The sequence below is a fragment of the Nicotiana sylvestris genome, chromosome 9, assembly GCF_000393655.2.
Source record: "Nicotiana sylvestris chromosome 9, ASM39365v2, whole genome shotgun sequence".
Taxonomy (NCBI): domain Eukaryota; kingdom Viridiplantae; phylum Streptophyta; class Magnoliopsida; order Solanales; family Solanaceae; genus Nicotiana; species Nicotiana sylvestris.
This window is the reverse complement of record NC_091065.1, coordinates 3,847,909-3,914,531: the sequence shown is the minus strand read 5'-3', so window position 1 is coordinate 3,914,531 and position 66,623 is coordinate 3,847,909. Positions and strand designations below refer to the sequence as shown.

Here is a 66,623-nt window from a genome sequence, read left to right as displayed (position 1 = left end):
TGAGTTCAAGATTTTGGTTGTTTTAATACAGGGATCCTGATCTTGTGAAGCGAATCGGGGCTGCAACTGCACTTGAAGTCAGAGCCACAGGAATACAATATGCTTTTTCTCCCTGCCTTGCAGTAAGTTGATGTTATTAACACTTCTAGCATATTAGGTGTCTTTATTTATTTGATATCTTAATAATTCTGTTCTTTGGTAGGTATGTAGAAACCCGAGATGGGGCCGCTGTTATGAAAGCTACAGTGAAGACGTTAATATCGTGCGAAGCATGACAGAGATCATTCCTGGTTTACAAGGAGATGTGCCGGCTAACATGAGCAAGGGTGTTCCCTTTGTTGATGGAAAGTATGAATCTTTATTACTGTATTTCCTTTTCGTTCAATGATCTATACAACGTCCGAATCTCTTGAAAAAAATCTGAATAATTTCTTTCACTAGCATAAAAGGGATAAATGGATATCAAGATGGAACGTTAGAGTTAATGATCTAAGAATTAGTGCAATTGATTCACCACATACGGTTGCCATCACATGAAATCTTCTCTCATTTAATAACATTCACGTTGCACTGAACTTATAATCTGGTTCAACAGAATGTCTTTTTGGTATTAGAATTTCCAATCCTTTATTATGGTGAATTGAATTATTTATTGGTTGTACAGGAAAAAGGTTGTGGCCTGTGCTAAGCACTTTGTGGCAGATGGTGGCACGGTCAATGGAATCGATGAAAATAATACAGTAATCGACCCGCAAGGATTATTTAGCATTCACATGCCAGCATATTATGATTCTGTCATAAAGGGTGTCGCGACAGTAATGGCATCTTACTCGAGCTTGAACGGCGAAAGGATGCATGCCAACACACATCTACTCACTGGCTTCCTAAAAGAGAGGCTGAACTTCAGGGTAAGAATGATTAGCTTACGGATTTAACTTATATATGCTGACACCAGTGGTGAAGCCACATGTATTCAAGGGTATCAATTGATACCCTTTCGACGGATTATTATGTATATATACTATATATTGACTCTCTTGGCTTCTTTATTACGGATTATTACGGATTAAGAATGATTAGCTCACGGATTTAACTTATATACACTGACAACAGTGGCAGAGCCACATTCGTCGGATAATTACTATATGTTGCTAGGTAAAAAATTCTATATATTGACTTCTCTTGGCTTCTTCTTGGATTTACTTTTTTAAGGTTTTCTGTGTTTAGTCAATCTACGCAGAGCGAATCGATCCCTAAGGAACCCCCCGAAAGCCCCTGACTATAGATAGGAAAAGATATAGAGGTGCGTGCCACACTCACAAGGGACTGAGAAATTGACGATCAATGAGGTTGCTCGAAGAGGTTTGTCTTATCGAGTTCCTATACTCGATGACCACAAGATGGTTCTACATGGCATCTTGTGTAGAGGGATATATCTTTGGCACAACCCCCTTCCCCCCTCGTGAAAATTTTGGCTCCAGTACTGGCTGATACTATTAAGAACTTTTACACGGCCAATGTACTTTTACCCCTTGTAGTAGCTTAGCAAATAACCTACCTTATTTTTCAAATTACTACATCTCAATTTTATGGACGGTTAACTGTAGCTATCCTTTTGGTGACTTGATAGTGTAAAATTTTCTTAAACTATCAGTGAACGTTTGGTTTTACATTCAGTTGGTTAAGGTCGATGACGGATGAATCCAAAGTAGTAAATAACTACCAATTTTTGCCTGTATATTTCAGGGCTTTGTCATTTCAGATTGGGAAGGTATTAACCGGATTACTAACCCAGCTAACTCTAACTACACGTATTCCGTTCAAGCAAGTGTTATGGCAGGAGTTGACATGGTTAGTACACTAAATTTCTTCGTCGACAATATGAAAATGGTGATGGTTTATATGTTGCTTATTTTGAATGATTTGTGTATGCACAGGTTATGGTACCAGAGAACTATACAGATTTTATCGGCAACTTGACTTTCCTAGTGAAAAACAATTTCGTTCCCATGAGCAGAATCGATGATGCAGTGAAGAGGATATTAAGGGTTAAGTTTGTCATGGGACTGTTTGAGGATCCAATGGCTGATCTTAGCATGGCAAAATATTTGGGTTGCAAGGTGCAAATTGCTGATGTGCTATAACCAAAAATGTTTCAATTCGTTGGATTTTTCGCGTTATATTTATGTTCTTTTAATATCTTTCTGTAGGAGCATAGAGAATTGGCAAGGGAAGCAGTGAGGAAATCACTTGTGCTTTTGAAGAACGGAAAAAAACCTGATCAACCATTACTTCCCCTTCCGAAGAAAGCGCGAAGGATACTTGTTGCCGGAACTCATGCAGATAATTTAGGATATCAGTGTGGAGGCTGGACAATTCAATGGCAGGGTGTTCCCGGCAATAATCTTACAATCGGTATGTTTTGTCCTATTCTGTCGTTTCGACTAGAGTTTCTGCAGCAAAAACTTGATGTACCGATACTTGACACATTTCTTCTGATCCTTCGAGAGAAAAAGATTCATTCTCTTCATAAAAATTAGAGCCAATAGAGATCTCTTTATCGGTTAATCCCTGGCCTCATTAAAGAATCGTTTTCGATCCATTCAGTAGGATATCAACAGAAAAGGCAAATATTTTATGATACACTAGATCCGGCTTGGTTACTGAACGAATGAATAGTTCTAACCATCTTTTGAAATCCCTCTTATAATTCAAAATCATATTATAACATGTATCGTACTAGATACGTAAGTAGAGGCGGACCCAGGATTTGAAGGTCGGGAGTGCACTTTTGCTTTCAACCAAAATCTGCTCTGTATACAGGGTGCTACTAATATATATATATATAGTATTTTCTAAAAACATATACATGTATTCATGGAAATTTTTCCGAACTTTCCGGATGCCGACGACCCCTCACTTGATAACATAGGTCCGCCTCTGTACGTAAGCAAATCCATGTTACCTGGATTAGCTGCACCATCTCTACTGTGCTTGCCACTTCTTTTTTTGAATCCTCTCGTATAAATTTCTGCTTCCGCTACTGATTAGAGCCGAAAGTTCTCTTTGCAGCATGAGTAAAATCAAGCTAATACATGTTTAAATGTTACAGGAACTACCATCTCAAAGGCTATTATGAATACTGTTGATCCTTCAACAGAAGTAGTATACCAGCAGAATCCTGTCTTAGTCGAGTCCAGCCAATTCGACTATGCTATCGTAGTTGTTGGCGAACCTCCATATGCTGAAATGTATGGTGATAGCTCAAATCTCACTATACTTGATCCTGGTCCTAGCATTATCAAAAACATCTGTGGCACTGTCAAGTGTGTTGTAGTCGTTATCTCTGGCCGTCCTGTTGTGATCGAACCATACGTTGAAAAAATGGACGCGCTCGTGGCTGCATGGCTTCCAGGGACAGAAGGACAAGGTGTTGCTGATGTTTTGTTTGGTGACTATGGATTCACCGGAAAACTCGCGCGTACTTGGTTCAAGAGAGTCGATCAGCTTCCGATGAACGTTGGCGATCCACACTATGATCCTCTGTTCCCCTTTGGATTTGGCCTCACAACTCAGCCAGTGAAGGGAAATTAACTGGAAATATGATTAATTGAAGTCATTTTTTAAGAAAAGTTTCATATGATTAAGAGCTCTTGGTAGACTAGCAAGCAAAAGAAGAAAAAGAGGAACTTATCAATTTATTCTGACATGTTGTAAAAGCAGTCTGTATCTTGTTATTTTTCTTATACATTGTTGTAAATAGCAATATAGGCACATAATTATTGTATTGAGCTTGCTGAGGTTCATCACATAAATAATATGGATATCTAATATATTTTGTTCATATACATGGTGGTTTGTAGTTATTCGTAATGGATAGGGCAGCCCGATAAACTAAGAATCATACATTCACGAGGGGATGGATATCTAATATATTTTGTTCATATACATGGTGGTTTGTAGTTATTCGTAATGGATAGGGCAGCCCGATAAACTAAGAATCATACATTCACGAGGGGGTGGATATCTAATATATTTATTTATGTACATGGTGGTTTTGTAGTTATTCGTAATGGGTAGGGCAGTCTGGTAAACTAAGTATCATGCATTCACGGAGGGATGATATCTAATATATTTATTTATGTACATAATGGTTTTGTAGTTATTTGTAATGAGCAGGACAGCTCGGTAAACTAAGCCTCCCCTATTTGCACAGGGAAGGATATCTAATATATTGATTTATGTATATAGTGGTTGGTAGTTATTCGTAATGGGTAGGACAACTCAGTGCACGAGATATCCTACATTCACGCAATGTCCGGAAAAGGGCAGCACCCCAACGGGTATAATGTTGCTTTTCAAGTTGAAAGAATTGGCAAGGTCATGACTGTCTGAAATCAAGAAAAATTATAATAGATGGAAGACATGGAACCAAACAATCAAAACAAAAATAATATGGAATCAAATATTTAAAATTTCCACAAAGTAGATCCCTACATCGAATAGGAGAAATAATACTCACTTTATTTCAATTTATATGATTTTTTTTTTTTACTTTGGGACGTTTCAGAATATTTGACATCATTCTATCTCTGTACAACTTTAAAAAATTTTAATTCGTTAAGCTGATAATACTTTAACTTAAATGCCATGTTTTCTTTCTTTTCAACCACTACTTTAGATCTAGCTTTCTAGAAAATTCGTCAATTATATTACAAGAGGAGTTTATGAATGGTTGTATGAGAACCTCTTATCGTAGAGAAGTCGAGTTATGTAAACCTCATTAATTATTAATATGAGTATCCTTTTTACCATTAAAAAGAGAGAATAAAAAGTCTTTATATGTAAGCACTCAAGGGAACAAGGTATACAACAACAACAACAACAACAACAACGATCCAGTATAATCTCACAAGTGGGGTCTGAGGAGGGTAATATGTACGCAGACCTTATCCCTACTCCGAAGGGTAGAGAGGTTGTTTCCAGGAGACCCTCGGCTCAAAAGAAGCAATAGGAAATGATACATTAGTACCATAAAAATGCGTAATAAAACAGCAACAATATATAATAGATATGAAATATCTATTATTTATTTGTTTTCTTTTTAAACAACAATGATATCAACTTAAACTTACAAATTACTTAGTTCACCCTTTTGTGATTTCCCAATATTTGGTATCCGTATTGAATCCGACAAATTTGAATTCGTCTTGCTTAAGGTCCATCAAAAGGAAAAACACTCTATATCAAGATTTTTCTATTTTCAGGACTCTGAATTCGACCTCTGGTTAAGAATAATTCACTATTTTTTTCATTACTGGAAGTTTGGAGGTAGGCCTGAAGTTTAAATGTTTCAAGTTGAGCGACACTGAAATTGAATACTTGGAGTACAAGTTCAATGACGTGACTTAGGAGGCCGACGTGGAAGTGAGGCCGGAAATACAAGTCATTTCTAAGAGAGAAAGTTTCAAGTATCTGAGGTCTATAATCCACGATAATGAAGAGATTGACGATGATGTCACATATTGTATTGGAGTAGGGTGGATGAAATGGAGACTCACATTCAGCGTTTTGTGTGACAAATGTGCAACAAAGGCTTAAAGATAAATTCAATATAGTGGTTATTGGGCCGGCTATATTATATGGGATGGAATATTGGACACTGAAAACCTCTTATGTTTAAAAGATGAAAGTAGCAAAAATAAAGATATTGAGATGGATGTGTGGACATACTAGGGGGGATATGATTAGGAATGAAGATATTCGGGACAAGGTGAGAATGACCTGTGTGGTAGATAAAGATGCAGGAAGCGAGGTTGAGTTTGTTCGAACATGTGAAAAGAAGAGGCACTGATGCCCCAGAGAGGAGGCGAGAGAGGTTGGCGATGATAGGTTCGAGGAGAGGTAGAGGTAGGTCGAAGAAGTATTAGAAAGAGGTAATAAGGTAGGACATGACACACCTTAAGCTTACTGAGAACATGACCCTTGATAGAAGGGTGTAGAGGTCGAGGATTAGTTTAGTAAGTTAAGTAGGTAGTCCAGCGTATATGTTTTTCATACTTGTAGTGCTAGTGTTATTCTCGTATTTTATATTCTTAGATTTCTATTATTACCTATTACTTTACTTGCTTCGGTTATTTTAGATGTTATTTCTCTTCTTATAGCTTCCTGCTTCTCCATTACCATATTTCCTTTTCATAACTGATGATTACGCTTTCCTTGAGCCAATGGTCTATCCGAAACAATCTCTCTACCTTCACAAGGTATGTGTAAGATCTGCTTACACATTATCCTCTCCGAGCTCCACTTATGGGACTACAATGGATATGTTTTGGGGTTAATGTCCTTCATAAGAATTAATCATGATATTTGTGAAAGAACATAAACAAACCAGCCGTCTTAGCTCAGTGGTAGAGCGCGTGGCTTTTAACCACGTGGTCGTGGGTTCGATCCCCACAGACGGCGATCATTCGTGGGTTTCTCAGAAAGATAAAATCTGCAGTTTATATATTTTGGGAAAATGGTTTTTTCCTGAAGCTTTTTTTTTCTTTTGAGCAAACTGAATTTGAGTTTTTCTTTAAAACTAATTTTTAATTTTTATCTCAAACAAACAGAATTACAAAAGTCAAAAATTGTACTTGCAATTTACGCTAGTGTTTGGACATAGATTTGATTAAAATTTGAAAAAAAAGTTTTTAAAATTGTGTTAAAAAAATAAATTTTGAAAGTTGAAGTTGTGGTTGGACATACATTTTATTTGCAGAAAAGTTGAAGTTTTGGGAGTGGAAGCAAAAATTTCGGCCAAAAATGTCTTAAACTAGTTTTTGAGAACTTGAAATTTTTTGATTTTTTCGCCAATCATTTTTCATAATCAGACAATATTTTATTTTTTTTGAAAAACTAAAGCCAAAATCTATGGCCAAATAGGAGCTACGTCTAAGGCGGGCAACTATTGTATTATATTAAAAAAAAATACTTTTTCATCTTTCCTTTAAGTTTTCCAGTGTCAATGTACAATAATTAAATTATACAGAAATTCTCCAAAAAGAAAAGGTTAATAAAGGGAAACTACCACTTACTGCAATATATATATGAGATTTCATAAGAATATTTTTAAAAAAAATTAAGAGCATACATTCCTATAAATCTTCATAAAAATAAGATGGATGGATCAGTTCTCAAGCTCCAAGGGTTTAAAGTATTTCCCATCAATAAGATAAGTGCCAATGCTGAGACGAACTGCCCACACATCCATAGGCTTCCTTGACACTATCCTGCATTTCAATTCAATTTTACTTAATTTACTTCAAATTCTATAATAATAATAATAATAATAATAATAATAATAATAATAATAATAATAATAATAATAATAATAAAGTTTGTCCAATAGGCTATTAGTTCTTCGACTTGGAAAAACATAATATAATTTTAGGATAAAATAAATAAAATTTCTGAGAACAAAAAGTCAAAAAAAAAAAAACATTCTTTTAACCACAATTCCATGTTAACTCTGTGAAAAGAAAAGGTTATATTACAATTTTTGTTTCAAGCAAGTGCGGAGCTAGAGTATTCCGAGCGGGTTCGGTCGAACCCTGTAACTTTGGTTCGAATTCTGTCTTTGTTTAAAAAAAATTATGAATATATATAAATTATTAATTTAGAACCCAGTAGCTTAAAACGACTAGAATTCTAAACCTATAAACTTGAAATCCTGGCTTCGCCTGTGATTTTCAAGGGCTACCATTTAGTAGTTTCTGCATTAAAACTAATCTTTACTACTATACAAATTTCTTGATTCTTTCTTTTCCGAAAATTTCAGTTCCTGCTGCGTAAGTTTTCCTTGATAATTCAACGACAACAATATACCTAGTAATTCCATTAGCAAGGTCTGGTGAGCAGTGTCGGACCCAGAATTTTGTGCAAGCGGGTTCAATCTTAGAAGTATATAACTTTAGTCGTAAAATAGTAGTTGTCAAGTGGGTTCAAATAAATATTTATACAAAATTTACACAACTTTAATCCTAATTTATACATATACATAATTTTTTTTTTTGTGAAGCGGATTCAGTTACCACTTGGGTCCGCCACTGCTGGTGAGAATAATGTGTGTGAAAACCTTAATTACTCTTACCTTATAAAGGTAGAAACGATGTTTCCGGTAGAGCCTCGGCTCAAGAAAAATATAATTCACGTAAAAGAAATCAAATGCATGGAAATACAAACATAACAATATAAATTAGCTATAAAGTTTCTACAATATAAAAGTTTTTACACTATGAGGTCATCTTACAAGCAATTATAGTTGATTATCCATATATAATAGATTTAGTAAACTACTCACTTTGTCTCAATTTTTGTGACGGAGCTAGAATTTCGAGAATCAGACTTCTTAATTTTGATTTTTAATTTGCACATAGAATCATTAAAAAATTTAAACAAAATTTATACATTGGATGCCAAGTAAAAAATACTATAAGTCACAATAATTAACAATTCAAAATATCAAAAAAGCATATAAAAAAATTAGGGTAAAAAAAAAACTCATTTGACTCTTGAAATTCGAACTCCGACACATAAATTAGGACGGAGTGATAAGAAATAAGACAAATATCTTTCTATAACAAGTTGAATTACATTAATTGTGTGAAATTTTATTTATACTGTCAGAGTATATATATATATATATAATAAAAATTAAGTACCTGCCAACATCACCAGGTTTGACCAAGCCATCATTGGGTCTAAGACAAGGCACAGAGGCTGCAGTTTTAAGCAATTTGGGTGCCTCTATTACTATAATAGGAGACCCAATTCCAAGTTTTTTTGAGTCTAATTTTGAGTCTGCTGATGGTTCTTTTTGGTCACATTTGGTGACTAAATTGTAAAATTTGAGATGGGGTTGGGATATTGAACCATGGCTGAATAATCTTGAGCTTTGGCATTTGGAAATGGAGGTGAAAGAGAGTGCCATTTGGAAGAACAAAAAAAAAAAGGGTATGGTTTTAAATTATTTAAGATGATGTTTTTGTGGTTCTTGGTACAGACTACAGAGTACTACTAGATTTTTTTTTTTCCACATAATATAGTGGGGACCACCTTGTTTAAAGAGAAATTGTCGAGATTATTTTTTTAAAAACTTCCGCTAGATTTGAACTTGAGATCTCATGTTTTTCGACCTATTTATTTATAATTAGGTCATATCCTTGGACCTTGGGTGAGACATATGGGAATCAGTGGTGGAACCACATTCAACCAAGGGATGTTAATCGAGAGTGAAATTCAAAAATAACAAGATTTATAAGTGGTAATTGAAAAATTGCCACAATTCAAAAATAAAACTCATGTTTGACCATAAATTTTGCCCACATTTTGGCAAAATCCCAAATCACAAACCCAAAATCCCAAAATCACCCCAATTGCTGATTTTGGGTCAAAATCTCAAAACTTGGGAATTATATACATATTTTTCCAAAATAAAGTTGGAAAATATGTTTTGAAAATGTATGTCCAAACACATTTTCATCTTCAAACCAAACTTCACCCAAATCAAATTTTTCAAAACAAATTTGGAATCTATGGTCAAACGCTAGCTTATATTGAATCAAAAAAAAATGTAACATATTCAGATATTTACCAATAAATTATGATTAAATAATGTATATGCTCATATCAAATTATCATTTAGTTATGGTAAAACTAATATGGGTTCTCAAGAAAATCTATTTGCATCATAATAAAGACAAAAATATAAATATATGACATGATATTTTATATTAGTAAATTCAGGGGCGTATTCACATGGTGGTAAGCGGTGTCACGGGACACCGCTTCGTCGAATTTTTTTTACTATTTATATATATAAAAATAATAAGTAAAACAGAAATACAAGATAAAACTATTAAAAATGACACCACTTGCAACAAAACATCTCAGTAGTTTAGTGGTTGTTAGCTTCAAGTATTATGTGAGAGCTCTTGGGTTTGACTTCCCTTGGCTCCGCAAAATATTTTTTGACTAGAAATAGTGACACCACTTATGAAAAATCCTGCTTTGACGAATTAAGCTAAAACAACATTACCAGTAAAAGAAGAAAATTAAACATTGTAAAACTTCCAATTCACAGTTCTGAATCCTTCATTATTACATAAAATTACAACAATAGCAAAAAAAAAAATACAAAAGAAAAAATATATAAATTTTTTTGCTACATCACCATTTCTTTTGTATCTATATGTACAAACAATGTCATTAAAATCCCCTTTTCTCCTATTTCTCTTACCAAAAAAGAAAAGGAAAAAAAAAGATCAAATACCCTCTTTTTTATTTATTTATATATTTCCCCAAAAGTTCTTATAATTAATTTGTAATGCCACTGACTTAATTTTCCCATTATTTAATATTTTTAAATATTTTTACACTTTTAATCTTCTTTCTTCTTTGATGCACTCCTAAAAAATCCACCTTCATAAAACCGGCCCCACATCTCCGTTTCAGATTCCGCCACCACTGGCTTTCCTCCTCCGCCGCCGCCTCCAACACCGCCGCCGCCATTTTTCTCATTTGCAACGATATCATAGGCACCTTTGGGCTCATTCTTCTTCTTATTATTATTCAAAAGCTTTTTCTGATTCTTCTTTCTCCACATTTTCCGGCACAATCCCGTCGGAACTTTGTACACTGCCAATACGAGAAAGTGCGCCACCGCGCACGGAAAACAGCAACATACCGTGGCGCACTCCGCCGCCGTACGTCCGGCAACCTCCCCTGCCCGCCGCCGGTGCGGACTTTCGATGCTCTTCGTCGTCATCGGTGTCGCAGTGGTTGTTGTTCGTAGGAGCGGTTGCCGGCGGTTTACCGTCGATGAGTCTTCTCCCCCTGTTATTGTCGGTGAATTCATTGTTGAAAAAAGTCGAAATTAATCGGAAAAAAGGAGCACCAAAATAACTATTAAAAATGGCTAAATAAGGATTCAAAGGAGAAGAATTTTTAATATTTAAAAAAAAAAAAATATTGAGGAAAAAAACAAATATGTAAAAGGGGCTAATGAAGGATTCAAAGGAGAAGAATTGATGGAAAATTCATATTGATAAACATTCAATTGATTTGTAAAATTTGGCAAATTAAGGATTCAGAGTAGAAGATTTTAAGGAAAATTAATATTGAATCACCAAAATAGATAGTAAATGGTCAAATTAATTGTACAATAGACTAATTAGGATTTAAAGAAGAAGAATTCATGGAAAAATCAAATTTGAGAAACAACCAAAGGGGTAACTAAGGATTCAAAGAAGAAATATTATTAATATTTGAATAAATAAATAAATTGTAAAAAGGCTAATTAGGGATCCAAAGAAGAAGAATTCCTGGAATATTCATATTGAAAAAATAAATAAATTGTAAAAAGGAATAATGAATGATTCAAGGAAGAAGAACTCATGGAAATTTTATAATGAAAAACATGCAAAATGATTTGGCAAAATAGAGTTTGTTAGAATTGGAGAAATGAAGTCAAAATAATTTTGGAAAGGGAAATTAATTTTGAGATTCAGAAATATTGGTTTCTTTTTGGTGAATAGGGGCCATAGAAAGTTTTAATTTCTAATCTAATATACTTCATGTGAATATATTATCATTATTTTTATTAGCAAAAAAAACCATTATTTTTGAAATACGTGTCTTAATTAGCCTTCCCTCAACATCTTACTGTGGTTATTAGGTCATATAAATTTTTTGCATATATTTATATCTATACATAAAAACATTCATTAAAAAATATTCAGCTCCTTCTCGTTTTGTTATGTATAATTTAATAAGATATTTCTTTTACATCTTATTCAACAATGGAAAAACTCAATCATGATTTTGTTTTTGTAGAAAATTGTATGATTATTGTCCAAAATAAGGTAGTGCCTAATTGACTCATTTATAGAATTCGCATTTAAAATAGGCTCAGGAACAAATATAATCTCAGAAATGAGCTCGAGTTATTATTTTGGTTAAAGTTGGACGTAATGCAAAAAGATAAATAAAAAATTAACGATATACATTGAAATTGGGCGTGCGAATAAAGTCTCATATTGGTATTCGAAAATATTGGGAGCCTATATATAAAGTGTAAAAATCTCTTAACAGTGTGAGACTTTTTGAAAAAAAATCGTACGGACTTGACTCAAAACGGATAATATCACACCAAATTAAAAGTATATTAAACTCATATTGAATTATTAACCAAATATTTCTCGTTACGACTAACGTTTAAAGACATATTATATTTATGAAAACAATTCATTTGCTTTTAATTGTGTTTTTATTGGTGCATTGATCACAAACAATAACTATGTCATTGCCATTTTTCTCTAAACTTTTTTTTTTCTCATGCTCAAATTAGACAATTACATATGATAATATGAAAATAGTTATATTAGGGGAAAACTTAGAAATGGTAAATCAACTTGGTACATATGATAATATTATTTAGTTTAATAATATCTAAATATAATTATTAAACTAAAGGGAAAAAGGGAGGAAAAAAAATGATAAAAATGACAGCTGTGGGATTTGAACCCACGCCCTTTCGGACCAGAGCCTAAATCTGGCGCCTTAGACCACTCGGCCAAACTGTCAAGTCGGAGGATTTTCAGCATTAATTTTATATATCACAAATTAGGAGACACTATAACCTTCCTTCTTCTAAGAATTGAAATAGTTAGGGGTTGTTTGGTCAAAAATAAGGTTAGCCCAAAATTATAATTCTGGTATTAAAACCAGGATAGATCTCACGTTTTATACGGGACGGACAATCCCATAATTTCGATATAAATTATTTCCGTTTTTAATTAATATCCACAATCAAATACTGGATAGATCTAATCCTAAATTTATATTGGGATAACCACTGAATCTCTGTAGCCAAACGACCCTTAACGTTTTTCTTCTATGCACATCTCCCCTCATTAACCTTATGATTAGGGGCGTCAATGGTTCGGTTCGGCCGGTTATTTTATAAAATTTGTACCATATCAATTTTTAAGTTATTCTATTATGTATAACCAAAATTAGACTGTTAAAAACCGTACTGATCATGTCGGTTTCTCTTCGGTATCGGTACGATTCGGTTAATTTTTGGTATTTTTTTAAATGTCATTTAAACGTCACTAGTAAAAGTATAATGCAATAACATACCTACTTTTATAGGATTTATCAAAACTCTTCAGACATTTTACTATTTAAGGGTGATGAACTAAGAAAACATGAAAGATGACCAAAGTATAAATCCATCAACTATTCTATAGCAGCATAAAAGAAACTAAACAAAGACAAAGAAAATATAAATCACACCAGTGGAAAGATATTAAGCAATCTCAAACTCAAGAATAAAGTCTATAGAAGATTAAATATTTAAAAATATAAATTTAAATTGTACGAAAGAAAACATATTCAATATATTATAGTTTGTCACTCATAATTGCTAGATTACCTTATGTCTTGCTAGTGAATATGCTGAAAATAATTTAGTTTCAATAGAAGTAATATAATAGGTTTGGGAATTAGGATTTTGAGTTTAATTAATTGTTGGCTTGTCCCGTTTTATAATTTCAAGAGCCCAAGGAAAAATTTAATATTTTATATTTTTAATCTTAATATATAAATATTTTTTTTCCATATAAATTTAATCGGTACAGTTCGGTATTTTTTTTGTTTATCTTCATAAAATAAAAAACTTACCCTAATTATCGGTATGATTATAAATTTATATAAAAACCTATGGTTTTACTAAAAGAAACCTAAAAATCGGTTCAGTTCGGTACGATTCGGCCGGTTTAATCCATTTTTAAATATCCATTGACATCTCTACTAATGATTTGGGAATTTTCAATTAACTTTTTATTAACTTCAATTTTAGTACATTTTTTTAAAAATTCAACTGTAATTATTTGTTTGGTCTCTGTTGGTGGTACTGATATTGTCTATTTTCGTCTTCTTGAGTCGTGAATCTTTCAGAAATAGCCTCGCTATACTATTTAGAGTAGGGATAAAGTTTGCGTACACACTACCTTTCCCAAATCCCACTAGTAAGATTTTACTAGATCGTTATTGTTTTGTTAACTTCAACTCAATGTTGTCGAAATGCATACTCAATAACTAAACCACCAACTTTAGTCGCATACATATGGTTGTTATTGCAAATGAAAGGTAGATCAGACAGAAGAAATAACTAAGCTAGCGTTTGGTCATAGATTTTTAAATTTGTTTTAAAAAATTTGATTTGGATGAAATTTGATTTGAAGATGAAAATGTGATTGGATATCAGGTTTCAAAACATATTTCCCAAATTTATTTTGGAAAAACATGAAACATGACTTATACCCACAAGTTCTAAAAACTATCACAAATACCCAACAATACCATTATCAATAACTTTCATTATATTATCGCAAACCATAGTCCTGGATATAAATAAATTTGGTACAAAATTATCATTTTTATAATGAACTACATGATATACTATCAGATGACTGACAAAACGAAACAACATTATTATAAAATAATAAATAGTGAGCTCTTTTATAAAATACAAAAGTTTAAGGCAATTTTTTAAAAAATGTAATAGTGATATATTGGCCCAAAGGGATTCGGGATTATAAATTTTGCCAAAAATATAGGAAAAATATATGGCCAAACATGTGTTTACCAAATAAAACCTAAAATTATTTTGGCAAAATCTATGGCCAAACGGGTAAGTTATCAGAAAATAATTCATTGTATTCAGCTTTTGATAAGTATTCTTGGACAAAAAACACTATGCACCTTCCCCCTTTTATTTGAACTCACACAAGGAGCATTTATAATCTTAGCCCAATACCTGTCCTCATAGCCACTATATTCTTTTATTAATTGAAGAATTAACCTAAATATTCAATTGCCTAGACTAAAAATAGTCATGTATAATATACGTTTAGTCCATATATTATATGTATATAATCGTCTATAATGATATTATAATTTTTGCATACCGATTAATTAATAATAATAAACAATGAATGCGACCGGCTAATTGTGTAAAGGTCTCTTCATATTTTTTGCACTCTAAGATATTCTTCATAGAAATATCATTGATGTCACAAAAACATTCAAAAGAAAATATGGTTAGCCAGATAAGCCAATACTTCAAATAAAAAAAGGAAATAAAATGAATTCCAAAATTTTAGAGTAAAGAATTGGCAATTAATTTCACTTTTTTTTTCCTTCTCAAAGAGAACAGCAAGAAGTTATATTTCCATAATAAATATTCTGTAGGGAAAGATATTATGACAAACAATCGCATATGCAGAATGTCATGTAGTAATTTTCTTTTTAGTCTATTTCAAAAAAATATATCATCTTTACATATTTAACAAATAAATTTATATTTAATGACACTTCCTTAAAGGAGCGATGTCATGACATATTTAAAATCACATGATAAAGATATTTTATTATATGTTATACATGTATTCTTAGTTTAAGACCACAAGATTTAACAATTATCTTTGCATTATATATTCTTAAATTTCGTACTCAGTCAAATTAAGACATTCAAAATGAAATGAAAGGAATATGTTATTGTATGCAATTTGAATGCTGCCACTTCATATTGCTTAGGATAATTTCTTATTGACATTTATAACGTAAATTAAAAAACCCTAATATCCTTCAATATCGTTATAGAAGTCAATGCTAATATCTTCAGTAAATCGATCATAACTTTGCGTAAAATCATTCAAAAATGACAAACCATTTTAATTATTGGAACCTAGACTTCAACTGTTACAATTTCTTTCAAGAGTCATGATTAAAAAAATTCTACATATATTAACAGTTGTTGCATCTTAATGTTTAATTGGATAATGTTTCACTTGTTAGCACAAATTAAACACATAAACTCAACTTTAATTTTCATGGTCCAAAGTCACTCCGATTCAATTCATTCCCTTTCCAACCTAATATACTTTCCATTTCATTATTCAACCATAGTCAAAAAAATTTGTCTCCGTTAAAATTTTGAAATCTTAGTCCCGCTATTAGGAAAAGTCTCATTTTTACCCTTGATCACTAACCGGGCTCCAACTAGCCTAAGGTAATTTTAAAATTATAGTCAAAAGTTGAAGGGTAAATATGATCATTTTAAAGAAGAATTTTGAACGTAGGTCAATTCATTTCACGTTGGAGCTCCATTCATGAGATGATTTGCTAAAGGCAAGGGTACAAATGGACCAAAAAATCATGGAAGCAAAATTGAGCAATTAATTTTGAATAATTCAAGGATAAATTTAGACCTCTACCCCCTGTATTGGGAAAAAACTGAGTTTATATTAAAAGATGATGTGGCATGACACGTGGATTAGTTAAATGGTCAAAGCGCAACAATTGACTAAGAGGCACGGATGGAAACAGCCACGGGAAGAAGAATTTAAATAGGCACGAGACGACGTATAGATACGAGTCTCGTACCAATTTAAATTATTTACAGCCAACGGATAGAAGACATTGAAAGCAAAGATCTGATGACAGAAAGGAGTCCAAATTCATTATTAAATACTTGATACGTTACGAAATTGGTATTTAATAGGAATGATTGTATAACGGCTTATTTAATATCATTTATTACTCATGATTATATCATTAAAGCTGAGGCTTCATTCCTTTACCTAGAATTATCTATAAAAGGAAGAAGTATCATCATTTGTAAGGACACGGAATACTATTGAGAATTTATTGAAATACACATCTATTTGCTTCTTTACCATCGTTCTCAAAAGTATTTTATTTTTGTCTCCTGATTATCAGTAACCCGAATTTCTTTTTAGCTTTGACCTAAAGACTCAGATTTTTGGTTAAACACCCCCCTCCCACCCAAAAAAAGAAAAGACAGCTGAAAAAGGCCATAAAAAGTTGGATAAAGTTAATGTTACTAGGAATATACTAAGGTTCTACAATAAGGCTGGGATCAATATAAAGTGATAGAGGTTTTGGAATGGAAGGAGCCTTCTAATGATTAATAAGGCAAAAAGGTAGCAACTGCATAACCAAGATTGAAATTTGATGAGGTATGACTTTTAAGGTTCTTAGCCTTGAACTCATTATATATTTAACAGTATAATTCAGACCTAATTTTTGTTAAAACTAAAATAAATTATCTATGCTCCAGTAGAAAATATTAGGCATGGATCCCAGGTGGGAGATCTTTGGCGGGGATAATTTGGAAGATTCACGTAAACCCATACTTCCCTCCTTAGACTATACATATCACTTGTATTTTGTTGATTTAATTATTAAATAAGGATATGTGTGAACTCATGCTCAAGTGGGCATTTTGGATCAGTTGTTAATGATTACACCTTCGGTCCAAAGGTCAAGGGTTCAATTCCTACTTGCTTCCCTAGAGTTTTAAATTAAACATGTTTCTTTTTCTTTATTGTTTCCTTTGTTTTTTCTTGGTTACTCGGATGCGAGGAAATTTTTAATGATTTTTAGCATGCTGTATATAACGTAACATATTTAAAACGGTAAGTAATGATTCTACTATTGATAATTTTCAAAGTATGAAAATACATCGAGGAAATGTAGTGCTAATAATATTAATTAGAGTTTGCTCGTCAATTTGGCTCATCATAAAAAAATTTATGTTGTCAAATCATATATTTATCTAAAGATATTAGTGCATCAATGCTCTTAAAATTCTGGATACGCCTTTGCATGCAGATCTAGAGCGAGTTTGACAAGTTCAATCGAACTCACTCTTTTAGATTAGAATCGCTTATACAAGTATAAAAAGTTTTGAAAATATTAATATTTGGATCACGTCTATTTTAAATTCAGATAAATTTTAAATTTTGAATCTGCTTCTATTGAGGACCAGGACGAAAAAAGAAAGCCCCTAGTTCAAGTAATAACGTGTCCTATTACTAGTTCGGAAACGTAGCCTTTGGAATCTAATTAGCTATCTGCATGGCTCTCATGCATTCTCGTAATAACTATACTTTTGTAGTCACAAATCACAGGAAAAGGAGGAAAAGCAAAGACAAAAAGAGGAATGTTTTCTTCAAATATTCTTTTGCATAGTTTCTCTTCAACTTGGTTCTTCCTATGCCACCAAATCATATTATCCAATCACTAAATAATTGCCAAAACAAGTCGTTCTTCTTATATATGAGGGTAATAAAGGTGTGGAATTTTCACAAAAGCAGATTCAGTATTAATTTATGTTTTAATTTATTTGAACCTATTTTCTTTTTGGTCCGTTCCTGACTTGTTTAGGACCACAAACTCAAAAAGTCTTCATTTTTTAAACTCTGTACCCAGTCAAGTAAATTCACATAAATTAAAATAAATGGAGTATATAGTTCGAATTAAGAACAGTAAAACCGGCAATATAAAAATTTACTACTATTTAGAAGTGGGAGTTAAGGGCATGTTCGTCGTCCTGCTTGCTGTCCAAAAGGGTAATTTCGGGATTTTATCCAGCAGAAGAATCGTCTTCAACTTCAGGTTGGACTCTTCGTCGTCCTGCTTCCGATTTACAGTTAAGTCCCTTTTTTGGATCAAAAGTCGGGGTATTTTTGTCACTCTACTCAGTTTGTATTTTCTGTAGCAGTCTTTTCAGTTTGCGCGCTCTCCGATACGCGCCTTTTCCATCGACGTGAAAGACAAACCAGTTCTTGTTTCTGCTGCTGTCAGCTGTTTCTCTAGATGTGTAACACCAGTTTTTGGATGGATATCCGATTACGAGTGACGCTAATAATATCTGCAACAGCTTCTGTTCTGCTTTGGGTTTTCTGGCTTACTGCTCTGTTCCTTTTAGTGTCTCTGCTTGCTGGCTGGAACAAGTGAGTACTTCTTGCTTCGTTTGCTACCCCCTCCTTCAGATTTTATATGTTTACTCTCGAACTTTCCTACTATATGCGACTTCGTCGAAAAATTTAGTGTTATCCAAATTACAAAGAAAGAGATCTTCTTCATTCTATTCTATATTACCCAACCTCATGTTCTATTTGCACAATTGTTTAACTCCATAGCAGTGAAAGTTACGATTACTATGTCTATGATAAGTTGGATGTTGATGAATGGGTTTTTGTAACTTATTATTTTAGGCCATAGGAAGAAGATGTGATGGTAGCATGTCGCAGGTTTCTAATGCTCTTTTTAGGTTAGTAATCAGTGAGTTAATTTTATTTCATAACCCTGTAACAATAAGACAAGTGATTTTGGATTGAAAAATTTAGAGTTTCTGCAGATCTTACCTTTTTAGTTACTGAAAAAACATTCTCTTTGTTTCAAGTGTTAATATAACCTTGTTTGTCATTATATGTTATGAACCTGTAGTGCTCTAGGTATTTCTAATGTAATTATGTGCAAATGTTTACTTTTTATTGTGTTTTAACTTTTATAGTTGTGTAGTATATATGAAATTACAGAGACTTTATTACCTTTCCATAGTTATCTTATTAGCTACTCTAATCACATATATTGCTAGGTTGAAGCTGATAAAAATATTCTTTTTTGCTAATTGTCATATGAAAATTTATAAATTTTGAAGTGCTATTCGGATATTCTTTCCGTCATAACCAATAAACAAAAGCTGACTTTAAGTAGATAATAAGTTCTGCAGAAAAAAAGTTGCTCATCTGCTGAAACTCTCAGTTATTATGTTTATAAGCACACTTAAATGAATAATTTAAACAAGATTCTACTAGGTTCTTTATTATAACTTGCGTGTATTCATGGCGTTATCAAACCTATTTGTTTTCTTGAAAAGAGCTTATGCCGGGGGTTAGGTGAAAGAGTTTATATTAAAGTAAAAGGTCTGAAAGCTCTCAATCTTACGGAATTAGGTGAAGATTACATACCATATTTGAAAAGTTTGTACATGGCACATTCTGCCATAAAGAGCAAGTTTCCACAAATTTGGTCTTTCAAGCACATTTTATAGAAGAATTATGGACCTGCAGTTGCTTCCCACGCCCCGGACAAAGTTAACATGGAGTAAGCTCGACCAAATAGAGTTATATATTATAATCCCTATTTTTGAAGGCAGTTGATAAGAGTTATCATGCAGTGACATTTTAGGTTACTACAAAGCTGTGACTATTCACTCAATTTCATTCATGACTAAAAGATAAAAAAGCATAACAGTTAATTTATTATGTGAGTTTATCCCGACTCATATATATGCACGTTTGATATGTCGTGAGCTGATGCTTCATTGTGTCAAATGCTTTTGTATTTTCTTTGCAGTTTTTGTGTGCACCACTTGCAGTAGTGTTGCCGTATCTGCTCTTACATATCTTACTTTGGACATTTTTTGCATCTGGTTGACACTGGTATTACTTCCATATTCTTTAGTAGAAAAGAGATTGGATAATGGGATCGCTTTTTTATGTTGATAGGATGATGGATAAATTACAGCCCAAAAAAAGTAAACAACTAATGAACTTGGTGATATGCAAATAGATATATGGATTTTAGGGGGTACTCTTCCCAACGATTCTTATGACAATAGTAGACATCTCAGAAATTTATTTGTACTTGTGGTTGTTTTGAAGCATCAATACAAACAAAAGATTGAGTGCAAATTACTTTTTTCCCCTACACTACTAAAAACTTGATATGCTTTATGTGTTTACGCTTGTGATAAATATAAGAGAAAAATATATAAAGATGCTGAATGTAAAATTAAATAGTATTGTTGGATGGCTGTAAATTTGAGATAGAGAGTCCTGCATGAGATATTTCAGTTCAAGGTAAAGAAATTTAGTATTAGTGTAAAACCTACAAAAATACCAATCTAAATATTATTTTTTTTGATAAGTAATGGCAGAGTAGTATTATATCGAAAAAATCAGCATAAAGCACGTGCTGATTGGTATGAACAACCCAAGTACAATCAATGCAGATTACTAATAAATTATATCATGACATCTATGTCATTAACGTTGATTCTAGCATGTTACACCAACAAAGGAGCAAATAGAGATACTTCCGCTTATGGATAACCATATATTCCTCTTTGTCTTAAAAAATTTTCCGATTTTTTCCTCCATATCATGAACCACCAAATTATTATCGCTATAGTGGACCAAAGTAGTAATGCTCTATGTTGATCAGCCCTAATTTGTGCCTCTCTTGAAGAAGGGCAACATATTCTCTGGGAAGCACCATTTCATGGTAAAAATAGCACGGTATAGTCAGTTTTCGGACTGGTCATTCAAAAATAGCCAGCGTTTACGAAGTCAATGAAAAATAGCCACTATTTTGCTGCAACAGAGACCGGTCCAGCATAATATACTGGAGTTCGGTGCACCTGTGTATGAACTCCAGCATATTATGCTGGACCGGTATACTTTGCTGACTCCAGTATAATATACTGGGGACTGGAGCACCGGTGCTCCAAACTCCAGTATATTATACTGGACAATTATACTGTTAGAACTCCAGTATCGCGATTGTTGTCTTCCGAGTGGTCACGTCAAAGAGGGAACATGTGACTTAATTTTAAACCCCTTCTCTGAATATTTCTTTGCGTAAGGCAAGCCTCTCTGGAAGTTAACCGAACAAAATACTTTACCTTGTACGGAGATTTGCACTTTCAAATATTCTTTCATAGTTATTTGAAGCTTGTCTTACTTGTGGAGCCAAAAGTTCTGTAGTAGTTTTTGAATGTAAATTTGCCACTTTGTTGTCTTTGGTGCAAATAACTGTCGGATGATATGCTTGGAAAAACTAAATGATTCTTATGCTCCTCTATGAGAGGAAAATCCATGAAAAGTTGAAGCCATTCTTAAAGGAATATAAATAATTTGAATGGACAATTTACTGTCAATATCCAAGTTTTATGCAATAATGATTCTGAAATTGGATTGACTTTATCTGAACGTTCTTATAGGATTGTTGATAAATATTTGTTGAATTTTTGAAGACAAATTGACCCATCCTTTCTTTTTCAATAATTTTGCCTTTATTTTCAAGATATCTGGGCTTGAAAATAAACTTATAAAGCTTAATACTACGCTCCTAAAAGCTCTATGATGTCGATGTTTTACAGTAATACTTCTACGTTCAACTTTTCTGATTGCCGTCATATTCCCTATGAATAAAATTCCTGATCGGTGAATTATGACTGAAATTATTTTTTGGCTTTGTAGAATTGCTGACGTTTCTCCTACGTTGAGTTTAATTAACATACTTCCAGAAGAAGTTCAGCACTGTAAAGGTAATCAACTATCTTATTTTCGTATATTTGTGCACGTTAGGTCATATTAATGCGTTCACTGTTGCTCATTTCTGCTGTACTGCCAATGGTTGTTGATGTCCACTATTTTCTTCTGTACAATTACTTTGTTTATTCCTTGTTTGTAAACTGATTTATGTGCATAATAAAAACTTTGGCTTGAGATATTCGGTCTTTAGTTTTTGATGTCGTATCACGGTGTCCACTTTCTTTTATTTCACTTCGGGTCATGTTTTAGTTAGATTTTTTTTGCTTAGTTAGCGAAGCTATACCTTTGGAAAAGTTCCTTTGCGCGGATGTTACACTACGAAGAAATATTTTTTACAAATAATTATAACTGTTCCCCCTATAGGTACAAAAAGTTGATGTCCAGAGGTATTTCACTTGACTCCAATGTTACTTGTGTGAAAACTTATAGCCAAAACATACTTCTTTTTCGAAAAAATACCATGACATTATGAATCGCTTCCCATATTATCTTCCTTGGGGTAACTATATCTGTTCAAAGATAGCCTCAATTTTGTCACTTCGTGCCCTGTGATATGCATCTCGGTGATAAAAATTAATACAATTCTAAAAGGCTATGACAATTTGTGCAGTATCATTTAAGAGTAGATACTACGATTCTGATGGATCATACAAAAAAAAAACGACCTCTATCGGAAACGGATAGGAATATCAACAGGTGCAAAAAATACAAAGCGATGTCCGTAGAGAAAAAGCAGAAGTTGCTACTACAACGTCGATTTAAATACCAAGAGTCAAAGACACGTGCACCTGCTGAGAATATAACTGTGGATTGCCTGACTGGAATAATGAATCTACCCGAATGCTCTATGAACACTTCTTACATTCTGCATCCAAGTTAGAAGATACGGTTCTCCCATCGCTTTCACCTTATCTCACAAAGTTATCTCGCACTTTAAATAGTCAACTTCCTCTACGCTTTCTCTTTGATGTAGCTTTTACTACGTCTGAGGATCATCCTCCGCCTTCTACTTTGGGTAATGAAAGAGATGTAGTGCAACTACTTTCTATCTATGAAAAAGGTGAGTATGTCGCCTTCTACACTTACTTTTATACTACTTGTTATCATTTGGTGTCATCTAAGGACCACCGAACTTGGTCTTAGGTTCAACGTCAGCAGCACCAGGTGAGCTACGTAACAAAAAATTCGAAATAGTTGCACGTAGAGGTTCGTTTGGTTTTCTATCTGCTGAAACAATAATTGTTTCCTTTCGTTCACCTTAATTTTAACCGTCTATTTCTAACATATAGGTCGTGCACCAACTACAATGTTTGCTCCAATTACCGGTCGGTTGTGTTCAAACTATGTTCTGCTGAAGAAAGTTCCAATTTGCAAATTTTGCGCACCAAAGAGATTTGAATATGAACCGCCTGCATTTTGCTGTGGTAGTGGAACAATAAAGTTAACTTCTTATCAAATTCCTACCAAGCTGCGAAATTTATTTCTTGGAAACAGTGTGAAGTCTAAACACTTCCGAACATACATTAGAACGTATAATAACCTTTTTGCGTTCACCTCACTTGGTGTAAAGTATGACAAAGATTTAGCAAAGAGTAACTTTGGTATCTACACATTTAGAGTTCAAGGGAAGATGTACCATTGGATAAATAATTTGCACCCTACAGATGACAAACCAAGAAATATACAGTTATACTTTTATGATAATTGCAATGATCTAGCACATAGGATGGCATGTTTCGACAGAATTCACGAATCAGTAATGAAAGAATTGATGGATATATTATCAATAAACCCATATTCTGTGTTTTTACGATCTTTGGTACATGTATCGAACCTTCAAGATTTCCAAATAGCCCTCAAATGCGACTTAAATTTGGACCAGAGAGTATACAATTTGACGACTTCATTTGAAATTGCAGCAATATGGATCGAGGAAAATAATGGCGTAGCCTTGAATGCAGCAAATATTCAAATTTACCCTCGCACTGATCGAACATAAATAGTGAATTACTATTATGGCTGTTATGATGCATTGCAATATCCGCTATTGTTTCTGCTAGGGCAAAGTTGCTGGCATTGTGGTATTAAGAAGCTCCCAGCAAATTGTCCTGCGTACTTAAGAACTGCGCATCACGAAGAGGTACCAAGTATAAGAAATGTTACGTCCCTTGACGGATATCTTGAAATGGAAGATGAAATTCTTAAAAAGGGACAGCGACGAAGAGATACTGTTTCTGTTCGTGAGTATTATTGTTACAAATTACAAATGAGAAGTGATGATAAAGATGAAATATTGCATACTGGAAGAATATTTCAGTAGTATTTAGTTGATGAATACATTAAACTCGAAACACAAAGGTTGGATTTCGCAGCGTTCAATCAAGATTTATTTAGGACGGCTATGCTAGAAGGACTTCTTGACATCTTGCGATTGGGTGAACGCGATGCTTCTAATATCGGGAAACAAAATTTCCTTCCAAGCTCCTTTATTGGAGGGCCTCGGGATATGCGACAACGGTACATGGATGCTATTGCGCTCGTGCAACATTTCGGTAAACCTGATTTATTTATAACCATGACATGTAATCCCTCTTGGACGGAGATAAAAGAACATTTAATTCCAACTGATGAGTCGCATAATAAGCCTGATTTGATCAGCCGAGTATTTAGAGCAAAAATAGAAGAATTCAAAAAGGATATACTAAAGCGAAATATCTTTGGAAAGGTAGCAGCTTTTATGTATACTGTAGAGTTCCAAAAGCGAGGTTTACCACACGCTCATTTTCTTATAATATTGATTAATGAATACAAATTACTTACTCCAGAGGCTTACGATAATATTATTAGTGGTGAAATACCTGATGAGAATGCAGAACCAGATTTACATTCGCTTGTTCTTAAACACATGATGCATGGTCCATGCGGTAATCTAAACCCAACAAATTCTTGTATAACTCATGGGTTGGTGGTAAAAATAAGAGAACAATACTTGGATAACTCATGGGTTGTTCCATATAATCCTTTTTTGCTGCAAATTTGACTGCCATCTGAATATTGAAATATGCTCTGATATTAAAGTCGTTAAGTATCTTTATAGGTATATATGTAAAGGCCATGACAAGATTGTATTTTCGGTACATAATAACGACACAAACGCAAAAGTAGATGAAATAAAGGAATATCAGTCTGCTAGATGGGTGTTGCCTCCCGAGGCTATGTGCCGCTTGTATGGTTTCTCTATTAGTGAAATGTTACCGACCATATGCCCTCTTCAACTTCATCTTAAGGGACAATATTTTGTTTCATTCAAAAGCAGCGCAAATGTAGATACACTTGCGATGTTAACACAATTTTTCGAAATGAATAGAACAAATGTTGAGGCTATGGAGCTCAATCTATTATACCGAGAATTCTCTGAACATTTTGTTTGGTCTTCAACAGAGAAGACGTGGACACCTCGGAAACAACGACATGCTATTGGTCGTGTTGTAACATGTCATCCAACGGAAGGTGAGCGATATTATCTTAGAATGCTATTAATGAATATTAAAGGACCAAAATCATATAAAGATTTACTAACTGTTAATGGAGAACGTTGCAGCACCTTTAGAGAATCAGTGAAAAAACGGGGATTGCTACAAAGTGATAATAGTTTGCATGAATGTATGTCAGAAGCAGCAAGTTACCAGATGCCATACAGTTTGAGATGTTTATTTGCTACATTAATGATTTACTATAATCCTACGAATCCAAGACAACTCTAGGAAGAATTTGAAAAGCATATGTCCAAGGATTATACGTTGGTATCCAATATTAACAAAAAAAATATTCGATACCAAGTTTTGAACCATATTAACGACATATTACACTCTATGGGTGATGACATAAATGAATACCAACTCATTCCTGAAACAATAAGGCCTTCAGTAGTGGCAAAAGAGGCAAAGGAGGTATACTTTGAAAGGACCATCACGGTTACTAATGAGGATATACTATTACACAAAAGGTTGAATAAAGATCAACTTAAAGCATACAATATAATTACAGAGAGAATTTTTTCAAACAAAGCTGGGGCATTCTTCATTGACGGACTTGAAGGAACAGGAAAAACCTTTTTATATCGTGCATTGTTGGCAACTATACGATCTAAAGGGTATATAGCATTGGCAACTGCCACTTCCGGTGTAGCTGCATCTATACTCACTGGTGGACGAACTGCACATTCACGTTTTAAAATACCAATAAATACTGACGACTATGTGAGCTGCAACATCAGCAAACAAAGCTCACTTGCCTGTTTGATTCAGGATGCAAAATTAATTATATGGGATGAAGTATCTATGGCGAAAAAAAGAATGATTGAATTGCTTGATTTACTTTTGAAGGACTTAATGGATTCGACGATACTATTTGGTGGAAAAGTTGTAGTTCTTGGACGTGACTTCAGGCAGACATTGCTGGTAGTTTGGAACGGAAAAAAGGAAGATTTCATTAATGAAAGTTTACTATATTCTCATATCTGGGAAGAACTTGAAAGGCTGCGGCTATTCGAAAATATAAGACCAAAAGATGATCCTTCATTCTGTAAATTTTTTTGCGAATAGGAAACAAAGAAGAAAAAGTAAACACAACAAACAAGATTGAAATTCCAACTTCTTTGATCATTCCTTATACAACCGAACAGGAATTTTTGGATAAATTATTCGCGATAACTTATCCAGACGTCCATATATTTTTTTCCTCCTCATGATACACAAGTTCTCACGTTATCTTAACAACTAAGAATGATTTTGTCGATGATATCAACGACATGCTTGTTGCTCGTTTCCCAGAAGAATCAAAAACTTTTATTAGTATTGATGAAACTACTAAACATCATGATCAATCACAATTTGAGGATATGTTGCACAGTTTAAATCTACCTGGTCTGCTTCCTTACAAATTGATATTGAAACAAAATTGTCCAATTATATTATTACGCAATTTAAATCTGTGTGATGGTTTATGCAATGGAACACGTTTGACTTGCTGTAATTTTAAATCGCATGTTATTAGCGCCAATATTTCAGTTGGTCACTTTAAGAATACACATGTGTTTATCCCCAGAATACTACTATTATCATCCCAAGATGAAAAAATACCTATTCCTTTTAAAAGGACACAATTTCCTGTAAGACTTTGCTTTGCAATGACTATAAATAAAGCATAAGGTCAGACATTAGATTTTGTTGGAGTTTATTTGCGAGAACCTGTGTTTTCACACGGTCAACTTTATGTGGCTTTGTCCAGAGCAAAGAGTTCGAACTACGTGAAAGTGCTAATCCGATCGACTATACCAGGTAGCGCGGACGATCACTACACAGATAACATTGTTTACAAAGAAATCATCCAAAAAGCTACTTTATAGGGATATTCCGCCAAGAACAGATAGTATCCTAACTAAAAAAATGAAATAGCTGACGAAGGATACTTATGATGTGCAATCCGGTCGGTAGCAATCATCGTGTATTCGTTTCAAGTGTTGAAAACTACAGCTGATGCTCTTTGTGCACATGATTGCTCCAACAAAAGATGAATCAATAGAAGGCTGTGGCATTCGTTTAGATGATCGTAGAGAGGTATTTTTGCATGAAAATGTAGTACAGAAAAAATAATTCGTTAGATTCTACAAAGTCATTAGGTATACAGGGGGAAGATAATTAGCCATGACTGATCTTTTTGACTAATAATGCAGAGTTTGTGTGCTAATTGTCACTGCATATAATTTATTAAATGGAAAAATTTAATCCGTCTAATCAGGTCATCCATTTTATTATCTATGTGTACCTGTTTTTTTATCTTTCGGTATATATTGGTGATGTCTTTTTCCCCCCAATGTAGAGTCTACATAATACATGGAGCACAAATTAACCATTGATAGGATTACTCCACAAACAAAAGAGTGGACATTAAAGGTACAACTCATTGAGAAACCGCGGCCAAGGCAAAGTAAAGATGGAAAGACGCGATTCCAGATTGCTGTTGTCCGAGATGAAAGAGTAATCTTCTAACTACCGTGTCACTTCTTATTCTACTGGTTGAAATATAATTGCAATCGCCCGTATTCTTTAATTGAAAGACAAGAAACAGATCCATCTACTTAGGTAACCACAAGTTTAATCGTTTCTGTCACACTTGCTATGTGAGGAACTAAATGTTTGAGGTGCTCTATGAAAGTAGATATTCCACATTTACCATTCATGTTTGTCTGATATTAGTTTTTTAGATAAAAATTGTGGTACCAAACTTTGCAATTCTTCTTTGGATTACATATTTGTGCCTTTATAGTACTTTATTTGTCCAGAAGGATATATTTGCAGTACACTTTGCAGTCATCGCATTTGAAATTTGCTTAAACTTCTTACATCTTAAGAAATTAAAGGGCAAGAATTAAGAAGGCATGACCAATTTGATGGTAATTATTTCATTCATTAAATGTTCTTTCTCAAAGGCCACACTCTGATAAAACAAATGTCCATAAATTAGTCACGATGATAAGCTTGTCATTACACACCTCTAATTATTTTTTGCTTCAAATTTATCTTTCGAGATATCATTATGAGATCTGTTACGTTACAAAAAGTAATATAAATCTTCATAAATTCTAGGAAGATGCTATTTGTGTCTTAGGAAGCCTTTTGAAAATCCAAATTATGCATCACAATAAACAACATAAACTCACGTTAAACTCAGATTACATATACTATTTCAAACAATAGAGTAAATGGAAGCATTCTTAATTGCTAGACATCTGATAGATCATGTATTTGTTGAACACACACCCACAATGCTAATAATACCAAAAATAGCTCATTGAAGTACTTCAGCTCACAAATTACTTGCATAATGGCAATTAAATATTAGGTTTCACACATATATACCTGGGCATAAACATAGGAATATGTTTCCTTTTAATTTAAAGTGTTCTCTTACGTGAAAGACTCTTCTCGATTGATTTTCATTCGTTAAGTTAGCACTTTAGACCTTTCCTTCAACTGTAGGAGTGTCATTTCATACTTATCCTTCCACGATTGACAGATTATTAAAACCATATTGTTTTCCTTGTGTTAACTGATCATATATGCTTTTATTTAGTAAGTTGAAGGATTAAATGTAGACGTTTTCTCTAACGTAGTAAACTTAGACTTTCATAATTGACAGATTATTGAAATCATGGTATTGCATGTCCTTGAAACGTTTTACGTAGTTGGCTAATAATAATACGAGTAACTAATATGTCAATATCCTTTGGTAGTCATACATTGTATCCAAGTTATTATTCACCCTGCTTATTTGCAATCCTTTGAAGTTCATTTTATTTACTACCTTGTTGCAAACCTTTCGACTGCTACACGATCCTCCCGGTGAACTGACCATACCCCAAACCGATACAGGTGAACAAGTAGAGTATACTAGGGCATATTTTCCATGTAATACCAATTCTCAGTTAACTAATGTATACATCATTTTAATTTTTCTTTTTACCAAGTGATTTTTTAACTTTCTACCCGCATGGAATACGAACCACACTTCGTAGCATGTCTATTTGATGTCGTCCATAAGGAACTATTAACTTACTTTCTCTACTATTACTACTGGACTATTAGTGAGACTAAGAATGAAATATCGTCAATCGCATTCAAAGTTGTTTCGAGCAGTAACAAGGTTTCACAAACAACTTTGGTTACGCTATTATTCTTCCATCGTTTTGTCCAAATTTTCATGTTCTCAAGAACCTGTGCATTTAGTTATCCCTTTCCCCCTAAATTCCAATTGACAAGTAGAAGAAAAGAGAAAACAGCTGGTGGAAGCATGAGATGGTGGTGTACGTCATAAGAAAGGTAGCTAAAAGTGGTGGCAGCTTCAGCTTGGCCTCATAACAGAAGTAGCTAAAACTTTTAGAATTTCTGGGGTGGTCACAAAAAGTTTCCCCACTCAGTTTCTTCTCTCATTTAAACGTTTTAGACGTATATAATTACTTTACATATTTTGCGATGCAATACAGTGGATTCTCTTTACTTTTGCTGCATGAGATCTACATCTGAGAATGGGGAGTTCAACTACACATTCTTTAGTTCAAAGAGAGATGCTGACTTTATGTCAATGATATGAAACAATTTTAGTTGCTTTATGACTGACTAATATTCTTCCTCGCGCCCTTTTTTGGTAGCGCTCTACAAATTCCAATTCCTGTATAGATTAGTTATCAATTGTATTTCATGAGTTTGAGGCTGCTCATACTGTACTTGTTTACTATTTTTATATTTCAGTATTTTGCATCTGTATGTCTCCATGTGTCTATATGGATACACTTCCGCAAGGGTAGTTGAGTAACTCATCATTCTATCAAATTATAGGAAGAGCAAGTAGCCGCTGTTCTATACGGGGAAGACATAGAAAAGTATGTAGACAAGCTCACCCCGTTTTCCACTTACTTGATATCTACTGCAAAAGTGAGGGTTCCTTTACCCTACGAAGTGCCTATCAACCGTTTTGAATGGGTTATTGACAAATTCACTATCGTCGAAGAGGTGAAAGATGATAACATATAAGACCCACCGCTCCCGCCGCCGACGAGGTTGAATACTGTACTCTTTGCATATTTACATGAGCAGCAGCGAAATACGGAATTTGGTAACCATTATTTAACGCGTAGTATACTCTAGCAATTAAAATTTATTTGTATCCTTATATTCTGACACTGTGTACATTGGTCTAAATTATAAGTCATTTGCAATGTTCACTAAACAGACATAGTTGCTGTTATGGTGAATTGTGGCTCCATAAAGTATGCTAGCGCTAACAGTAACAAATGTCGTGAAGTCGTTATAATGGATACCAAGTAAGTTTGCTGGCACTCTATTTACTTTATTGTTGTCGCAACTACTTGTAAAAAAAATTGGCTACAATGTCGTCTTATTCAGTTGATTACTTCGGTCAGATACCTTCAATTAAGAAGTTATAATGTCATGAGATTATAATCTCAGCCATCTGCTCATCAGTGTGACCTTCTTCGACTAAAGCTGGCAAGAAGAAATTTCTCCAGACTCATTTATTGCATCGTCAGCTTGATCTATGACACTTGTCTTACCGTTTCATTCAACAAATTTAATCTTTCTACGAATAGAACAAGGCATTAGATCTCCAAAAAGAAATTGTATAGGCTTTCAGTCATAATCCAGCTTTCTCTTCGTCCTGACAATTTGAGCTACAACATTTCAGCGATTACCATGGTTTAGTACAAAATTTTTTTTTGTATATTGGCCTTGGTAAAATCCAATACTACTCACGAGAAAAGAAATGCAACGAAGCCTGAAATATGTTTACCACTGTTTTTTTAATATGTCCATTACTACCTTTTTTTAATGTGTACATTGACTGCTATCATCTGACACATCTTAGTCAAAAAGACTTCATTAGTAAACGGGAGATCAATATTCCTCATCTTCTTGATGAATTTGATCAACTAGGAAATGAAGTGCTGATGATTTTTCAAAAGTCAATAACCTGATTTTCCAATGTGTCACATTGGCTGAAAGCATCCATCCAAATGCTCCCTTATTACTCTTCTATGTCAATTACAACTTTCTGTAGTAATATTTTTGGTTGACAAAAAAACCTTAACAATGAATGATAAAGTGCAATATATTAACATATGAAAAACTATTTAGATAAGTTCTTAAGTTCCTACACAGACAGAAAAGTTCCCTTCTGAATCCTTATACGCGGCAATCTATCAGGTAATTTATCTGTTCTCTTTTTCGAACCCTAAAATGTATATTTTTACTATATATTCGCTGCGTAGACTTTAGAAAATACGGTGACAATTACATATTCCAGAAGTCATTAGTTCCAAACCGGAAAAAACTGTATAGGTCATGCTGCATTTGTATGCTTAAACACACAATATGCATCATTTAAATGATCTTTCTGTCAACCTTCACTCTTCTGCGCGAACATGTTACTTACTTATAGCATTGTTTGAATTCCAGTCTTACCGAATTGTCTCTGCTATTTTTATATTTACCTCTTCTTTATTACTCTTGATGACATTGTTAGACTTATATTTTTTTTATTAGGTAGTGTCACTTATTGCCCATTCATTTTACTGCAGTATGAGGTTTACTATTCTTACGATGTGGGAAGACTTCGCTGACACTGATGGGAGCATCCTCGCTGCACAGGTTGCTGAATACCCAATAATTGTAGCAAAATGAATTACACGAGCCAGCTATGGCGGTATGGAAAACATTATGCTTTTTTTTGGATATTGCAAGAGGTCTGTTGTGAATTCTTTACTAACATAATATGTCATATAGGATTATCATTGTCGACAAGGTACAACTCGGTTATACTAATAAATCCACCATATCCTCAAGTTGGAAGACTTTTGAACTGGTATGGAACAAATATTGACATAATGAATTTTATATTTGGTTAATTAGTTCATGCAAACTAAACATGTGTGGCTTAAACTAGATGGTCCAGCATATGCAATTTCCTGCTGCACTACCGTGCTTCCCTTCTTCCCAAAAAAAGAGACATACTTAGCATGCTATAAATTCAATATTTTTCTTTCAGTTAATTACAAGTTTATAACAACTTGGCATTTGTGTATCTTAATTGAGATGGTTTTGAACTACATTGCATCTCATTTTACAATATAATTTTATGAGTTTAAAATCTTAGAACTTATATGCAAATTTTCTCACCAAAATAATTTACTGAACAACTCTTGGGGAAGTGTCAGTTTGCCCTTATATTCAGTGAGTATTTTAGTATGGTATATATAACATTTGTAAGAATAACCAGTACTTCTATGAGCTTCTAATATGTACTATTACCCCTTTGATTAGCTATGAAACAGCACCGCACCGCATTGGTTTCCGGAGATAGCTGCTGTACCATCTGATAAATAAGGTGATACTGTTGTTCAATGTTAACTTGATTTCTGCAAAATTAATTTACTCCTCCAACAGGAACTACTACAGTCACTGAGGCTAATAGTTTTTTATTTGTATTTTTAGAACGTGTCTACACTATATGTCCACACACCACATTTGTACTATATGTTGGAGCTCTGGCCAGTTGAAAATTATGTTATTTGCATTATAATTGTGGTCAACTAGAAGAAATATTTATTTGGTACTTTCTGTTGATTTTCAGTGTTGTTGGTGTAATCTGCACAATAATTTGTCACTGGAATAACCAATTCCTGTTATTTCCTATGTTTTTTAAGTTTGTCAGTTGTCACAACCTCTTTGTGTCATTTTAAATGTACCTCACATTTTGTTGCCATTGAAATGCCTCCATACACGTACAAGGTCAAAGACAACCGACCAAGATTAATGAGATACAATCGACAAATGGCGTGCTTGCAGCAGAACAAAACGATAGTGTCCCAATTGCTGCTATCCAGTCACAACCTCATGTATGTGCATTTCACGCATGATAATATGTGTACATATAGACAACTTTAGTATTTTTAACCCAACTAAATAAATCTACTTGCATTCTGCTCTTTCACAGATATAACTATTTTACGTGGAAGGTAAATTATCATTTCCGACTGCCGACCAAGATTTCTATGAATTACTGTGTTCCCACTGCGGGCAGTAGTACAAAACTCATTCGCCGAAAATTATTCACTATGCAAGCTGCAAGCAACGTGCGATGTTGACACCCAGGTATTGCGTCTTGGAGTCCGAGCTTAATAAAATATGTTTGTTCTACATCTTCAAAGAAATAAAGTTTCTTTAGTCATTGGCTTTATGAAAATCAAATAACGCAAATTAATTGCATGTTAGGGCCCGCTTTGAGGTTGTAATGACAGATGTCAGTGGATCAATTGTTGCAACATTAATAGGCGAATTAGGAGAGAAATTTCTTGATATGACCGCCACAGATATCTGTGAAATATCAGCTAAGGTAAGTTGTTGATGGTAGCAAGAGAAACTTTTTTACAACTATGATACCGTGAAAACAAGTTTGCTCTTACTTTTTCCAATTATGTCTTCCTTGATGTTTGCCTTTGTAGATAAAATGTAATCACTAATTAAATAAGATGGAAAAAATATCTTAAAGAAAGTGATTTGATATTTTGTTTATAATTGAATTTCAGAATTACAACTAAAGCAGTCTCACTTACACCTTAAATGGTCTAGTGGATAAGTTTTTCAAGACAGACAAAACCATACATAGAGGTAAAAAGAATATCAAAAAGAAAAAACTCAATAGAAACAATGAAGGGAAATATCTTCATAATTAATTCAGAACTTTGGTGGATTTCAATAATGACAAATAAAACTAGATAGGCTGCATGCAAACCTAGAATAATGAGATATTTATTCTAAAACAACAACAATAAAACTAGGAAGTTCCATAAAACAATAAATGGTCTGTGAATAGACTTTTCGATACTGAAAAAAATTAGAAAATAACAAGATAAGAAAAATTAATGCTCAACAAAAATCAATTTTAATTAAATTTAAAATGGGTTTCGCCGACATCCCGAACAAACACAATATTTAGTCTTAAATTTAACATTACAAGATAAGAACTTGAGATATTATTATTATTCTCATTGACAGATTGTTTTTTTAAAGATACCTGCACGCAAATTGGAGCAGACACCAACACAAAAAAAAAGAAAGAAAAAGAAATGCAAGTCATCCAATACTTAGTCAAGTGTGATTAGAACAAACCATTCTTCTCAAATATCTTTATTCTTCCTTCTAAAAATTCAGAGTGTCTTGAAAGGACATTAACATTAACCCCTTGAAAATTCTTAGATTAAATCTCACTGATAACTGAAAATTAGAACTTAAAGTTAACAAGAGAGAAAAAATAAAGAGTCAGAGACAAGAAGAGTAACAAAACGAGGAAAAAATGAGATTTTGTTTGCTTGTATTAAGCAAAATGATGTTGACTTACGTTATCTTACGCAACTACGTACTTTTGTTCCCACCAACGTATGCTTGTTAATTGATTAACCCTAGGTTGTTACTTGAATATTCAATGTTGCTTTGTTAGTTCATCATCTGACTTGTACTGCTTGGCAATGTTAGTTACTGCCAATGCACAGAGGTTGTCAACAATTCTCTTAATAAAGTACCAATTATGTCTGCTTATACCTCCATTTCCACATGCTTGTCGAAAACTAAAACGTCTTCTTTAGGTCGCTTAAGTATTATAATTGGCTTCTTAAATTCATCATTAATCAAAAGATAATTAAAGTCTATAGAAGCTTGTAGCCTCTGCATCCCAAGTACTTCATAGGCTTAAAACATCCAATTAATTCAAAGTATATTACTTTTTAGTACTATTTTAATGTCTTAAATTCATCTTTTTCTCTCCTGCAGAACCGGCCATTACCTCTTGAACATGTTCGACAGCGTCTTCCTCATAGACTCTTCAAGATACAGCTACGGAAAACATTTTCTAGAACTTTTGATACACGGTTGTTCATTGTGTCCTACTCTATGAAGGAAGATTTGTTTCAATTGCCCGTACTAGTAGCCTCTGAAGAAATTGGAGAGAGCAGTAACACTAAATTAGAAAATGTTGAGCTGAAAAAAGAGATAGAAAACGAAGACAGCAATCAGTCAAATATGGAACAACTTACACCCATAGAAGAGGTGAAGAACGAGTTAACTACAGAAGGTGGCTCTTCTAGCAAGAGGCAACAAACTGAACTGGAGACCCCCCCACCCCCCAAGAAAAAATGAAGGTTAATAAACTTTATCTCTATTTTTTCATTACTTTTTTCCATACCTAAAGGTGATAAACTTTTAGGAGCTAATTTCTCGTGTTCAAGAATAATTTCTATGACTTCTGATGTAGGAGTAGCAGATTATAATTGCAGCACAAATAGCTCAAAAGAAACTTCAAAAAGAAAAGGCCTATTGCATATTGCATTCCATTTTATATTCATTCATAAGCTCTATTTAACTCACATTCATCCTCTCCAAAGAACGCCCTCCAGCAACCAATCCAAAAAGAACAGACAGAGAAAGAAGTAGTTTCATGCTAACTCCTAATTTGCCTGTGATTGGTAAACATTACTTTGTTGCTAATGTTGTCAATCCATTGTTAGCTAAATTTCTAGTGCATTATCTTTCATTAAATATTAGTAATATTACAGTACTCATACCTACGAAAGAATTCTCTAAGTTCCTATGATAATATATTACATAACTACTGCATTAACTGACTTATTTTGTTCAATTTAGTATTGTTGCGCTTTTTATTCCTCATAAAAAAATACTTATAAAGTAGTACTACTTTATATGTACAGGTACTCTAAGATATTTTTGTGCTTGGATTGATTTATACTTTCTACCTTGCACTTTTATTTCCCTTGTATTGGTATAACTAACTATGATTATGCAACATATTTCTCAATTTGTGGTTTACTGATAACAATTTTTGGTTGACGAAAAAAGGCATCGTTATAGATCTTACGTCTGCTTTGTTCGCAGGATGTTATAACTCTGTAAAATGCGTGTACATACATCTTATCCTACTATGTAAATACGTGTTTGAAGATCGCCAGCTTCTGCTTGACAGGTAATGCAAAGAACAACCCCTACTTTTTTCAGCTACCAGAAAATGTTGCCACTTGCCGTTATTGACGTCATTTTGTTTGCAATATTGCAGAAAACATGGACAACACAATTCACTTTGTGTAACTTACTGGCATGTACATTTATATTTTTGTTAGCCGGTAAAACATATTGGTGTTGTAACTGATGTAAATAGTGTGTTGAAAGACTGGCAGTAAATATGACCTCCTTTTTTGGCGTGAATTTGTTTTCTTCACTCTGCTACGTATCCAACTTTCTAAGACTGAATCGAAAGAAATTTACTGCCATCCAAAGGATAATTCAAAGGGATTACGACTCATTTCGTCCCAGAGACCATAATGTTTAACAAATCAACTTACATATCTCAATACATAATTGATCAAAATGCAAGTTGTTCTCCGTAGAAAGTAACTTATTTTCTTTATAAATTAATATAAATTGCTACTTTAATCAAGTTTGGGCCCGGGCTCAGCACGGGCCATTCCCACTAGTACAATAATAAAAGCAAGTGTCGTCGCAGAGGAATTTCTTCACTTTTTCCTCTTTGTTTCTCTCATCATCTTTTCTCCACACTCCTCCTTTTCTTTTCTTTCCTTTCCACAAGATGTCTAAATATTGACCGAATTTAGATCCCGTTTGAATTCGCTTATTTTAAATGCTTTTAAGCCAAAATAACTTATACACTATTTTGCAGTGTTAGAATACAGTAAAAAGTGCTTTTAAGTATTTGTTTTTAAACTAAAATGATAAAAATAAGTCAAAAATTAGAATTTCTAACTTATAGCTTAAAAACTATTTTGGTTTAAAAATCATTTAAAATAAACCCATCCAAACAGGTTCTTAATAGTTTTAGCTTAAATATTATAATTGTATTATGAAAATTATTAACTATGCATTGTTCGAAAATTTTAAATAATAAAGTTGAAATCATGACGTCTCCGCCTCAGAAACATATGCAATTTTACACTAAACAAATGATACTTAAAAATATATTTTTAGAATCAATATTTAGTCGTACATTAGAGGGCCACTTGTAACATGAATGGCCTCAAAGGCTAAGGACATGACCTCACAAAAAGGTATATGTGGCCATTTTTAGTCAGTGGCCTATTCAAAATAGGGGGATTGAATGCAATTTAAATATGAGATTTTTCCATTATTATACACTATATGAAACTATATTACTCTTCCTACTGAAGTTTTACTATAATTATATTTAATATATACCTAATTACTATTTATGTACATTTAAGAGAATTAATTATAATAATTAGTGTCCTAAAATTACTCTAACATATCTTCAACTCCCCCACGTTTCTCTCTCCATATCCCATCCCCCTCCCTCACGAATCTGGTACCCACCCACGATTCCACCATTGACAACCATTAAAAAGCTTTGAAACTTTGAATTCGAATTTGAGTTTTCAAAAAATATTATTTGTTTGAATTGGATGTTGTTACAAAGAATAAGGAATTCTCTCTACGTCTCTCTTTATCTCTCAATCCCTAGTTTCAGTAATGTAAAGCAAATGAAAAGAGAGCAGCAATTCCACCATTGACAACCATTAAAAAGCTTTGAAACTTTGAATTCGAATTTAGGTTTTCAAAAATTATTATTTGTTTGGATTAGATGTTGTTGTAAACAATTGGGAATATAATTTGGAGTTTATATCTCAATTTTGAGGGGTTTTGGTGAAGATTAAACTTGGTTTTGGCTGAATTTCAGATTGAAACTCGAAGAAGAAGAAGAAGAAGAAGACATGATATACATTATATTTACGAAATTGTAGTAAAATTATAGAAAAATTGTATTCTGTTGTTTATATATTTTTCTTTTATTTATTTAACTATTGTATGAAAGTTGAACAACATTATATTAAAATTATATTTAAGTTGTATGATATTGTAGTTGTATATAACTGAGTAGAAATAATATATAAAAATTGTAGATAAGTTGTATAATATATAATTAGTTGTATGAAATTTGTTTTTACTATGTATAAATCAGATATAAAATATACAAAAGACATATTGTATAAAAATTGTAGTTAAGTGGTATAATATTGTAGTTGTATATAACTGGGTAGAAATAATGTATGAAAATTGTAAATAAGTTGTATAATATATAATTAGTTGTATGAAATTTATTTTTACTATGTATAAATCAGATACAAAATATACAAAAGACATATGTATAAAAATTGTATTTAAATTATATAATATTATAGTTATATTTTAACTAGATAGAAATAATGCATGAAAGTTGTAGATAAGTTATAGTGTCATAGGCAATTCAAAGCACCACTCATGGCTTTTTGGTAGCAACTTGAATCACTTCCATTTGGAGAGTTTTTACTGGCTAATGTGCATACTTAGTGCATTGAATTTCATACCCTATCTGTATTGGGCTACAAAGTACAAGTACATATCAGTAAGTTCTAGTAAATTTGTTGATTTTAGAGTAGATCTAAGCTTTAGTTACACTTTTTTGGTTGACTTTTCAATTATCGCGATTTACTGGTCAACTGTTAAAAATTGCTATTGAAAACCTAAATTACACTGTTTAGTTGGTTTTATTGTTCTGGTATAAACTGAAGAAAGAAAATGCTTGGGAACGGATCGTTTAATAGTTGAAGACGTTGAAGGACTAGAGTCTAAAAGTACCGTAGGATCAGTGATTGTTCAATTTCGCTAATCTGCTCATAGAGAATATCGAAAAATATTTAGGGAGGAAGAACCACTTTTTATTTGTAGAGTTGTTAGTAATGGAGCTAGCTTTTACTTTTCCTAAAGGTGTGCCTAATGTGCTGCATATGATAATTTTGTGTCACATTTGGCAATTTCTATCACACTTAAACTCTGTTTGGAGAGAAGAGGGGAGAGGGGGGAAAAAAGGTAAAGGGTATAACTAAATTCCTTAATTGAAGGCACTAATAATTGATTGAGAGCCTTTTAAGGTGGAATGTATATATTTTGTAAACAAAACTTGTGTAGGTAGGGTAATTTACTAAACATGAACATTTAGGTTAATAAAGTTTCCAATAGTGTATAGGAATGAAAAAATCTCTTTAAATATTTACTTACTCCATTTTTCCCCTTTTCCAAAACCTCTTTCTTAGTTTGGGGAATAAAAATTGCACGGGGTACCCTATTTGGTCCCCCCATTTAACCTATACCTATTTTTTTTTTAAAAGTTTTAACTTGTACCCACTTTTTAAACAACTTCAGCCCCCTTTCTCCTCCTCCTTCTCCTCCTCAAAGTTATATCCGTCCTCAAAGTTAGATATTATTGTTGTGGATACAGGATTATATCAGGTAGAGTTTGTTTTGCTTTTTTTGTTTAAATTGGCCTTCTAAGCATGTTGCCAATATGGTGTCAGTTCCATTTACGTCAAAGCTCCACTAACCTTTCGTTGTGTCCCCCTTCCCTTCCCTCCTCTTTCTTTTGGCGGTGGTGGGAATTGGGAATTATTTTTCAAGAGGAAGTCTTGAGGCTTGCCTCAGATAGGGAAGTAGAAGTCATTGCAGGAAGCATGTGAATTGGATTACCCAAAAGAAAAACATATTTCTGAATACTTTCAACGTTCGAATCATATGGAAAGTCAGTTAAAACTTCAACTCTAAGAAGGTTGAAGTTCGCCAGTTACAAAACAAAAACTTCAGCTCTAGAGCTGAAGTTTCCCAGTTACAAAAACAAAAAGTTCAGCTCTAGAGCTGAAGTTCGCCAGTTACAAAAACAAAAACTTCAGCAATTACAAACAAAAACTTCAGCAAATAAAGAACAAAACTTCAGCTACTATGCTTAAGTTCAGCAATTACAAACAAAAATTTCAGCACACTTGCTACTTCAGCCCCGTCTACTAGAATGCTAAAGTTTTGCGTGATTACCTTTGCTACTTCAGCCCCGTATGCTGAAGTTACGCGAAAAAGTGGGTACACTTGCAATTTTTTTGCAAAGCGAGCACAAATTAAAACGTGACCCAAAAAGCGAGTATAGATACAAATGCCCCGTTTGGGGAATGAATTTTGGTGGATTGAAATTTTTGATAGTTTAATCATGCGACAGTTGTCTAAAGTTTATTAGCTCAACTAATTAATTTAGATATATTCTTTATTTTTAGGGCTTGAATTAAATTTTTTTTGGTAATAATGAATATATTCTAACTATTTCAACACACTTCTCATAACTTATGAATAAAATCAAAAGATGCATTGGATCGTTGAGATATTTTAATTTCCAAAAGACAGGTGTTAAAATATGAATTAGGCTTATGATTGGATACTATTCCAACTAGTAACCATGTAATAGTGTACTGTCTACATGTTTTTTTCTAATACAATGTGGTGTCATCTATCATTATTTATTACTTGTATATTATAATTTTTCTTATCTATATGGGGTACTAGAATATCCTTTTATATTTATTATTTAGGTGATCACGTGTTAGAGTCATGAAATTATCCATTCATAATGAATTCCACATCGGCCGGTGAGGAAATCCCTGGTCTTCTTATAAGGCTTGACAATCCTCCTCCCTTCGAGCCAACTTTTGGGGTGTGAATTAGGTCCAAGCCTTATTTTGATATGGTATCAGAGTTAGGCATGTAATCGATGTTGGCTCCCAGAAGGGGGGGGGGTGAAAATACCACCGATGCAAGATTGTGTACGCTCCAGACCGGATAGTAGAAGCCCGGATAAAGAATGTCCGAATCTGGGGGGGGGGGAAGGGGTTTGTGATAAATAGAAATCCCATATCGGCTCGGGATGAGATACCTGGTCTCTTTATAAGGCTTGGGCAATCCTCCTCCTTTCGAGCTAGCTTTTGGAGTGTGCGTTAGGCCCAAGGCTTATTTTGACACCTACTAATACTTACATAAGGATAGACGATCTATATCACATCGCATTAAAATATAGGTTTTCTTCATGGTACTTAAACACGGACTGCTTTATGCACCGAATTTCCTTGAAAGTTGGGAAGGATATATTTTCTTTGAGTACACGGGGAATAAAAGAAGAAAATAGTCTTCTCTTTGAGTGTAAGAAATAGCAAGAGGAAAAGGCCATTCTTGTTTTCATTTCTCTTATTTTCTCCTTTAAACCAAACAATTGGGGATGGAAAGTTATTCTTTTTAAAAATTACTTTGTTCTCTATTTTCGTTTTGTTTAATTTATTCTATCCAATAAACTATCCAGTTATTGGTGTTCTTGGTATGACAAGCTAGCTAGCACTATCAAAACTCAGTTCTAGGAACTTGAAAACAGCAGATATTTTCTTGGAATGACAAATACAATTAAGATAAATTATATATATATATTTTAAAAAAGACAGAAAACCACAGAACCCAGTTCCGAATACCGCGAATATTACCAAAAAATCCAAAGCATATGACCAACTCACTTGGGCCAACCTTCCTTTGTATCCATAAAAATTTGCTGTCTTTTACACTTAATTTGAATAAAAACCATATGGTATTATCATTGATTTAATTGCTTTTATCCTCAACAAGCCTGTTCGTAACTAACGAGGGTTGTGGTAGAGTGATAAGTACTCATTTGCTTGTAATTAGGTCTTGGTTTCAAGTGTCATTAGGAGCATTTTACCCCCTAAGGTGAAACATCCAGACGCATATCCGAATTTAACCAAGCTTCAATACGGGATCCGAACTGATTGAGAGCCCCCAATCCCCACCCCGAAAAAAAAGGAAAAAGGAAAAAGCTTGTCAGGAATTGTTCCTTCATATGAAAAGCATTATAATTTGCGACTAGCTGCATTCACTAATAAAGAGGGGATTAATCAAATTTAATTCAGAAACAAATAATAATTCATTAGATGATAATTAAATATAATTAGCTTCTAATTAATTATTCTATCCTATACACCAAAGTGGTGGTCCTTATTCTAACTAAAAGGGGGAAAAAGGTGAAAAGAAAAAGAATGGACATTTTGCTGACGCTAGCTAGTTGAAATTGCAAAGACCTAAGATTTAGATTCCACAAAATAAGAAGCTTTCAAATTAGTACAAGCCAAGAATGGTCCAAATATGTCATAGTCCTAAAGGATAAATATTTACCCGAACTCGATGACAGGGCAGAGCTATCTTTGTCTATGGGTGTTGGCCCAGTAAAGGTTAAGTTTTGAAGATCGACAAAGGAAAGACCAGATCCATCCTAGTGCACAAATATGAACAGACTTAAGCATGTGAGATGCACCTAAAAGAGATAGGCTTATCTTGAATGAAGTAATGTCTCCTAATCCCGATAGAAAAGATTGTATATTGGATAAGGAGGAGGACTCATTACTTAAAAAGAACACGGTTTAGGAGAAGGATAGAGTTAGAGATTGAGATCAACTGGAACTCTTCCACCAAGGAAGAATAACATCAGAATTCTAGTCAATTTCTATTTACTAACTCTATAAATATCAGTGTTGTTCTCTTTTACAGGTAACTCACATAAGCAGAGGTTACACGTGAATTGAGTGCAAAATAGTAAGGCAATTTTGCAAGCAATTTGTGTGTGATTCAAGCGTGCAAACCTAAAGCTACTTGAACCAGATAGAAGAACCAGTTCCAAGTATGTGTCCTTTATTTTAGTTCAATTGTAGTAGGTATTTTCATATTGTACCTTTCAACTTTATCTAGAAGCAATTGTATTAGGTACTCAGAGTTTTCAAATTAGAGTTAACTTGAAGTTGTCGCAACAGTTGAGGCTGTGTGCTACAACGGGATTAGAGTTAGTCATAGGTTTACAAAAGAGTTTTTGTAAATGCAGTTTTTGGCTCAGTGATTTTAATGGAGAGTTTGGAAAAAACCTACTGGAAAGTTGGTCATGGTTTTTTCACCTTTTAAGCCAGGCGTTTTCCACGTAAACTCCCTGTGCTCTTTAATTTTTGTACTTAGTATTCCGCAACAGTAGTAGTTGGAACACGTAGAAGAACCAAGTCCTTTTATAATAAGTTTAAGCGAAAAATTGGTCACCACACAAATCACGCCCGCTCTTATGTGGTATTGAAGTATAAAACATCAATGAAAAATTAATTGATATTTTTTTACCGAAAAATTATATAGTGTATACATAGTCCAAACACACACACACACATACATACATACATACATATATATATATACATACATACATATATATATATATATATATATATATATATATATATATATATATATATATATATATGTGTGTGTGTGTGTGTGTGTGTGTGTATCTCATTAGTTTTTTCGTATATTTACTTTTTTATATTATGACACTTCTTGATGAAAAGTCTAACTTCAATACTGCTTGGTGCCAAATAATTTAATCATAGCAGTTAAAATTAAAGTTATATATATATATATGTGTGTGTGTGTATGTGTGTGTGTGTATGTGTGTTGCATTTATTCGTTTGAACATGTTAAGGGCATGTCATTGGAGTGCTCTTTTTTATCGATAGAATATTTTTGTTCTTAGTTTTGAACGGTCTCTTTTTATCACGACCCAGATTTTTCATCCTTGGGAGTTATGATGGCGCCTACTAATGTGAGCTAGGTAAGCCAAATCTTTAATCTAATTATTTCATTAACAGATTTATTTCTTTTTTAACAAATATAAGACGATAACGTGGTAACAGCGAAAATTCAAATTTAAGCGGAAGTCAACAATAAGATTTATGAAAACTGCATCTATTACAAATACTTAAGCCTTAACCACCCAAAACCTGGTGTCACAGTGTCACAGACGGTCTAAGATTGCTACATACAAAGTCTGAAGAAATAACGATACACTGTTTCTGAATAAAAGGAAAATGAAACATGAAATAGGGATAGAGGGAGACGCTAGGGCCTGCGGACTCCTGCAGGTCTACCTTGGATCTTCACGTGGACTGAAGATAGCCTCCAACTACGGTCTAAGAGCTGCTCCGAGATCTGCACATAGTACAGAGTGTAGTATCAGCACAATCAACCCCATGTGCTGGTAAGTGTCTAGCCTAACCTCAGCGAAGTAGTGACGAGGCTAGGACCAGACTACTAAATAAACCTGTGCAGTTCAAATATATATACAGTGGAGAAGAAATACAGAAATAAAAAAATAAAGATAGGCGGGGGAAACATGCTTCGGGGAATAACAGATAAAACAGAATATCAAGAGAATTATAAAGGAATCAAAATTAACCACTAACAAGAGTAAGGAAAACAAAGGCAGATTTCACTTTCTTTTCACATCTTATTGCAGGCGTGCAACCAGATCCCATTTCCTGTATCTCGTGTTAGACGTGCCAACCCCTCCCATTTTATTTATCTCGTGGCAGGCGTGCTACTCGCTCCCATTTCATTTATCTCATGGCAGGCGCACCGCACGTTCCCATTTCATTTATCTCGTGGTAGGCGTACCACCCACTCCCATTTCATTATGTCTTGTGGTAGGCGTATCACCCGCTCCCATTTCATTATATCTTGTGGTAGGCGTACCACCCGCTCCCAGTTACAAGCCAACAATAATCACAAGGAATCCCGGCAAGGGAACAAGAGTAATATAACAACTTCCCGGGAAGGGAACAATGATATTTCAACAACATCCCGGTAAGGGAACAATACTATCAAAAGAAATATCCCGGCAAGGGATCATTAATATCAAACTAACATCCCGACAAGGGAACAATGGTGATAATAACATATGAAGCGCAATAAACCATAGCGGAGTCAAAACAATTATAATACAAGTCTCACGTGCATGCTTGACACCAATGTATAGATACTCGTCACCATGCCTATACGTCGTACTCCACATTAAGCATGTAGCAAATAAGACACAACTCCTAATCCCTCGAGCTAAGGTTAGACCAAACACTTACCTCGATGCCATGAACACAATTTACGATTCAACTATAGCTTTACCTCTTGATTCACCAATTCGCTCGTATCTAGTCACAAGTTACTTAATTACGTCAATAAATGCTAAATGAATCAACCCCAATGCATGAAAATAAATTTTCTAAAGTTTTACCCAAAAAGTCAAAAATCACCCCAGGCCGACATGGTCAAAACTCGAGGTTCGAACCAAAAACCGATTACCCATTTTTCCACGAACTCAAATATATAATTTGTTTTGAAATCGAACCTTAAATCGAGTTCCAAATCCCCAATTTTTGAAAAACCTAGGTTCTACCCAAAACACCCAATTCCCCCATGAAAATCATTGATTTTGAGTTGAAATCACGTGAAAAGATATTAATGATTGAAGAAAACGAGTTAGAAATCACTTACCAATGTTTTGGAGAAGAAAGGTTATTTGAAAAATCGCCTCTTATGTTTTTGGGGTTTTGAAAAATGAAAAATAAATGAAAATTCCGTCTTAATATACCCTTCTCAGACCCCCTGTGTGGACCGCACAGAATCAACTGCGGCCGCACAGCTCCCATGAACCTGTACGGACCGCACAAAGTCAACCGCGGTTGCACAGTCACCAGTGCGGACAACACAAAAACTAGTGCGGCCGCAAATCCCCCACCGCGGTCCGCACGAAATCCAGTGCGGCCGCACAGGTCCCTCCGCGGTAGCACTCCATTTTGTGCGGACCGCACTGGTTTGTTCATAGGCCTCCCACTTTCTGAACCTGCAACAGCTATGATTTTAAGTCTAAGACATCCCGGAACCTACCCGAAACTCACCCGAGCCCTCGGGACTCCAAACCAAATATGGATACTAACTCAAAAAAACATCATATGGACCTACTCGTGTACTTAAATCACCAAAATAACATCATGAACATCGAATTAGACCTCAAGATCAATGAAATTTCTCAAAACTCCTTTAAACATCAGATTTGCATTTAAGGTCCGAATCACGTCAAACGGATTCCATTTCTTACCAAACTTCACAGAATTATCTTAAATCATATATAAGACCTGTACTGGGCACCAGAACTAAAATATGGGCCCGATACCAACATGTTCTAATCAAAATTCATTTCCAAAACCTTTAAACAATTTCAGAAAACAATTTTTTTCTTTAAAAATTTCGTTTCCCGGGGGTGGGACCTCGGAATTCGATTCCGGGCATTCGCCCAAGTCCCATATTTTTCTACGGACCCTCCGGGACCGTCAAATTACGGGTCCGGATCCGTTTACCCAAAACGTTGACCAAAGTCAAGTTAATTTATTTTATAGTCAAAATTTATCATTTTCACAGATTTTCACATTTAGGCTTTCCGGCTATGCGCCCGAACTGCGCACGCAAATTGAGGTGATGCTAGAAGAGGTTTTTAAGGCCTCAGAACACGAAATTTAATTTAAAAGCAAGTGATGACCTTTTGGGTCGTCACACTTTTAGCCACGTACAATCAATGGATCAATTTGGCCATTTTGAGTAGCAATACATAGTGCATTTGTTGGACGCGATCCAAATTATGTACAATGGTTAACGACGTACAAAATATTTACACAATAAAATTTCATTATTTTTATAATAATTAAGTTGATAATCCGATAGAATTAGTATCTAACCTGCTATCATACGTAGCACTAGTACATATAACAAAAATTCTAAATTATCTATCATTTAAAGGTCGCACTATTTCCACAACTCAACAATTTGTTGACTATTTTTTAAAAGAACAATTTGTTGACTTTGGTAATAGCTTTATTAATTAAAGAATCAGAGTAGGATTGTCAAGGCATTAAACAAGATACTTTAATCCAATTTTTTTTTTAAAAAAAATTAAAGAATGAGAAAGACACATGGTAGTAACATAAATGTTACTATACTTAATTACCAAATTAAACAATTGTGGACTTTACTTTAATATATTGAATTGAGTCAACTCAGAATCAATTTTGGCTATAAAATCCTTTTTTTATTTTTTAGTTAATTAAAGATAAAATAAATGCTTTGTGACCTAAAATATTCTAAATGTTTAAACTAATATATTGAATACGCAATTAAGTAGTATTCTGAACTACCAAGGGTTATAGTGGACAGACCCTCCACTCTTAATAAAAAGTATCTCATTTGAGTTCTATCACTACAAAAGAATTGGAATTAGTTACGAATTTCGTTGTTAATCTGCCGCTAAATTTCGCATAGCTAATAAAATCTTTTGATAACCCGTCGGTAAATTTTAATAGTGATAAATTTTTCTGTTTAGCTACAAAATCTATCTGTCGCTAATTTCTAACATTTTAATAGTGTGTGAACGAAAAAAAATCTTATAGGGAGCGTATTTCCTATATAATAGGTGTTACCATTGCAAATTCGAATTAGCCGAAGCTCTCATGAGAATACTGAACACCAGTGAAAACCAAATCACTAAGGTAGTTGACCAAGTAGACAGATAGTACAAATCTCTTTAATAGAGGAAATCTTATAGCTATAGCATTTGCTAAGATTTTGATTTGTTTATGAAAAGAATTGTTCGTTCGAAGTCCACCGCCCCTGACTTTATTTAATTTAATTTTGATTTTGGTGTGTCAGGTCATCATTTTTAGAAATAATTTGTCTTTTTAACATTTTGGACTCCAAAACCGATTGCACCAGAGATTCAGGATAAGAGGGTTCATTTGACTCGAAGAGAAGGTGTTAGGAATTCCCCATGTCCCGTTAAAGTCACGGTTGCGTACTCGATCTAGTTTGGCTTTTAAAATATTCAAATTGAGGTAAAAATAAACACATAAGAGACTCAAGATCGTTCCCACCTAATAAAAAAAAAACAAAAATAAAAATAAATAAATAAAATATTACGAGTTCTACTTTCGGCTTCAAAATATAAATACTTCGGGGTATACCCCGGATAAAATATATACAAAGTTTACGGGGTATTCTCCGGATTATAAACTAAAGGGAACAACATCTTACCTCGGCGAAATAAAATAAGCGACCTAAGTTTGCCTACCCGAGTGTGGCCGGCCTAAAACATGCTCCTAACGAATACTATAAAATAAAAGATGACTAAATAAAAGAAAGATCTAATCCACACTCATATTTTGTTTTTAACTCTTTATTTTTATTAGGCCGAACCCGATAGCTAAAGCATGAAAATAAGAGCCACCTAGAGTTCCCATTAATCCATCTGCTGCTCCAAGATAAAAACTCTAGCATGATTCATTTTAACACTAATCCTAATGATTTGCTGCCTTTGACCTACTAACATGCCTCAAAACTAAAGTTATCTTCTTACTTCACAAAATGACAAGGATGTTATAGCCAAATTTCCAACAGAAATACATCAAGCAGGTCAAACTGGAATAAGGTTCATTATTAATGCCTGAGACTATACTTTATGTAGCTAACAGACCAACAGTAACCTTTCCTAAAATTCTGAAGCAAGGTTTCACAATCCAGACTCAATTGAACATAGAATTAACCAAATTTGCATCAGGGAATGATAGCTTAATTGAACACAAAGATATGGGAGAATTTCAGCATTACAAATCTTCTTCAACTCACTCAATGCTTTTACTGATTTTCATGTTGAAGCAGAAATTGATTACGCCAATTTTAACCACGAACCATGAGATGCTCTAACTAGATCAACGACTAACAATTACGAGAAGGCAACTGGTATTGTAACTAATTAAACTTTTACTTGTTGAACTCAAAATGTGCCCAAAGAAAGACCAAATTAAGGCCATGCTTTAACAAAGGACAGTAAAAGATATCTGACAATGAAAATTGACTGAATTCAACAACCAAGAACTTTTAACTAAACTTCACAGATCAAATTGAATGCAGTAGAAAGTCCGTCATATGATTCCAATGAATTACCAAGAAACTAAGATATCTGATTCATATTCAAACTCTAAGTATTTCTGACCTGTATCAATCACTTGCACGTAATCTCGATAAAAGCAAGCATATGACATCAAACATCCTTATAATGAGAGCAAATTCAATTGAAAATCAACAACAAATTCTAATTTCGCCTTCATGCTCGTAACTGTTGAGCTCAACACTGGACAACTGAGGTAGACTCAAGAACATCACGGGAAATGAATTCTATCATTCTGATAAAAAACATGGACTATCGGTCACTCAACAAGAGAGTTGGATTTTTAAATACGCATAAAATTTGTTGAGCTTCAATTAACACTCACGAAATATGATCAACTCGTATCAGAATAAAATAGAAAGGAACAAGAATGACACTAAAAAAAACATATAGAAATCCAAATACGACTTCAATGTTCAGATACTCACAAATTCAAATACACTTCAATTAGACACTTTGAAACCAAGCGAATCCGCATTATAAGGCATTTAAGCATCAAGAGTGAAAAACAGAACACGTGTAATGGACAATTTTTAACTAGGTTCAGCATAATCTGAAATCCTCAAAAATCTGCCTATTCCGACACTCTAGTTTGAATATTTAATCCTAGGCTCCCATCATACTTTGATCAACACCAAAACAGAAAGATAAAGAGAAAGGAGAAGAACCTAAAGTTGAGCCTTCAATTAAACTTCAGTAGTGAATATAGAATGAGAAATCCGACAACAAAACTGAAATCAAATTGAAAAAGGCAACAACAGCCGAAAATCGACACCTCGAGCAGCGACGAACTCAACAACTTCTCCATCGAGCTCCATTTTTTAACAGAAATCAAAAGAAGAAACGAAACCCTTTTTTTATATATTTTATTGTATTGAAATGAAATTAAGAACAAGAAAGGAACTGAATTTTTTAATCTTTTTTGGGGAATCTCAAACGAAAAAAATGAAGAAAAGCCAAAAATCAAAAACCTCAAAGCTAAACCCTAATTTTCCCTTCCTCCCAGACTATCTAACCTCTTTCAGAGCCAAAAAGTGAGAAGATTTATCTTATCTCTCGAAGCTTCTCTGCCTTTGCTCCCAAGAAATGTCCTAAGCCTGTAGATCTCTATTAGATGGGCAGATTTTTGACACATGGGGGGCTAGGATCAAAACCTTTAATCCTACGCCTCCCATTGATCTTAAACCCGTCCAAAAAGAGAGTGAAAATGGATGAGGAATATTCTATGTCAGAGGTCTGTTAGGATTTGTGATGACGTGGTAAGATGAAAGGACAATGAGATGACGTAGAGAAGAGAAATCGTCAGCCATGGCTTTCCGGTGGATTGATGCACGACAGATGTAAGGGGAGGGGCGTGAGTTGCGGCTGGAGAAGAGTTTTAGGGTTAGGGTTTTGGGAAATGTTATAAGGAGCTTTTATGTGAAGGATTGGGGGAAATATGGGTCATTGGATGGAGAAGAATGAAGGATAGGGATTTAATTAAGAGGTTTGATGGGTTAAAGGGTCATGGGGTAGGTCGGTGTGGAATGAGTCTAGCCCAAGCTGATGAGGGTTATGGGTAATGGGCCAATCCGAATTTGGGCTCAAATTTTGGGCTTTTGGATAAAGATGGATAAATCAGCTTAAATTTCACTCTCTTATTCAATAATATAAGATATAAAATATACTGTTAAACATAAAATTCATTCCAATTAAAGTAAAACTATATTATATATATATATATATATGTTTTTTTTTAATTTTATGAAAGGTAGATAAATTAAAAGTATCTAGATAAAATATCAATTAGCTAAATAAAAGAAAATATTTTTTGTAATTTTTATTTTTGTGATAAAATAAAATAAAAGAGTCGAAACTAGTTAGAATAGCGATATTAGACCTAAACTAAATATTTAAATGCTAAATGTATAAAATCTCTGGAAGAGTCAAAAATTACATGTCTACACTCCCTATTCCTAAGGGTGGCTCAATGAATTTAGTGGCCTAAAGCTAAATTTTAATAAATATCTAAATTTTATACACCTATACAAGTATATGCAAAAAAATTGATATCGTCTTCTCTTCTTTTTTTTCATACCTATTTACACAATAGTATTCTTACAAGATATATAGACTTTTAACTTCACTTAGTAATATTATTATTTATATTATCATAGGTAAATTTATGTTAATAAGATGTTAGTCATATGTTTGCAAAACATTACTATGGATCTTGTTGTAAGAAAATTTATTTGCTAATATGAAGATTTGGGTAATTTAATTCAAAGCACTAGAATATATCTTATGTTTAAAAGTAGACATTCTTTATTTTTTTTCTTTTTTACACAGATTTTATACTTTTTTCTACAAAGTTGATAAGTATTTTGTAAGTGAAAATATTATTATGTATTCCACCATTAATATTTTTTTGGGGCCTCAAAATTTTTGGAGATTAAAGCAAATGCTTTACTAGCATCACCCTTGAGTCACTCATGCTCATTGCATGTATATCTTTAGTATGTTAGGTTATTTTAAAGAGTAAGGGTCGTTTGATATGATGGATAAGAAAAAATAATTCTTTGATGAAAATTTAGTAACTCCTTATCCCTTGTTTGGTTACTAATCATGGAATAAGTTATTCCATGATTAAAAATAGTAACGAGATAGCTTATACCTGTCAGAAGGTAGAATAGTAATCCCAGGATAAAACAATAAAATTGATATCCTATTATTAACACAACATATCAACAGCCAATAAGAAATAATATCTATAACTAATTACAGTATAACTAACTCTAATATAACTAATTTCAATATAAGTAATCCCATCATAATATATTTTCAAACCAAACGATCCCTAGAAGTAAAAGTAGTTTATTTTAAAAAGATAAATTATGATAATTCTTTTGATGGAGTTGCTTTTGCATGACAATTACCCTCGTAGAGGTGATTGCTTTGCTTGTTCTTTAAGCCATTTTTCTCATCCAACGATCTCCCCTTTAATTTGTCACTATACCTAAATTTGTACTAACATTCTATTTAATTATATTGCTTTTTATTTTTGCCTAATTGTTCTTTTGGATGGAAAACTCAATTTTGTTTTCCATTAACGGTAAAAACTTACACGCGTTAGATATTTACACCGCATTTTGATGGTTACATGTGTTTGTTTATAGATTTCTTTTAACTTATTCATGGTTAATTAATACATACTATTACTTTATTAAATCACTTAATCATATTCTTAAGTCCTTTCTCAGCTATTTTATTTAATTATTTTAAAAAATCAAGATTTTATTTTTAAGTTTGTAAAAGATTCTAGTAGTAGTGCTTACGAGCTTTGTGAATGAAAAACATTTCGTGATTTCTTTTTAATAGGTCTTATAACAGCGGAAATTCAGATTAATTGAGTTTCCTTTTCAACTGAGTATGCTTAAAAATATCTAGCTCCATAATTTCACAACATATATTTTTTCCAATTTTTTCTTTTTTGATATTTAGTTAGAGGTAATTAGATGAAGATTATTTATCAGGATAAGATGCTGATAAGTATTAGCAGTATTGTGTGCTAATTTCCGTATGCTCTTTATCTTTATAATTGATTTTCTGCTACATCTTTGATGATAATACAGCTATAGATTCTATATATTCGTCAGAATAACTTAAGAGATAAGAAGATAAAATCTAATTAAGTTGACACACACATATATACACGTCGCTAGCTATTTGAATAATAATCTGGAAAAAAAAAGTAAAATTGCCTAGGTCAATTTGAGGTGGATAAATTAAGTGAGAAACTAAAATTAAATTACCAATAAAGTTGTGATGAAGTGATAAGTACTCCTCCATCCTTATCAGAAGTCTCGTAGGCCCCATTTCCCAGAATGGAATAAATTCTGCTTACAGGAACTGGTTTAACATAAGGGATCGAGAACTACATATATCTGAGTCCCGTACTAGGGTTGGCTCCTCGCAATTCTCCCTTTAATGCCAACGGTTGATAGGAACCCGACTATATCTTGTCCACAAGCAAATCAATGTTCGGCAGCGAAAAATCATCTTTGAGAACGTTCAAGTCCTGAGTATGGAATAGTCTTTGGTATGACATATTTTACTAAAACTTACCGAACGCGTATTCGGATTTCAGGGGCCTCAAAGTAAATATCAAACGACGGATGAAGGGGAAAAATAAAATAAAAAGTAAGTTGGTAAAAAGCCAAATGAAAGAGTAGCTTTCACAAACATTCCCCAATGGTTCCTCCAATTTAGTAATTTACCAAAAGAATCTATAGCCTAAAAATATACACACTTTCTACTATACAGAAAAATGCCATTTACGAACTACTGCATAAGAATGTTCACATAATGATGAAAATGAGAGTTGCGCATTTTGTACTGTATGTGTACCACTATTCCCTTTAATTTTCAGTTTATTCTACCAAATTCATAAAGCTAATATCTGTTTTTTATAAATAAAAAAAAATCAACTATATTTATATATAGGTTGCTGAAATAAAATGTCTGAAAACACTAATTCGGTCTCGAAAAACTCAAGTAGGCTACTATAAGTATAAAATTGACATGTAAGTATAGTCATATATGTGCATTCACCTTGCATAATAACTACGTAAGACCACTTAAAAATGAAAAATAAAAATATTTTTCGATTCAACCAAATGCTCGATGTTAAGTGACACATTATGGGTTCTTATTTCCATTTTTATAATGTGTTACACAACATAGATTTTTATTTTTAAGTGATGCCACGTGGATATTGTGTAAGACGATTTGGTGAAATCGAATCTTACTTGCATTATTGAAAAGATAAAATTTACAACATAATTAATCTTATCATGAGGAGCCGGTCTCTATGATAAATTTACGTCAGGGAAAATATCAGCTATGTCCATTTATAAGTAGCTTATTACAAAAATTGATCAATTCCTAAAATATTACAAATATTAGCCAATTAGCTATTTGTAGCTAAAAAAGGTCAATTTTTTGTTTTCTTTTGTGTGAACATTATTAGAATAGATGGGGTACATCTTAAAAAGTTTGAATCTCAGTTTTGGAATGATTTGGTGGAGTTTTGAGATAGTTTGAATTGAAAATTCGAAGTAGAAGATGAATATGAAAAAAATGATATGTGCATCACTTGTGTATCAAACATGTATCATATTTGTATTAAGTGTGTATCACATGTATATCCATGTATACCTGCGTATGAGATACATGCGTGATACATGTGTCGCAGAAGAATTTTTTGAACTCGATATTAACTACGAATTTTGATACTAAATCAGTCCAAATCACCTCCAATTTTCCTCAAATTTTATATATTGACCCATCTATATGTTTTCAATGGATCTCAACCATACCCATTGAAAAAAGTCATTTTTTGCTTAGATTTTTGGAATCTTGTATATATATATATATTTATTTTTTTTGTATTTCATCACCTTATTTGCTACCCCATCCACGAAATTTTCTTTCCGTCTTGCACTTAATGTTGTTAATCACGCTTAAAAATATGGAAGAAGATCTTTGTGTGTGATTCTTGGAAAGAAAGAACTTTATTTATCTGTTTTTTTTTTAATTTTTACATATGTTTGACTAATTTTGGTAAGTAGATTAATGATTAGAGGTTGGTAAGTTAGGACTTTTTTCGGACATTTTCGTAATATTCCCTTTTTTTAATTTTAGTTATATAAGAATAAGACTAGGATTGTCAACGCACTAAGAAGATACCTTAAACCAAGAAACGCACTTAAAGAATGATAAAGACGCGGCGGTGTCAGTGTCACTAATGATATTGCAAGGAGAATACAACAACAACAACAATAACATCCTAGTATAATTTCACAAGTGGGGTCTCGGGAGGATAATATGTACGCAGATCATACCTCTAACCCGAGGGGCAGAGAGGCTGTTTCCAGGAGACCCTCGGCTCAAGAGAGCAACAAGAAACAATATATTAGTAATATCAATAGACTCACAATAAATAACATAAAATACATAACATAAAATAAAAAATAACAACAATATAAGAAATATAGGAAATACGAAAAGGATGGAGAAAAGGATGTAAGGTATACTAATATCCAACAGATACAGCCCTGCATTAGTAGTTGATCAGTAGCATCCTAAGACTAACTCCTAAGTGGCTAGTCTCACTCTAGTGCGCTGTAGTAATATTCACAAACTTCCCTCTAACCTACAACCTTAATGCTCGACCTCCACGATTCCCTGTCAAGGGCCATGTCCTCAGAAATTCTGAGTCGTTCCATGTCCTGCCTGATCACCTCCCCCAATACTTCTTAGGTCTCCCTCTACCTCTCCTCGTGCCCACCACAGCCAGTCGCTCACACCTCCTCACTGGTGCATCAATGCTCCTCCTCTGAATGTGCCCGAACCATCTGAGTCTTACTTCCCGCATCTTGTCCTCCATGGGGGCCACACCCACCTTCTCTCGAATATCTTCATTCCTAATCTTGTCCATCCTTGTATGCCCGCACATCCAAGCATCCTCATCTCTGCTACTTTCATCTTTTGGATGTGTGAATTTTTAACCGGCCAACACTCGATTCCATACAACTTAGCAGGCCTAACCACTACCATACAACAAGGAGAATAATCGTGATTAATCAAATAAATAATTCTTCACTTTAATTTTATATAATCAATCGAGTCAACTCAGAATCTGTTTCTTCCTTCTATCACCTATACCAATCCTTTACTTTCTTTTTTGGGTTGTTTAAAGATAACATGAATGCTTTGTGACCTAAAATATTCTAAATTTTATCCTAATGCAATATTGGCTATTCCATTTAAGTAATCTTTTAAGCCATTTGAGCTAGCCAGTTTTCGGACTGGTCATTCAAAAATAGCTAACGTTTGCAAAGTTATTTAAAAATAGCTATTATTTTGCTGTAACACGGAAAGTTCCAGCATAATACACTGGAGATCGGTGCACCTGTTTATGAACTTCCAGCATATTATGCTGAAACTCCAACACGCGGAAAGTTCCAGTATAATATACTGGAGATTTGAGCACCGATGCTCCAATCTAAAGTATATTATACTGGATCGGTATATTATACGGTATATTATACTGGAACACCAGTATAATACACTGGAGTATTTTTCGGATTTTGAATAGTATTTTCATTCAGATTTATCTTTACATGAAAAGTGGCTAAATTTCGATTACTTTTGAAACCGTGACTATTTTTGAATCACCACTTGAAAATCTGACTATTTTTGAATTTCTCCATTTTTAGTGTGCACTCATGAGACAACTCATCAATTACAAATAGGGGCGAACATAGCTTATAACTTATGGGTTCATGTGGGCCATAATAATTTATGTTTAGATCGTGTATTTCTATTAATAAATTCATTAAATAATTATAACTATTTAACTATAAATTTAATTATTATGTATATTAACTTTAAATCATTGCAAGAATTTATAAATTTTAAATTTTTGATTTGTCTCTGATCATCAACAAGTGAGTTGACCTAAGTAGACAAATAGTACAAATCTCTTTAATATAGAGGAGACTTTAGACTTATACCAATTGCTAATCTTTTAATTTGTTTATGGAATTTTTTTTTGGAAGTCCACCGCCCATAACTTTTTTATTTATTCAACCATGAGAATATGAGGTATATAATACCATTTGATTCTATTCTTTTCTCATCATTAAAAATAATGTCAAGTATCAGTTTTTTAAATTTTTATTTCGAAGTGATTTCACACAGAAAGAAACTTTTCCAACGATAGATACTCTCAAGTTGTAATCTATACTATACTATTGTTGAAGTTTGGCAAAATGCCAAAGTCCCACATTGGTTGGGAGTTAAGTTTGGGGGAGATTTTTCCCCTATAAAAGAAGGCCTAATGTTTAGGATTGAAACACACCTCTCATTTGTCTTCTCATCTGTTTAAGGCATTTGTATCTTCTCTCTTTAGTATTATTTCACTTGTATTTTTGGAGTGAAATAAAATATTGGTTGTGTCTGAGGAGTAGGCAAAATTAGCCGAACCTCGTAAATTCTGGTGTTCCCTTTATTGTTGCTTTATTGTCTTATTTATTATTTGGTGGCTGTCATAATTTTTGGTATAGTAGTTGTGACTTATTCACACTATATACATTTGGCTTCCGCAACAATTGGTATCAGAGCCAAGGTACTGTCTAAGTATGCTCTGTGGTTGCAGCATAGTCTGATCTTCCACATCAGAAAAGATTTATCTTGGTAACTGAGTCAAGGTTCTGTCTGAGTATGCTCTGTGGTTGCAGCTTAGTCTGATCTTCCACACCAGAAAGGAAATAATCTTGATTTGTGTCGTCAGCTATTAAATAATATTTGTGTCAAAGATGGGAGACAATAAACAAGAAGAATCTACATCAAGTGTCAACAATACGTCATCATTGGCATCTTCGCTTATGACAAGAATTGTGTCAAATGCGAAATTTGCGGTCGAAATATTTGACGGGTCCGGACATTTTGGGATGTGGCAAGGCGAGGTTCTAGATGTCCTTTTTCAACAAGGGCTAGATCTGGCCATTGAAGAAAAGAAACCAGATGTTATTGGAGAAGAAGATTGGAGAATTATCAACCGTGTTGCTTGCGGTACCATTCGATCCTACCTTGCTAGAGAGCAGAAATATCCATACACAAAGGAAACTTCTGCAAGTAAATTATGGAAAGCACTGGAGGATAAATTTTTGAAGAAAAACAGTCAAAATAAATTGTACATGAAGAAGAGACTGTTTCACTTCACCTATGTTCCTGGTACCACGATGAATGAACATATCACCAGTTTCAATAAGTTGGTCACAGATTTGCAAAATATGGATACAACTTATGATGATGGTGACTTGGCCTTAATGTTGTTGGCGTCACTTCCTGATGAGTACGAGCACCTTGAAACTACTCTACTCCATGGAAATGACGAAATTTCTCTCAGAGAAGTTTGTTCAGCTTTGTACAGCTATGAACAAAGAAAGCGAGAAAAACAGAAGGGCGGAGAAGGAGAAGCACTGTTTGTGAGGGGTCGTCCTCAAAATCAAACGAGGACAAAGAAGGGAAGATCCAAGTCAAGATCCAGACCCAGCAAAGATGAATGTGCCTTTTGTCGAGAAAAAGGGCACTGGAAGAAAGACTGTCCGAAGTTGAAGAATAAGGCCAAACATAACAATGGAAAGGCTATTATGGATTCAAATGTAGCTGATTGTGATGATTCAGACTTCTCATTAGTTACAACAGAGTCATCAACATCATCAGACATATGGTTGATGGACTCGGCTTGTAGCTATCATATGTGTCCCAACAGGGACTGGTTCGTGGAATTTCAAGAAGGAGAATATGGAGTCATCCACACAGCGGATAACAGCCCTCTTACCTCATATGGCATTGGTTCAATACGATTAAGGAACCATGATGGAATGATCAGAACATTGATAGATGTTCGATATGTACCGGATTTGAAGAAGAATCTCATCTCTGTGGGAGCCCTAGAATCAAAAGGGTTCAAAATCATTGCAGAAAATGGAGTGATGAGAGTATGCTCCGGTGCACTAGTGGTAATGAAGGCTAATCGGAAGAATAATAATATGTATCGCTATCGTGGCAGTACAGTTATTGGGACAGCGACAGTGACATCCAGTGACGACAAAGAGGCAGAAGCAACCAAGCTATGACACATGCGCTTGGGACATGCTGGAGGAAAATCCTTGAAAACTCTATCAGATCAAGGATTGTTAAAAGGAGTAAAGGCTTGCAACTTGGAGTTTTGTGAGCATTGTGTTAAAGGGAAACAGACAAGGGTTAAATTTGGTACAGCGATCCATAATACTAAAGGCATTTTGGATTATGTACACTCTGATGTTTGGGGTCCTTCCAAAACACCTTCATTGGGTGGGAAGCACTATTTTGTAACCTTTGTTGATGATTTTTCCCGAAGAGTATGGGTGTATACAATGAAGAGCAAAGATGAAGTGTTGGGAATTTTTCTCAAATGGAAGACGATGGTGGAGAATCAGACAGGCAGGAGAATCAAGTGTATTCGCACAGACAATGGAGGTGAATACAAAAATGATCATTTCAATAAGGTCTGTGAAAATGATGGCATCGTCCGACACTTCACTGTTAGACATACACCACAACAGAATGGAGTGGCAGAACGTATGAACCGGACCTTGCTGGAGAAGGTACGGTGTATGTTGTCCAATGCTGGCTTGGGCAAAGAATTTTGGGCTGAGGCAATTACATATGCATGCCACCTCATTAATCGTCTACCATCTGCTGCTATTGATGGCAAAACACCATTTGAAAAATGGTACGGAAAACCTGCTGTAGATTATAACTCTTTGCACGTGTTTGGCTCAACTGCATATTATCATGTGACGGAGTCAAAATTGGATCCAAGGGCAAAGAAGGCTATTTTTATGGGAATTACTTCTGGAGTCAAAGGATATCGCTTATGGTGTCCTATGACAAAGAAAGTAATATTCAGCAGAGATGTTACCTTTGATGAATTTGCTATGGTAAATAAGGTAACAGAAGATACCAAACAAAATGAAGGTGCTTCTAAGCAGGTGGAGTTTGAGGGAAAATTTATTTTTCCTACACAAGAAGCAGAGGAGGAAACAAATGAAGATTACCCTCTGGAAGGAGAGCCAGTAGAGGAGATTCCAACTCAGGAATCTCAACAACAACTTGAATCAATAGCAACCAGCAGGCCAAAAAGAACAATAACGAAACCTGTTCGTCTCATAGAGACGGTTGCTTGTGCAACCTCAATTGTAGCTGATGATGTTCCTACTACTTATAAAGACGCTGTTCAAAGTTCAGAAGAAGATAAGTGGAGGATTGCCATGAATGATGAGATACAGTCCCTTCATCAGAATCATACATGGAGATTGGCCAATCTCCCGAAGGGAAAGAAAGCAATTGGGTGCAAATGGGTATTTGCAAAGAAGGAAGGATTTCCTAACCAAGTAGATGTTCGCTACAAAGCAAGATTGGTGGCCAAAGGATATGCTCAAAAGGAGGGAATTGATTACAATGAAGTGTTTTCTCCAGTTGTAAAACATTCCTCCATTAGAATTATGTTGGCTTTGGTAGCACAATTGGATTTGGAACTAGTTCAGATGGATGTAAAAACTGCGTTTTTACATGGAAACTTGGAGGAGGAAATCTACATGACTCAGCCAGAAGGATTCAAAGTTGCTGGAAAAGAAAATATGGTGTGCAAACTTGAAAAATCGTTGTACGGATTGAAACAATCTTCTAGACAATGGTACAAGCGATTTGACGAGTTTATGTTGCGGCAAGGGTACAAGAGAAGCAAATACGATCATTGTGTGTATTTGCACAAGCTTAAAGATGGTTCCTTTGTATATCTTCTCCTATATGTTGATGATATGTTGATAGCTTCCAAGAATTCGGAAGAAATTGATAAGTTGAAGATTCAACTAAAGAAGGAGTTCGAGAAGGATTTGGGTGAGGCAAAGAAAATTCTTGGCATGGAGATAATTAGAGATAGACGTTCAAAGAAACTCTGTTTATCTCAAAAGGAATATTTGAAGAGAGTACTTCAACGTTTTGGCATAGATGACAAGACTAAGCCAGTTAGTACTCCACTTGCTTCCCATTTTAAGCTAAGTACTACTATGTCGCCAATGGATGAAGCTGAACGAGAGTATATGTCAAAGGTACCATACGCAAATGCTGTTGGTAGCTTGATGTATGCAATGGTTTGCACAAGGCCTGACATTTCACAAGCTGTTGGAGTTATTAGCAGATATATGCACAATCCAGGGAAGGAGCATTGGCAAGCTGTGAAGTGGATTCTACGGTATATTCATAATACTGTAGATGTCGGGTTAGTTTTTGAGCAGGAAGACAATCAGTTTGTAGTTGGATATTGTGACTCAGATTTTGCGGGTGATATGGACAAACGAAGATCAACTACTGGTTATGTGTTTACTTTTGCAAAGGCACCAGTTAGTTGGAAGTCTACTTTGCAGTCAACAGTTGCTTTGTCTACAACAGAGGCAGAGTACATGGCTATTACAGATGCTGTGAAAGAGGCAATTTGGCTTCAAGGATTGCTAAAGGAGCTTGGTGTTGAACAAAAAGGTATCACAATTTTTTGTGATAGTCAAAGTGCTATTCAATTAGCGAAGAACCAAGTTTATCATGCAAGGACGAAGCACATTGATGTTCGGTATCATTTCGTACGAGAAATCATAGAAGAAGGTGGAGTCACGGTGAAGAAAATTCATACTACAGAGAATCCTGCTGATATGCTGACAAAGGTGGTGACTGCGGTCAAGTTTCAACATTGTTTGGATTTGATCAACATTGTTGAACACTGAAGATTGAAGATGAAGACACAACCAAAATTTGTTATTGAGAGAGAATTGAAAATGTGGAATTTTGCCAAGGTGGAGATTTGTTGAAGTTTGGCAAAATGCCAAAGTCCCACATTGGTTGGGAGTTAAGTTTGGGGGGGATTTTTCCCCTATAAAAGAAGGCCTAATGTTTAGGATTGAAACACACCTCTCATTTGCCTTCTCATCTGTTTAAGGCATTTGTATCTTCTCTCTTTAGTATTATTTCACTTGTATTTTTGGAGTGAAATAAAATATTGGTTGTGTCCGAGGAGTAGGCAAAATTAGCCGAACCTCGTAAATTCTGGTGTTCCCTTTATTGTTGCTTTATTGTCTTATTTATTATTTGGTGGCTGTCATAATTTTTGGTATAGTAGTTGTGACTTATTCACACTATATACATTTGGCTTCCGCAACAACTATTAGTTAATTTTTGAAAATAAAAGTTTATAAAAGGACTGATATTTATGTATAAATTATGGTAATTTCAACCCTGAAGATTTTAACCCATTTGCTCTCATTTAGTAGTTCAATGCATTTGATGAATTGAAATACAAAATGTGGAATTAAACAAATTTTTAGGCATTAATTAATCACATTTTATCACCGTTCTCAAATGCACCTTATTCTCAGTTATTAAATAATTGCAGGATTCTCTTCGGAGTATTATTTTCTTGAAAAAGACTATCTTGGAACTGAATCGTCATGATTAATTCTTTTATATATGTACTTAAACTTTTTAAATTTTGCATTTTAAATAAAGTTCTTTTCATTTAAAAGAAAAAAATCTTTACGAACCTTTTTCATTGGTTAGGACAAATCAAAAGTTTCAGAACATTGTAACTCAAAATTAAAGTCCTAATATCACATATTTTTTTTATTGAGAACAACAAGGTTGAGTATCAATCTTAGCTTTTAATTTAAAAAATATTCATGTCTTAACTTTTACTAGGTGACACTTTAGTCCGCTATATATTTCTTTAATTCAAATCTTGTTTTCCTACTTTATTCCGGTTGATAATAGTGTTGTCGTTATATAACAAGACGTCATACGGAAGCTAACAAAGCAAATCTACGTTAATGAGACGATAAAAGAAAATAATATATCTAAGAATATATTATAATTTAATATAGTTTGGTCAATTGACCTATATCAATCTACTAATATAAAAGAAAAAAATACTTATCGAGAGAATAAATTCTCCTCTTAAACGAAGACTGTTATAGGACTATATGGATGCTATTGTGTTGTAATGTGAAGGAGGGATCCTCAAATTTTAGAGGTCCACAACCGTTCTATCAATTATAGAAAAGATCTATATTTTACTTTTACGAAAAATAAAATCAATTAAAGTAATTACTTTACCTTTAAGTAACAGAAAAAACAAATATGATAAAAAAAATCAAGGTAAATCCTAAAAGTATGAGACTTATTTATTTATAAATAGTTCAATGTTAACAAGTAATAACATAAATTTCTTTTGAAAGATTTATTATGGTGATGAATTATATAGCATGCATATATTTATCTCATGTTTCAACACTTAAATTCTTCTTTCCTCGTGCTCATGTGCTCTCACCTTTTAAAATACTTATTATGAGCATAAATAAATTATAGTAATGATTTTTCTTGGTGTAATCATATAGAATTTAAAATTTACCTATTCAACTAATTTCGATTCACACAGCTTAAGCTTAAGAAAGAGAAACGATACTGAGGGGACGTTTGGTTGGAAAAATGTTATTTCGGGATGAGTTATCCCGGGATTAATTTTTCACCTTTTCATGAGGTTAAAAAAATCTGCAATCCTGAATAATTAATCCCGAGATTAATTATACCGTAATTTTCTCCCAACTAAATATGGGATAAACTCTTTTTAAATTTAATCCCGAAATTAAATATTCCTAATCCCTCTTACCAAACAAGCCTTGAGAGTTTTTCATTTCGAGAGTTCCTTAAGCCATCTTTGTCGTCACTTGGACCAACCATCACCTCTTCCTCACTTTATCTAAATTTGTACCAAAATTTTATCTAAATATTTTGCTTTTTAAAAATGTTCTTTAGGATAGAAAACCTCAAATTTTGTTCCCCATTAGCTTCCCTTTTCACTGGTTTATCGAAAATTAAGAACCGAATATTCATGCATGGAAAATAGTACGTAGTAATATAATATTTCACACTATCCCAACAGCATAGTTTGTATTAGATGAGTCACTACGCCACCTCACCAGCTGGGACCTCCTAATCTTTTCTATCTATCTTTAGAAGTAAGTGCGTTCCTTTCCCATGAAGGTTTCAATAGTAGATTGATAGAGGTTCTCGACGTGAAAACAGAGGCAGAACTAGAATTTTAATTTTGAGCCGTGAACGATAATCCTTTTGCTTACTGGATTTGAAATATATTATTTATATATATTAAATAATTTATTTTAACAAATATACAGAACATGAATAAAGCTAATGAATTCTACCGAACAGGTAATTATAACGGTGGCTACGCTAGGAGAGTGCAAACCATTCTCATGATTAAGTGGGCATTTGGACATAAGAATTGTAAAATTTCGAAAAAGTGAAAAAAATTCAAGTGAAAATGATATTTGAAAATTAGAGTTATGTTTGGACATTAATACAATTTTGGGTTATTTTTGAATTTTTGCGAGCGGACTGAAGTGAAAATTTTGAAAATACTTTTTGGAGTTTTTCAAATTTTCTAAAAATTCCAAAATTTATTTTCAAGTCAAATTGAAAATACTTTGGGCAAACACTGATTTCGAAAGTGAATTTTTTTATGGCCAAACGGGCCCTAAGTTCATAGAAACTTTCCAAAGGGAAACCACTCTGCCCATTGTCTTTCTATAAAGCAATACCACTCAATTGTTTTTCAGTCTTTGCTTGCACTGCCAAAAGCTTATGGAAAAAGGAAGAAAAGAAAGGAAAAGGGAGAGAAATCCCATTTTGATGCCAAGCCAGAGAAAAATGACACTCCACCTAGTCAAAAATAGGTCACCAGATTTTTTTTGGCTAATAATTAAGTACTAGTATCATCATAAACTCAACACCAACAAAAAAAAGAAAAAAAAAACGCGTATACCAAGTAGTGGCGAAGCCAAAAAATTTATCAAGAGTGTTCAAAATTTGAACTTTTTTTGCCGGTGCGTTATGCTAAGGGCATTCAAAATCTATTTTTTGATAATAACAAGTACTAATATTTTACCCCATACACATTATAATTTTGCGGTGTAGGGTGTTCAGTTGACCACCCTTAACCACACATAGCTTCACCCTTTATACTAAAAAGCAATGATATCTCTCTTTGTTATTTGGTTACACCAAACTCTTTCTTTGGCAAAAAGAGTAAAAACTTGTCATGACTCAAAGAGGAAAATTACAATCATACTAATACATACTATATTATTATATAGTTAAATATATTTATTTCAATAGTTAATTAGTAATTGGATTAGGACTAGATTAAAGAATTGATCTTTTTGATGATGAATATCAGGAGGTGGCAATGCATTTATTAGGCTCCCAAATTAGTAAAGACCTCCTTGACTCTTTGCATCCTCTTTGCAAAGGCACCAAATAGTTCATATTTGCTTTGTTGTTCCCTCTCATTAACACCAAGTCTTGTTGTTCATATGCTGCTATGTTTGTTGTACTCTTGGCATTGATAGCAGTACTATTGGTTGCAAGAAAGTTGTGGCCTAGTTTTTCAATTGTGGGACTGTTGGCAATGCTTGCAACTGTTGGCTTCTTCTTCCAAAAATACTCATAGGCATTGAAAGATGCCAAGCCCGAGGCTGCGGTCGGTGGTGGTGGAGATGGAATTAGCTGAGTTGGGAGTGACTGAGGAATTGTGGTTATCTGACTTAGCTTCTCCACCAGTTCAGTTGAACCTACAGAACTCGTTAAGTCGATAACTTTATTAAACTTGTTAGACCATGGTACAAGATTCTTCATATTTATCACCCCACTTGATAATCTTGGCTTTTGCTCCGTCACAATGATCTCATTTTCTATCTCTTCTTCTTCTTGTTCAGGACAATCAATACTCTTGTCATCAAATTGAGGTGTTTGATCATCAATATCGTCGAACACTTCATCAAATTCTTCTCTGTAATCCTCCATCTCCGGTTTTGATGATGAAGTAGGAGTACAATCATCAATGAAGGTGAGAAGAAGGCGTCCATCGTGGCGATGGGCATGGAAAAGATTTCGAGAGGGAACCGAAATAGCTTCAAGAATCAATCTACCATTTTCACGTCGAGATTGCATGTGAAGAGAAGGCTTGTTTTCCCCATTGGCCAAGGAAGGAATTGGAGGAGGAAAAGATTTTGGAAAAGAAGATGATTTCTTGCTATAATTATATTTTACAACTCGCAATTCCTCAGAGGATTGCGAGTAGCAATATTGTTGTTGTTGTTGTTGCTGATCATCTTTGTCCTCCTCGGCTACATCTCCGGTTTCAGAAGGAGTGTAGGAGGAAAAGGTATCAGAACCAGTTTCTGATCCAAGATTTTCAGTACAAATTTCAAGACTTTTTTCACTCAAAGAACTAGTTGATCTTTTAACAAGAGGGTGAATATAAGGAGTTTCAAG

At 33.8% G+C, this 66,623-nt stretch overlaps 6 protein-coding genes and 2 non-coding genes across 8 annotated transcripts in view; 4 read left to right on the top strand and 4 right to left on the bottom strand.

Moving 5' to 3' along the window:
• LOC104213198 (uncharacterized) overlaps positions 1-3,848 on the top strand; it is a 5,584-nt gene extending 1,736 nt beyond the window's left edge. The window contains exons 3-9 of the mRNA XM_009762644.2: positions 32-122; positions 203-348; positions 665-908; positions 1,747-1,851; positions 1,938-2,120; positions 2,211-2,415; positions 3,113-3,848. Of these exons, the coding sequence (XP_009760946.1) occupies positions 32-122; positions 203-348; positions 665-908; positions 1,747-1,851; positions 1,938-2,120; positions 2,211-2,415; positions 3,113-3,594 (1,456 nt within the window). The 3' untranslated portion in view covers positions 3,595-3,848. The remainder of the gene's footprint in view (positions 1-31; positions 123-202; positions 349-664; positions 909-1,746; positions 1,852-1,937; positions 2,121-2,210; positions 2,416-3,112) is intronic.
• A 2,545-nt stretch (positions 3,849-6,393) lies between these two features.
• TRNAK-UUU (transfer RNA lysine (anticodon UUU)) lies at positions 6,394-6,465 on the top strand. Its single transcript has one exon. It is a non-coding gene; the product is annotated as a tRNA-Lys (tRNA).
• Positions 6,466-6,966: 501 nt separating this feature from the next.
• On the bottom strand, positions 6,967-9,013 carry LOC104213199 (protein CHLORORESPIRATORY REDUCTION 42, chloroplastic). The gene is made up of 2 exons (XM_009762645.2): positions 8,706-9,013; positions 6,967-7,274 (listed from the first exon to the last, which is right to left on the bottom strand). The coding sequence occupies exons 1-2, from the start codon at positions 8,972-8,974 to the stop codon at positions 7,172-7,174; spliced, it is 372 nt and encodes a 123-aa protein (XP_009760947.1). The 5' UTR covers positions 8,975-9,013; the 3' UTR covers positions 6,967-7,171.
• A 1,410-nt stretch (positions 9,014-10,423) lies between these two features.
• LOC104213201 (uncharacterized) lies at positions 10,424-10,810 on the bottom strand. Its single transcript, XM_009762646.1, has one exon. It carries the CDS (start codon positions 10,808-10,810, stop codon positions 10,424-10,426), a length of 387 nt encoding a protein of 128 aa, XP_009760948.1.
• Positions 10,811-12,546: 1,736 nt separating this feature from the next.
• TRNAL-UAG (transfer RNA leucine (anticodon UAG)) lies at positions 12,547-12,626 on the bottom strand. Its single transcript has one exon. It is a non-coding gene; the product is annotated as a tRNA-Leu (tRNA).
• Positions 12,627-24,660: 12,034 nt separating this feature from the next.
• On the top strand, positions 24,661-26,023 carry LOC138877183 (uncharacterized). Its single transcript, XM_070156772.1, has 2 exons — positions 24,661-25,220; positions 25,357-26,023. Exons 1-2 carry the CDS (start codon positions 24,661-24,663, stop codon positions 26,021-26,023), a joined length of 1,227 nt encoding a protein of 408 aa, XP_070012873.1.
• A 108-nt stretch (positions 26,024-26,131) lies between these two features.
• Positions 26,132-32,515, top strand: LOC138877182 (uncharacterized). Its single transcript, XM_070156771.1, has 3 exons — positions 26,132-26,843; positions 31,050-31,140; positions 32,413-32,515. Exons 1-3 carry the CDS (start codon positions 26,132-26,134, stop codon positions 32,513-32,515), a joined length of 906 nt encoding a protein of 301 aa, XP_070012872.1.
• Positions 32,516-65,184: 32,669 nt separating this feature from the next.
• Positions 65,185-66,623, bottom strand: part of LOC104234477 (protein FAF-like, chloroplastic) — a 2,381-nt gene continuing 942 nt past the window's right edge. The window contains exon 2 of the mRNA XM_009788040.2: positions 65,185-66,623. This exon is cut by the window's right edge and continues 430 nt beyond it. Within this exon, the coding sequence (XP_009786342.1) occupies positions 65,523-66,623 (1,101 nt within the window). The 3' untranslated portion in view covers positions 65,185-65,522.

Excerpts from the sequence above, each read along its gene's own strand:
- LOC104213201 (XM_009762646.1), bottom strand. The coding sequence starts at position 10,810 with ATGACGACGAAGAGCATCGAAAGTCCGCACCGGCGGCGGGCAGGGGAG.
- LOC104213199 (XM_009762645.2), bottom strand. The coding sequence starts at position 8,974 with ATGGCACTCTCTTTCACCTCCATTTCCAAATGCCAAAGCTCAAGATTA. Across the intron at positions 7,275-8,705 it reads AAACCTGGTGATGTTGGCAG|GATAGTGTCAAGGAAGCCTA; the intron begins GTACTTAATTTT and ends ATTGAAATGCAG.
- LOC138877182 (XM_070156771.1), top strand. The coding sequence starts at position 26,132 with ATGGGTGATGACATAAATGAATACCAACTCATTCCTGAAACAATAAGG. Across the intron at positions 26,844-31,049 it reads AAAAGATGATCCTTCATTCT|ACATAGTTGCTGTTATGGTG; the intron begins GTAAATTTTTTT and ends TTCACTAAACAG. Across the intron at positions 31,141-32,412 it reads GTCGTTATAATGGATACCAA|TATGAGGTTTACTATTCTTA; the intron begins GTAAGTTTGCTG and ends ATTTTACTGCAG.
- LOC138877183 (XM_070156772.1), top strand. The coding sequence starts at position 24,661 with ATGCTAGAAGGACTTCTTGACATCTTGCGATTGGGTGAACGCGATGCT. Across the intron at positions 25,221-25,356 it reads AATTCTTGTATAACTCATGG|GTATATATGTAAAGGCCATG; the intron begins GTTGGTGGTAAA and ends GTATCTTTATAG.